The sequence below is a fragment of the Megalobrama amblycephala genome, unplaced genomic scaffold (genome assembly GCF_018812025.1).
Source record: "Megalobrama amblycephala isolate DHTTF-2021 unplaced genomic scaffold, ASM1881202v1 scaffold520, whole genome shotgun sequence".
NCBI classification, from domain to species: Eukaryota; Metazoa; Chordata; class Actinopteri; order Cypriniformes; family Xenocyprididae; genus Megalobrama; species Megalobrama amblycephala.
In genome coordinates, this window is record NW_025953434.1 from 1 (window position 1) to 72,089 (window position 72,089).

Below are 72,089 nucleotides of genomic sequence, written 5' to 3' on the forward strand. Positions count from 1 at the left end.
AACACTGAGAGATAAGTTCCTCAGGCAATCCTAAAAAAGCACTGCTTTACTCTGAAACGATGAGATCCCAGCGGAGGCGGTAATCAGGATCATTCACAGGTGTAGCCCAACACGTGTCCATCACCAGGGCAAACTGGCGGCTGTCGACCCCCTCAACACGAACTTCCACATGCATCTCCTGGTCGAGCTCTGCATCCACTGCACCAGTGAAGGGCCGGGTAAACTCATCATCCTGATATGGAATCATCCGGACACGATATCTGCCTTCACCAGCGGGAAGAGTCTTGTGCACAATGCTGATGAAAAAGGGAAAATTTTGAAAAATTCTGTTTTAAGAGAATACAGAATACCATATACACTGTATTGCCAAAAGTATTGGGACACCCCTCCAAATCGTTGAATTCAAGTGTTACAATCACTTCCATGGCCACAGATGTATAAAATCAAGCATCTAGGCATACAGACTGCTTCTACAAACATTTGTGAAAGAATGGGTCGCTCTCAGGAGCTCAGTGAATTCAAGCTTGGCATAGGTTGCCACCTGTCCATTCGTGAAATTTCCTCACTACTAAATATTCCACCGTCAACTGTTAGCATTATCATAACAAAGTGGAAGCAATTGGGAACAACAGCAGCTCATCTATCACAGAGCGGAGTCAGCGCATGCTTGAGCTCACAGTGTACAGAAATCCCCAACTTTCTGCAGAGTCAATAGCTACAGACCTCCAAATTTCATGTGGCTTTCATATTAGCTCAAGCACAGTGCATAGAGAGCTTCATGGAATGGGTTTCCATGGGCGAGCAGCTGCATCCAAGCCTTACATCACCAAGTGCAATGCAAAGCGTCGGATGCAGTGGTATAAAGCACGCCGCCACTGGACTCTAGAGCAGTGGAGACGTGTTCTCTGGAGTGACAAATCATGCTTCTCTGTCTGGCAATCTGATGGACGAGTCTGGGTTTGGCGGTTGCCAGGAGAATGGTACTTGCCTGACTGCATTGTGCCAAGTGTAAAATTTGGTGGAGGGAGATTATGGTGTGGGGTTGTTTTTCAGGGGTTGGGCTTGAACCCTTAGTTCCAGTGAAAGGAACTCTTAATGCTTCAGCATACCAAGACATTTTGGACAATTTCATGCTCCAAACTTTGCCTGAAGTCAGAATTTGTATTTGACTCTCACCTCTCCAGTGGGTTGATTTCCACATTCATGGAAAGCATTTGTGTTTGAGGATAAACACAGCTGAAAGAAAGCTTCAGGATTTTCTCTGACCTCGGTGTCCCCAGAATAAAGTTATCATAGATGAAGTGGGTGCCGTTAGCCTGTGGACAACACATATAACATTTTGTAATTTAGCCTAAATTGAATTCATGGTATTAAAATATATATATAAATGTCATAGTTTAAGTGAAATAACAGAGGGTGACAATAATGGTGAAGAATGCGGGCAAAAGTTCAAGTCTCTTTTGTGGCATAGTGTTGTGTTTCCTTCCCTGCTGAATCTCTCTGAGACTTTGAGAAGTCTTTAGTGAGGTCTGTTTGGGTCCTTCCTTTGGTTGTTACAGACTGATTCTTCAGTGCCCTTACAGACCTCCATACAGACTTCTCAAAGTCTCCCCAAGTGGTCAAATTGGTCAAATCAATTTCTGCTGGTTCTACCAGGTTCTACAAATCTGTGGATGATGTATCTGAATAGATATACATAGTTAAACCTACCATAAGATTTGTACCACAGATGTGTTCATCATTATCATAATGGAATTCCACTCTGCCATTCCGGACCGTTCCTTTGCAGCTGGGATCATTGAGGTGTAAGACATCAGCTGGAAAACCAGCCTCAAAGAGCTGACAGCGAGACACAGACATGGAGCCAGAGCTGCTTTCACAGGTTTCTGAGAGAGAGAGAGAGAGAGAGAGAGAGAGAAAAAAGATAATTAATGACTGAAAAACAAAATGAACCAAAAAAAAAAAAAAGTACAATTGTGGAATTATACCAACCAAAAGAGTCAGAATGTGGTTGTGGTATTTTACATAAACAGCCGTAAACACCGTTTTTCATCCCACATCTTTCATTCTCAGAGCAGTGGAGCTCAGAACAAGGATCTCTCATAGCTAAGAGAAGCACAGATAGATGAAATATTCTGTCTTGTTTACCAAATCTAATTAACTTGATATTGTACACTGAATATTGTTGGCTGTTACACTGTTACTGTACATTATCAAAGCCATAGATAAATATTCTTAGACTTCATGACTGATTATTGCTCTTGGTCTCTCAAGATAACATTTTTTTTTTTTCTAGTGTTCTAATTTTTTTCTTGCATCTGGAAAAAAAAGTAATATAACAAAAAAAAAAAAAAAAAACATTTTTTACACACATACACAAAGGGCATATGTGATTATATTTACCTGCACAGTATGCCATTTTGCAACCAGTTGGGCTCACAAACTCATAGACATAATAATTTCCTGGACAGGCTTTGACTTTAATGGGATTGGATTGGAAAAGGCAGCAGTTATTGCTCCAGTGACCGCAGACATCTCGAGTGACCACTCCATCCTCGACTGTTGGATGTCCTCCGTTCAGCCACAGTGGAACATGAGTGCCACAACTATACTGATCAACACATGTGTCTGGCATCTGAACGCTCTGACCCTGAATGAAGAGACGATACCAGCCGTTCCAGCTGACCCCAGTGTCACACATTAACTGAGAGGAATGTTGATTGTTGGTGGCTCTCCATGGATCATCCAGGACATAGTAGTTGTAGCAGGGGTCAACAGGGGGAGCTGTTGTTATGGTATCTTTAGAAAAATACATTGATGAATGATGTTACATACTTATTTGTACAGTTGTAGTAGTTGTCATATGAAATTGTAATCTCTAGAGCTCTCTTTACTTAAGCTCCCTGTTATTTTTGTTTTAAAATGCCCCTATTATACTTTTTCAAATATTATCTTTCATGCAGTGTATAATATAGCTTTATGTGAATGTAAAAGGTCTGCAAAGTTTTAAAGATCAAAGTGTACAACAAATAAAGTTGTCTCCTAAAAGAAAGAATCAATTCTGAACTGTCAAAACAAGTTGTCAGCAATTCCAGTCACACTTCCTGTTACATACCTACAAAACAATGTAACAAATTTGCATAATGCCAACCTGTGGTCTTCACTGGCAGCCTGTGAATGTCTACTTTACCCTGACCTTAAAGTCCCTGTAAAATCAATTCTGAGAATTCTTTCTAAACACTTTATAAATGTTACAAATGTATTGCTGAAACACATTACAAAGACTGTGTAATGCTTAATTGTGAAGTTAAACAGTTTTTCACCAAGTCTCTGCTCAGGATTTTTTGGGCGGAGCTAAAACGGGGGTCTGATGACACACTTGGACGCTCCGAGCATAGCCCCTCCCCTAACACTATATAACTGTCGATGACGCACCGAGCGAGGCGCCGTCTCTTACTCTACAGCGGTTCACTCGCTCAATCTCGAGTGTCATTACAGTTATACAGCCCTTTGCACATTTAGCTACTAATGCCTACGTCACGCAAATGCATATTACATGGGTTGTTATAATCAGTGTTGGGGAAGCTACTCTGAAACTGTAGTTTGACAAGCTTACAAGCTACTCATGAATTAAAGTAGTTAAACTACAGTCAAGCTACCCTTTTGAAAAAGTAGTTAGCTACACTACAAGTTACTATCAAAAAGTAGCTAGCTACATTGAAACTACTTTTTTTTTAAATGACATAGCATATTACAAATAACTGGATAACTGTTAATGAAGAATGTTTAAGTAAGATGTTTGGGGTTTAAACAAAGCAATGCACTACAATTATGATTTCAAAGCATAGTGTTTTATTTTGTAAACTATATAAAAAAATACAATACTCAAATGTATATAGGCTACTCAAATGTCAATACTCCTATATCTCACACTGACTCTCTTTGCACGCTTTATATATATTAAAATTCTGAATGTATTATAAATTTTGTTTTTCATGCGAGAGGAACGACGACCAATTGCACTCTGCAGTTTCAGAAGTGATTAATAGCCTACACAGAAATGCAGGATTCACGCTCAAAATTGGTACCATAACCATAACACGGGACAAAAATGTGCAATAATAAAAATACGCATAAATGCAGACTGGAAAAATATTAGAATTTTGTATCAATATTTTTGAAATTCTATTCCAATTATTTGTAAAATTAAATAACATCTTAAATGTCTCTACGCGAATCATGCGCATCTCGCGTAAACATTCTTATACCCGAGCATCCGATTTTATTAGATCAGCGCACTAAGCTATGTTGTTGTTTTCTATTCAGTTGACGGATGCTTTGCCAATGCAATGACTCAAAACACTGCGTTAGTGATCTTATGTTCATTATAAAACTGGCGGGACAGATTATACTATGGCGGGTCACCACTGTAATAAAATAGTTTGCATACATTTGATATAGACTGCAATAAAGCAGAATAATCCATTTAAAAAGGCTATTATTCACCTGTATGTGCTTGAAGTCTCCGTCACAGACAGCGTTTTAATCATGTTTATAACCTTTACTAATCGATTCGTGCAGTGTGAACCCACTCCTGTCCTTTACATAATCATCAGGCGATCTCTTCTCGATGAACTGCTGACGAACTTATAAAGCCGCAAGATGCGTTATATAACAATAGATGGCAGTAATGCACGATTTTAGTTCGTGATCTGAAGACGCTGTGCTGCTTCATGAATGAGCTCGTCAGAACGCAACACAAAACGGAATGTAGCTTGTAACTTTTGGTCGCGCTACAACGCTACTTGCTGGAAAATGTAGTTAACTACTGGAAAAGCTACTCTGTTTTAAAAGTAGCTGAACTACATACAAGCTACTGAAAAATGTAGTTAAACTAGTAGCGCCGCTACATGTAGTTAACTACTCCCCAACACTGGTTACAATATACAATATTCCCGGCCTTCATCCTCCCGTCTCGCGGCGCCGAAATTTGTCGACTCGACAACAGTCGGCAGTACGTGCCCACCAATGAGTGTAAGTTGGCGAGTTTGCTTATGTTATAATTAGTAGGTAGTCCACAGTAACTCTACTAAAATTTGCAACCCTCTAAATGATTATTTTTATATGCATCAGTATTTGACTCATTAGACTCAAGTCAGTTGAGACGGCAACTCTTGCGAGTGGGCGTGGTTTCAGCGCCGACAGCGGACATACCCCCAGGGTTTGAGAGCAGAGAGCGCTGCCTATTTTTTCGAGATTTTTCGAGAACTTATTTCATTTACTTGCAGATTTTTTTAATCATTCAAATTTGGCTGAGTGGTTAATAACACATTTTTCTGCGGTGTGACAAACTCAGAACACATACTTTAAAATGACTTTACAGGGACTTTAAACACTGTAGCTGAGACTGGAAGAGTTTGGTTTGTGTTGTTCATGTCCCATTTTCAGCGCTGCACATCCACTTTGATTCATTTCAAAAAGGACTCACACTGGAATTGATATGGAATAACGTAACCTCGGTTCCCTGAGATATGGAACGAGTACTGCGTATGGGGAAAGGTTTTTCCCCGTTACCGAAGCCGCAGCCTCGTGGCACGGCATGTAACGCAGTACTCGTTCCGTATCTCAGGGAAACGAGGTTACGTTAGTAACCGAGTACGTTCCCTTTCGATACTTCACTCGTACTGCGTATGGGGAATGAATTCAACCGCGCCGTGCCACGGCAGGGAACGACTGGACTTGTCTTGGACACTGCGAGGGAACCAGAGGATAAGTGAGAAGGCCGGAGCCGTCGAACCCTCATTACACTGCCAAAAGGGGAGTTAACTCCCAGAGTGGCATGAAGCGGAGCTCGATAGAGGCCGCTGGATCATACCAAGAGGACCAGAGCTTGTAAGGTCGGGATGTCCAAATGATAAAATCTGACAAAAGTGGACGGCGAGGACCAGCCGGCCGCCTCACAGATGTCTTTAATCGAAACTCCACTAGACCAGGCCCAAGAGGAAGCCATTCCTCTAGTGGAGTGGACTCTAACTCCTATGGGGCAGTTGAGGCCCATAGAGGAGTAACAAAGAGTAATAGCGTCGACTATCCAACGCGCAAGACGTTGCTTTGAGACCGAAGACCCTTTGGTGCGGCCACCAAAGCAGATAAAGAGCTGATCGGATTGCCGGAAAGGCTGTGATCGCTCAACGTAGGTCCTTAATGCCCTGAGGGGGCAGAACAATTCCAGCTCTCGCTCGTCCGACGAGGGAGGAAGCGCTGAGAGGGAAATGACCTGTGCTCTGAATGGAGTCGAGAGCACCTTAGGGACGTAGCCATGCCTAGGTTTCAAAACGACCTTGGAGTCGTTGGGCCCGAACTCAAGGCATGCAGGGCTCACGGAGAGGGCCTGCAAGTCACCAACATGCTTAACCGATGCTAGTGCAAGTAGCAGAGCGGTTTTGAGCGTCAGGGGCCTGAGGTCAGCTGAACACAGTGGCTCAAAGGGAGGCCCTTTGAGAGCTCTGAGGACCAAAGAGAGGTCCCAGGTGGGAACGGTGAGAGGACGAGGTGGATTCAATCGCCTAGAACCTCTAAAGAAATGCACCACAAGGTTGTTTCGTCCCACTGACTGGCCAGCGATAGGAGCGTGAAACGCTGCAATGGCTGCATCGTAAACTTTGAGCGTTGAAGGGGTGCGACCCAGTTCTAAATGCTCCTGGAGGAAAGACAGTATCGGAGATACATCACACTCCACTGGGTCTATGTTGCGTGCAGAACACCAGCCAACAAAGACCGACCATTTCTGGGCGTAGAGGCGTCTCATGGACGGAGCTCTCGCCTGAGAGATGGTATTCAGCTTGTCCCCGGGGAGGTTAGCAGGCTCCCATTGAGGGACCAGAGGTGCAGAGCCTAGAGTTCTGGCTGGGGATGCCAAATCGTCCTGTTCGCCTGAGAGAGGAGGTCCCGTCTCAGGGGGATCGGCCACGGAGCTTTCGTGGAAAGCCTGAACAGCTCTGAGGACCAAACTTGGCTCCTCTAGAGCAGGGCCACCAGGAGGACTCTGTGCTTGTCTTCCCTGATTCGTCTGATGATCTGCGAGATCAGAGCAATCTGGGGAAAAGCGTAAAGGAGGGTGCTGGGCCAGACGTGAGCCAGTGCATCGTCCTCCTTCGAGAAATAAATTGGGCAGTGAGAGTTGTCTTCTGAGGCGAAGAGGTCTACCTCTGCCTTCCCGAAGAACTCCCAGATCGTGAGAACCATCTGGGGGTAGAGCATCCACTCGTCTGAGGGGACATTGCTCCGAGATAGCATATCTGCTCCCAAGTTCTTTCTCCCGGGTATGTGAGTCACTCTGAGTGACTGAAACCTCGGTAATGCCCATTCCAGAAGACGCTTCGCCAGAGTGCATAAGCAGCTGGACGAAAGACCGCCCTGGTGATTTATGTATGACACCACTGTCATGCTGTCCAACTGGACGTAAGACGTGGCGTCCCGTCAGGTGTGCCTAAAATGCGTGAAGGGCTCGAATCACTGCCAACATCGAGGCAGTTGATGTGCAGATGGCTTTCTTCGTGAGACCACGAGCCGAAGGCCGGTCTGCCCTTGCAAAGAGCACCCCAACCTGTGTTGGATGCATCTGTTGAGAGCACCATCCTTCTGGACACCGCCTGTAGGGGTACACCTTGACTGAACCATACAGGGTTCATCCAGGGTTTCAGAGCTGTCAAACAGGCCTGATTGACCCCGAGACACAGGCAGCCACGCCGTCAGGCGTGAGGAGGGACCCGGAACTTCAACCAGTATTGCAGAGGCCGCATCCGAAGAAGGCCGAGCTGCAGAGCCGGGAAGGTGGAAGCCATCAGCCGAGATAATTGAGAAACCGGATTCCCAACTGTGGGGAAAGCGCCGCGTTCATGCGTTTGGTAAAAGTGCGAGGAGCTAGGGACAGCCCGAATGGAAGGACTGTATATTGGTAAACCACACCCTCGAATGTGAATCTCAAGAATCGCCTGTGATGGGTGGCTATCTGGATGTGAAAGTATTCATCTTTCAGGTCCAGCAAGCAGAATCAGTCCCCGGGGCAAACCTGTGCGAGGATCTGCTTCAGCGTTAACATCTTGAACTTCCGTCTCATGAGGGAAAGGTTCAGGAGTCTGAGGTCTAAGATGAGTCTGAGACCGCCTTCACTCTAGGCAATGAGGAAGTAATGGCTGTAATCGCTCTCTGAGGGGGAGACTATTTCTATAGGCCCCTTCTCTAACAGAGACATCACTTCGGCTTGGAGGACGTGAGTGTCGTCCGTGTTTACTGAAGTGGGAAGCACCCCGCCAAAACGCAGGGGTCTGCGAGCAAACTGGAGCGAGTAGCCTTGAGATATTATCCCTTGAACCCACTTGATACTCCGGGGATGGCCGTGTGACAAGGGGTTGAATGGCGCCGGGTGGCGGGCCGCTGGGAGGGGGCCCGCACACCGGCTAGTTTTTAGAAATGCTCACGCATCCTCATGAACGTGGCTTGCGGGGTGAAATCGGCAAATGACATACTGAGAAACTCAGCAAACAGATATATGCTTTTTGAAAAAATATACATCATGAGTCCCACCTGAGTCAGAGGAGAGCATCAAGATATATTCAGCCGAGCGGTGTCAGAAGTGAGACTGCTCTTCCTCAATGAACATGGCTTGCAGGGCAGAGCCAGCAAGTCACATGAACAGAGGTCCAGCATAATGAGCATGTTAGTTCCACCAAGCATGAGTGAGCATTGAGCTCGCTTTCAGTGAGCGCATACATCCTCATGAACGTGGCTTGCAGGGGCAGGGCCGGCAAACGACACGCAGAGAGACTGGAATAAATATGCTACATTGACTGATATACTGAATATATATATAACATAGGTCTCACCTGAGAGTGTTGTTATATTTCTCAAAGAACGCGGTTTGCCGGGCAGAACCGGCAAGCAACGCGCCGAGAAATTCAGCAAACTCGGCAGCAATACACTGTATCAACTGAAATATATATATAACATATGTCTCACCCGAGACAGGGGGAGAGCGACATGTTATATTTCTCAATGAATGCTGCTTGCGGGGCGGAACTGGCAAGCAACGCATAGAGAAACTCAGCGCAAACAACAGAATCAGCTCCATTAATAGAGTATAAAAACATGTTTCTCGCCCGAGTCGGGGGAGAACGTCACGTCATATTTCTCAATCGACGCGGCTTGCGGGGCGGAACTGGCGAGCGACGCGCATTGAGATAAGGAAAAATACACTCACACAAATAGAAAATGTATCATGAGTCTCGCCTAAGTCAGGGGAGAGCATCATGTCAAATTCAGCTGAGAGATTCAGATAACTTCTGCAAAAATCTGCTATATAAACTGAATGTATATAACATGGGTGTCACCCAAGAGAGGGGAGAGTGATGTTATATTTCTCAATAAACGCGACTCGCGGGCAGAACCGGCGAGCAACGCGTAAAGACTCAGTGCAAACAGCAGAAATATGCTCCATTAAATTAAGCATATAACATGTTTCTCACCCAAGCTAGGGAAGAAAGGCATGTCATATTTCTGAACTAACACGGCTCGCGGGTGAGGGACCGGCGAGCGACGCGCATTGAGATAAGGAGAAATACACTCACTCAGATAGAAAATGTATCATGAGTCTCGTCATCATGTCAAATTCAGCTAAGAGTGAGCTCGCTCTCATGCTCCCAAGTGAGAGCACGTATCCTCAACGAACGCGGTTTGCGGGGGAGGACCTGGCAAATGACGCGTTCGGAGAGACGGCGTTTGAAGCAAATGGCAGCGAGAAAGTAGAAAAATAAGCTCTGTTCTCACCTGACAGAAGACGGCAGGGGATGAGCTGAATGCTCTCAGATGCTGAAGGCGGCACGAGGGCGGAGCGGTGAACAGCTGCAAGAGAGCGAAGATCCATGGAGCGAGGGGCTTTGCATGTGCCACAGCTGTGGTGCGGCATTGAGGCAACGCCGCCGCTGTGAAAACGGCGATTGAGACTAGCTCTTTTAGAGCGGCGAGAGCCACTGGGAAAGCTCTTTTAGGAAGCGGTGTCGCTAAGCCGCGGGAAATGCTCTTAAGAGAATAAACGGCGCTTTGGCGTCAGATGGCGGCAGGAGACGCGCTGAGAGGTGGCCGGAAGTGGGAAGCGGACTCATACAGGCTCGAGCTGAGCGCCTGCCTGGTGTTATTGAAAGCACTCAGAGGCAGGTGCAGGAAAGCACTGTGCGAGGGGAAAATTTGAAAAGATTGAACGCAAATGTTTTGTTTACGGCGCTGTCTTCGTTCAGCGGTCTTATGAAATACAGCTCAGTCCGCAGTGTGTTGGAGACGGGATCGGAAATAATAAACTCTTTTATTTGAAATAACACTGGCAAGCAACGCATGAGAAACTCAGCGCAAACAACAGAATCAGCTCCATTAATAGAGTATAAAAACTGTTTCCCCCGAGTCGGGGGAGAACGTCACGCTTTTCTCAATCGACGCGGCTTGCGGGGCGGAACTGGCGAGCACGCGCATTGAGATAAGGAAAAATACACTCACACAAATAGAAAATGTATCATGAGTCTCGCCTAAGTCAGGGGAGAGCATCATGTCAAATTCAGCTGAAGATTCAGATAACTTCTGCAAAAATCTGCTATATAAACTGAAGTATATAACATGGGTGTCACCCAAGAGAGGGGAGAGTGATGTTATATTTCTCAATAAACGCGACTCGCGGGCAGAACCGGCGAGCAACGCGTAAAGACTCAGTGCAAACAGCAGAAATATGCTCCATTAAATTAAGCATATAACATGTTTCTCACCCAAGCTAGGGAAGAAAGGCATGTCATATTTCTGAACTAACACGGCTCGCGGGTGAGGGACCGGCGAGCGACGCGCATTGAGATAAGGAGAAATACACTCACTCAGATAGAAAATGTATCATGAGTCTCGTCATCATGTCAAATTCAGCTAAGAGTGAGCTCGCTCTCATGCTCCCAAGTGAGAGCACGTATCCTCAACGAACGCGGTTTGCGGGGAGGACCTGGCAAATGACGCGTTCGGAGAGACGGCGTTTGAAGCAAATGGCAGCGAGAAAGTAGAAAAATAAGCTCTGTTCTCACCTGACAGAAGACGGCAGGGGATGAGCTGAATGCTCTCAGATGCTGAAGGCGGCACGAGGGCGGAGCGGTGAACAGCTGCAAGAGAGCGAAGATCCATGGAGCGAGGGGCTTTGCATGTGCCACAGCTGTGGTGCGGCATTGAGGCAACGCCGCCGCTGTGAAAACGGCGATTGTAGCTCTTTTAGAGCGGCGAGAGCCACTGGGAAAGCTCTTTTAGGAAGCGGTGTTAAGCCGCGGGAAATGCTCTTTAAACGGCGCCGGATGGCGGCAGGAGACGCGCTGAGAGGTGGCCGGAAGTGGGAAGCGGACGGCTCGAGAGCGCCGCGCCGAGGCAGCAGTGTGCGAGGGCGCCGGCGCTGTCTTCGTTCAGCGGTCTCAGCTCAGTCCGCAGCGGGATCCTCTTCGACAGTGGTGAGAACTTCTCCCAGGCGAGCTTCTTCCAGGCGGCAAAGGCTTCAGCCGGAAATCAGCGAAGAGCGATATGAAGTCGTCGCTGAAGGAGAGAGAACTGAAATCCTATGGCGAAGCGCCTGCTTATATAGCTACCCCGCCCATTTCGGCGGGAATATTCGCAGGCTTTGTCGCCATAGGCCGCGCAGCTATGCCGCGCTGTCATTGGTTCAACAACTTGTCTATGAATGAACCAATGACGAAGCAGTTACACTGCGCTATTGAAAAAGGCTTCAGTAACGGGGAACGTCATTGTTTCTTTTCGTATTACTGACATCAAGTGCTGAGGAAGATCCAGAGCTGAAAATCAGATATGGTAAATGGCATTTCGTTTCTGACGCACTACAAGTGGTAGACCAATCACAACAGACTGGACTGTCTAACCACTCACAGCAGAGCAGGCTTGCGGAAAGGAGGAGATTAGAGAGACTGAATCATTAAATAAACCATTTTCAGACTCTTTGAGAAACCAGGTGATGTGAAATATAAATTATGAGAAAATTAAAGTGTTTTTTTTTTCCTTGGATGCATGAAAACCTATTGTAAGAGACACCACAACTAAATTAAAAACCTTTAAAATAACACAAAAGGGGCACTTTAAGTAAATGTGGTGCTTTCTTTGAGCCAAATCAGCAGCGGAAGTACTATTTTACCTTTTATCTGTGTACATACCTGCTATTAAGTAAGGTTTGCTATGATTTTTTTTACACCCTTGTGTAATGGGAGTCAAGACAATACTTTACCAGTGGTTATGATTGGTGGAGTAATGGATTGTATGGATGGGATTGTCTCTGTTGTTGTAGACGCTGATGGGATGGACTGACTTGAGGCTTCTGGTATTAGGAAAAGTTTATATCAACATCAAAAAAATTTCAAAATAAATTACTGAAAAGCATATGAGTAAATGCTTTCTTACCTACACAGTAAGCTCCGCAAAATATTGGTTTGACAAACTCATAAACATAGTAATTTCCTGGACAGGCTTTGACTCTTATAGCGTGGGAAGCATAAGTACAGCAGCCATTCCATGAGGAGACACAGACCTGACGAGTGACCACTCCATCTTTCAGCTGTGGGTGAGATCCGTTGAGCCACAGTGGGTCACTAGTGCCACATGTGTACTGATTAACACATGATTCTGGCATCTGAGCATTTTGACCATTGTAGAACAGCCTGTACCAGCCATTCCACTCCACATTAGAATCACACATGCCCAAGTTATAATGGTCAGTGGCTCTCCAAGGCTCATCCAGACTGGTATAGTTGTAGCAGGGGTCGACACTTGGGATGGAGACAGGTACTGTTGATGAAAAAATAGAAAGAGAGCATTATATAGTGAAGATTAAGTGCATCCAAGTAGAAGGAAAACTTTAAAAGGTCTGCACAGCTAATCATGTGAAAATCTACAGTACAATTCATGATAATCATGTCAAATATAAAGATGAATGTATGTACCTGCACAATATACAGGAGCTGGGATTGATAGAGTTGGCCTGGTAAACTTGTAGACATAATAATTTCCAGGACAAGCTTTAACTTGGATTGGATCAGATCTGTAGCGACTGCACTGATCATTACGGGAGCCGTAAATTTCACGAGTAACAACTCCATCTTCTAGTCGAGGATGAGAGTCACCAATCCACAGAGAACTATAACCTCCACATGACATGTAAGACACACACCATTCAGGCATCTGAGCACTTGATCCATTAATGAAGAGTCGATACCAGCCATCCCATTCTACAAGAGTGTCATCATGTCTATTTACATATCCATTCGTATACCAGTAAATGATTATGCTTCTCCAGTAGTTGTCGAGTATGCTGTAGTTTTTGCACGGGTCATAATCTGTGTTAGTGACAGATCAAAACAAGGAACTTTGTGAGGCCTAAATTGATCTATAGTAATAATCATAGAGAATTTTAGCCATTTGTACTGTACATGACATGACTCTGTAGTATGATATGAGATACATACAATGTACCATTTTAATCTGTAATGCAGAATCATTACCAAAAAAAACAGCAAATTATGGATATTTTTAATATTTTAATTCATATATAGTGATATACTCAGTCAGTTCTCATCCAATACAGTGAGTGCAGTCAAATCAATAATATTTTTGAATATTATATATTAAATTATATATACTGTATACAACTTACTCAAGGTGATACTGGATCCAGTGATTATATCTGGACTCACAGTGGAAACCGGTTGTGAAATGGTGCTGATATCTAAAAAGAAGAAAGTTCAAAACATAACCGAAATCATTTTTAAAAGGTTTTAAAGTCTTTGTTAATAAGGAGGAAAAGGCACAGTACCTGTACAATATCCAACACATCCAAATGGTGGACTCACAAGTTCATAGACATAGTAATTGCCAGGACAAGCTTTGACTCTGATGGGGTTTGAATTGTATTCACAGCAGTCTCCCAAATGATAACTACCACAGACCTCCCTGATCACCACCCCATCCTCTATTTGAGGGTGAGGATCAGTGAGCCACAGATTGATGTATGTGTTACAGGTGAATGAACTAACACAGGTCTCTGACATCCGGATGTCCATTCTGTAGTAGAAAAGCCGATACCAGCCATTCCAGGAGAAAGATTCATCACAAATGTTATTTCCACTTTCATTGTTGGCTCTCCAGGGACGATCCAGAGACTCATAGTTGTAACAGGGATCACTGCTGATGCTTTGGAAAGCAACTGTCATGGACGAAAGAGATCTTTGTAAAATACTGTTAAAAAGTTTTTTTATATGTATTTATATGAAAGACAATATAGTTTTAGCCCTGACTACAGAGACACTGATGGGTCATTTCATTATTTTGAGTAATCATATCCTAACCAGTGATTTGCAGTAAAGCCCAAAATAAAGAGAGAAACATAGAAAAGAAAAATGTGCCATGAATGGATCTGTATATGCAGAGCCCTGCAAGGAATGGGTAACACAATTTACTAAAAGTGAAAAAAAACAAAAACCTGAGCCTTATTTCCCTCTTGTCAGCTCTGAAGCATCATGTCTCATAAAACATTCAAAAATGTAAATGTTTGGGAGAAAGAGAAGAGCAGACATATGGATAGATCTGAAAAAGAACACAAAAGATAGCTCTATTCGGTACGGTTTTCTGTGCACACACACCCGAAGCGCAGCCGCGCACACAGAAAGTCGCCTCTTAGACAGCTTCCAAGTACTGATTTGAGCTCTCTTTCACATATTTTCATGGCTGAACGGACAAATACACACAACATTATGTCAAAATGTCCATTCTGGAGACATTCGGTTATGTCTTAAGAAAACGTAAACAGTTATATCGGATGTGCATCAGTGTATTGAAGATCCTGGCATTCGGTCTTAAAGTGACAGCAGCATAATAAACTTGCTGCCATCTGTACCCTTAATATTAATCAAACAACAAAAGACAGAGAAAATCACTCACTGCTCTTAAAGGGGCTGTTTACACGACACCATTTTCAACTAAAAACAGAAAACTTTTAATGCTTTTTGGCCATTCGTTCATATTACAATAGCGTTTTGGTGGCCTGAAAACGCAAACTTTTGGAAACAGATTTCAAAGAGCAAGTTTTTGAAAACGGTCTCCATGTAAACAACAAATCTGTGAAAACAATTACGTCATGCACATGAGTATTAAATGTTCAGCCTATAGTGTTTCATCACCATCTAATGGCTTGGCAGGAGAATACAGTATTTTTAGTCATTTTCACGGATTCGTATGAATAGTGATCATTTTGACAATGATGTAGTCTGTACGCGGAAAACTCAAAGCAAAAACTTCTCCGTTTTAGGCATATCATTGTCGTGTAAATGTACCCTAATTATTAATTATATTTAATTTATACAAATAAATATGTATGTTTGAAAAAAAAAAATGTTGTTGGCAAATTATTAAAAAGAATGCATATATCATTCATTGAAAAGAAGACCATGTGTATGACTAAAACTAAATCAGAATTTACTGTCAAAATCAACAGTTAGAATAACAGAGTTAGGAAAGTGTTAGAGATGGGTAGGTGGGAGAGAACAACATAGTAGCCAACAGAATGGCTGATGGAATGCAAACCACTGATTATAACTCAAGCTTAATTTCATTACACAATCCACAATAACAGATGTAAAATGATCTAAAAAGTATGACAATTATTCTTGATACCAACATTCAACAAGCTCATGATATCATCACAAAAACCCCAGAGTAAAAGAATTAAGACCTGTTCACACCAAGGACAATAACGTACTTGGTTACTAACGTAAACTCGGTTCCCTGAGATACGTAACGAGTACTGCGTATGGGGAAAGGTCTCCTTTATCCCTGTTACTGAAGCCTTTTTCAATAACGCAGTGTAACTGCATCATCATTGGTTCACTCATAGACAAGTTGTTGAACCAATGATGGCGCGGCATAGCTGCGCGGCCTATGGCGACAAAGCACGTGAATATTCCCGCCGAAATGGGCAGGGTTTAGGGCTATATAAGCAGCCGTTTCGCCATAGGATTTCAGGTCATCCGACTGAAGCGGCGACACTGAAGCCGCAGCCTCGTGGCACGGCAAGTATCGCAGTACTCGTTCCGTATCGCAGTTACGTTAGTAACCGAGTACGTTCCCTTTCGATACTTCACTCGTACTGCGTATGGGGAACGAATTCAACCGCGCCGTGCCACGGCAGGGAACGACTGGACTTGTCTTGGGCACCGATAGGGAACCAGTGGACAAGTGAGAAGGCCGAAGCCGTCGAACCCATGTTACACTTGCTCTCGCGTGAGAAATGGTATTTAGCACGTCCCCTGGGAGGTTAGCAGGCTCCCATCGAGGGACCAGAGGTGCAGAGCCCAAAGTTCTGGCTGAGGATGCCAGATCTTCCCGTTCGCCTGAGAGAGGAGGTCCCCTCTCAGGGGAATTGGCCACGGGGCTTTCGTGGAAAGCCTGAACAGCTCCGAGGACCAAACTTGGCTCCTCCAGAGCGGGGCCACCAGGAGGACTCTGTGTTTGTCTTCCCTGATTCGCCTGATGACTTGAGGGATCAGAGCGATCGGGGGAAAAGCGTACAGGAGAGCGCTGGGCCAGACGTGGGCCAGCACATCTACCTCCTTCGAAAAATAAATTTGGCAGTGAGAGTTGTCTTTTGAGGCGAAGAGGTCTATCTTTGCCTTTCTGAAGAACTCCCAGATTCTGAGAACCGCCTGGGGGTGGAGCATCCACTCGTCTGAGGGGACATTGCTCCGAGATAGCATGTCTGCTCCCAAATTCATCCTCCCGGGTATATGAGTCGCCTTGAGCGACTGAAACCTCGGTAATGCCCATTCCAACAGATGTTTCGCCAGAGCGCATAAGCGGCTGGACGAAAGACCGCCCTGGTGATTTATGTATGACACCACTGTCATGCTGTCCGACTGGACTAAGACGTGGCGTCCTGTCAGATGTGCTTGAAACGCCTGAAGGGCTCAGATCACTGCCAGCATCTCGAGGCAGTTGATGTGCAGATGGCTCTCCTCGTGAGACCACAAGCTGAAGGGCGGCCTGCCCTCGCAAAGAGTGCCCCAACCCGCGTTGGACGCGTCTGTCGAGAGCACCGTCCTTCTGGACACCGCCTGTAGGGGTACTCCTTGACTGAACCACGTAGGGTTCGTCCAGGGTTTCAGAGCTGTCAAACAGGCTCGATTGACCCCTGAGGCGCAGGCGGCCGCGCCGCCAGGCATGAGGAGGGACCCTAAACTTCAACCAGTATTGCAGAGGCCGCATCCGAAGAGGGCCGAGCTTCAGAACCGAGAAGGCGGAAGCCATCAGCCCTAACATCCTCTGGAAAAACTTCAGATGGAGACAGGCTTTGTTCCTGACCAAAGCCGCGAGCTGCTGAATAACCAGAGTGTGCACTGGTGAGACTACAGCCATCATATGGGCTGAGTCGAGAACTGCACCCAGGAACGTTATACGCTGGATGGGGAGCAGTGAACTCTTGACGAAATTGACCCAGAGACCCAGGCACTCCATGTGGCTGAGCAACATGGATCTGTGATGTTCTAGCTCGGCTCGAGATTGGGCTAGAATGAGCCAGTCGTCGAGATGGTTGAGAACTCGGTTGAGAATTCCCATCTGTCTCAGAGAGGAAAGAGGAAAAGAGGAAAGAGTTCATGCACTTGGTAAAAGTGCGAGGAGCTAGGGACAGCCCGAATGGAAGGACCGTGTATTGGTAAGCCACACCCTCGAATGCGAATCTCAAGAATCACCTGTGATGGGGCGCTATCTGGATGTGAAAGTATGCATCTTTGACACTCCGGGGATGGCCTGCTAGGCCTTGGCCCGTGAAGCAAGGGGTTGAATGGCGCCAGGCGGCGGGCCGCTGAGAGGGGGCCCGCACACCGGCGAGTGTGGGAGAGGAAAATTGCTCTTTCTTTGAGAATGTAAAATATTTATTGTGTTCGCCATAACAACAGCGTTTTGCGTGGGCGCAACAGCAGTGGACCCTGGAAGCAGAACACAACAACTGGTTCCTGTGCCCGGAACTGAACGGGGCAAAGGGGAAAGTGGACGAAAAAGCTTTTGGGGTGGTCCGGCTTCGGCGGGACTTAACCCCTTTCTCTTTTCTCCCTTGTGATCAGGAAGACTTGGGAGGCCTCGGGTCCAGCTCTATCTTAGGCCGGGGAGCCTGCCGTTGCCTCGGGAAGGAGGAGCGCCTGGCGGGTCAGACTCGGCGGCGCTGTTCCTTTGGAGCTGAAGCTGCCTGGGTGGTAGAGGGAGCAGGCTTGCTCTGCTGAACCGGCACAGTCCTGGGGCAGCTGGAAGCAGAGGTAGAGCTGGAGCGCTTAGGCAGGAAGTGTCGCATGGCCTGGGACGACTTCTGAGCCGTGGTGAAACGCTCTGTAAAGCCCTCTACGGCTGGCCCAAAGAGACCGGACAGGGAGACAGGGGCATCCAGGAAGACTGTCTTGTCTGCATCCTTGATTTCAGCCAAGTTGAGCCAAAGATGGCGCTCGAGCACGACCAGGCTTGCCATTGACCATCCGATGGCCTGGGCTGTGGCTTTCGTGGCGCGCAGGGCCAAATCCGTGGCGCTGCGAAGGTCAAGAAAGGCATGTGCATCGATTCCAGACTGTCCAGGGAGCGGAGGAGCTTGGCTTGGAACACCTGGAGTATAGCCATGGTGTGCAGTGAAGAGGCAGCTTGGCCCGCAGAGGTGTAGGCTCTGCCAGCTAAGGCAGAGGTGGTCCTGCAGGGCTTGGATGTAAGGGCCCTCTTGGTTTCCCACGGCCACGGGGGGACAGAGGTGAGCTGCCACTGCTTCGTCCAGGGGCGGTAAGCTGTCGTAGCCCTTCTCCATGGAGCCATCAACTGAAGTGAGAGCTGACTGTTAAGAAGTACGTAAGCGAGCCGAGTAGGGTGCGCGCCACGACATGGTCAGCTCATCATGGACTTCAGGGAAAAACGGTGCAGAGCGTTGGTGAGGGGCCTGGTGACGTCCCAGCAGGAACCACTCGTCCAGTCTGCTGTGTGTTGGTTCTTCAGGCGGGGCCCATTGGAAGTCAAGCTCCTCGACAGCCTTGGAGAGGCCGCGAGAGACATAGAGTCATCATCGAGCAGCTCGTCCTCAGAACCGCCGAAGGAGACGAGGCCGCTTGCATCAGCCGAGGGACGCAGCTCAGGGCGGGAGAACAAGACGGGGGACTGCTCTCTCGGGGGAGAGAGTGAGGCACGTGGGGGCTGGGCCGGCGTGAGCTCATCCAACTCTGGACGCTGGGCCGTTCTGCCCCGCTGTCTCTTCCTAGCCGGCTCGCGGGAGGAAGAAGACGGGAGGCCGCGAGCGGTGGGATCGCCCCCACTGAAGAAGGCGATCCACGAGCGCAGAGAGGCAAGACTCATGTTCTCGCAGTGAGAACATGAGGTCACTCACCGTGCCCGTTGTCTTCATGCAGAGGGGCTCTGCATGTGCCACAAGTGTGGCGCGGCATTTGTAACAACGCCGCCGCCGTGAAAACGGCGTTTGAGGGGCTCTTTTAGAGCAGCGAGGGCCGCAGGAAGCTCTTTTAGAGCGACAATTTAGTGGCAATAAACCGCGGGAAAATGCTCAGTTAGATGCGCCGGATGGCGGCAGGAGACGCGCTGGTAGGCGGCCAGAAGTGGGAAGTGGGCGGCTCAAGACGGCGCTCGAGGCAGCCGTCGATGACGGCGCCAGCGCTTCTGGGTCCGCCGAGCTTAGCAGTCCGCTGCGGGAGTTTCTTCGATGGCGGTGAGAGCGTCTTCCAATCAAGCTTCTTCCAAGGCGGCGAAGGCTTCAGCCGGAGATCAGCGAAGAGCGATGTGAAGTCATCGCTGAAGGAGAGAGAACTGAAATCCTATGGCGAAACGCCTGCTTATATAGCCCTAAACCCCACCCATTTTGGAGGGAATATTCGCTCGCTTTGTCGCCATAGCCGTCATTGGTTCAACAACTTGTCTATGAGTGAACCAATGATGATGCAGTTACACTGCGTTATTGAAAAAAGGCTTCAGTAACGGGGATAAAGGAGACCTTTCCCCATACGCAGTACGAGTGAAGTATCGAAAGGGAACTATAAAGTTTTAATAATCATTCTAATTCTATGAGAATAGCAGAGTCCACACCACAACTATGACGACACAGAGAGGAACAATTTTGTTTGAGTCACTTTCAGAATGATTTTTTTCCAGCTGATGAATGATAAAAACATTGACAACCAATCAGAATCCATGCTGCTTGAATAAGCTTCAGAATTTAAAGCAGCAGACAACATTGGAGTGCATACTAATATAGTTTTCATTATAGTCTAGTTATCGTTCTTTGTGTGAACAAGCCTTTAAAATTTCACCTGCACAGTACATAGGCCCTGGAGCTGATATGTTGGGCTTGACAAATTCATAGACGTAATAATCTCCTGGACAGGCTTTAACTTTCACTATGGATGTAGATCTGTAGCTGCCGCAATCACTGTTCCAATATGTTCCCAGGACTTCACGGGTCACCACTCCATCCTCAATTGTTGGATGAGAACCGTTGAGAAACAGGCTAGTTTCACCACCACATCTCACATAACTCACACACCACTCAGACATCTGGGCACTTTCTCCATTCAAATACAGCCGATACCAGCTACTCCGTTCAACAAGAGTGTCATCATATCCAGAGGATTGGCTTTGCCGTATGTCTCTCCAGGATTCATCAAGAGTGTTATAATCATAGCATGGATCAGAGCTGGAAGTTGCAGGTCCTAAAAGAACAAAGACAAACCAATAACAGACTGTGATGATACATATGCATTCACTGCACTGCAAAAAGTGATTTTCTTTCTCAGTATTTTTCTTATTCTGGCTGGGTTTTACAGTATATCTGCATTAGAATTGTTATAGTAGCATTTATTTGTATTTGTACTCTAAAACAAACTAAAGTGGCTTTGAATAAATCTTAAAAGTAAATGCTTATTAATAAAGTGAAAATAAGGGAATCTTTTATTAGTTATTGTGTCTTTGCTTAAAAATGTGATTATAGCTGTCACATCTATCTTCTCTCTTTGGATGGTTTTTGAGTTTTTCCTGTTCTTTCTCTGACCAGCAGATGAAGTCTGGTGTTACTGTTCTGCTGTCAGTCATGGATCATTTCTCCTGTTCATCATTCTCAAAAGTACTGTAAGCCTAGGTCGTAGAGTTGGTTGTTGTCTTTTTCTTTTCTGCCTGACATTTGAGTCTGTTTTAAAGGGATGGTTCACACTAAAATGGAAAATTAAGTCATCATTTACTAGCTCTTGTGTTGTTCTAATATTGTATGTGTTTTATGGACCACAAAAGGAGAATGTTCATGTCCCGCTCCTGCTCGTCCATATACTGGCAGTGAATAGTGACCAGCATCAAGCTTTTTAAAAAAGATGAAAAAGTATCAACGGTCCAATGCATCACGTGCCATATATTCCAAGTGTTCTGGGGGTATGCAATAGCGTTTACTGAAAAACAAACCAGAATTTAATGTATTATTTGACAAGTTCTTGACCTTGGCCACTGGGCTTCTCTGCACGGCTGCACGACATGCGCATTTGCGAGACTTGATTAGCGCCGCAGTTTACTCCGCGTCGCCCTGAAAAAGCACACAAGTTAGGCTATGAGAAATCAAAATTGACAAAAAAAATGTGAATTATTCCTTTAAACATCTTTGGTTCTCTTCTAAAACTGTGCGCCTCTTTTAAAACATTTTTTATAAATAGCCTCTATTTCTATACTTTGAGATATAAGCAATTACAACATGAGCATACTGTATAAAGTCACATTTGTGAAAAATAAATATGGAATAAAAAAAAAGAAGTTGCAATTATGAGATGCAACTATGAAAAATAAGGTTGCGTTTGTGAAAAATAAGAATGACCAAGCTTTTATTTACTTATTACTCAAGAAAAGGCAGAAGTGGATTTCCAAACATTGAATGCAATTGTCCAGGTAATTATTTTGCTATAATAACTGACTGACATGTGTTTCCTTCATATTGCCGCTGCTGATCTGATGAACTTCTGACAGTAGCAGTGAAAGTCTGTTTTAGTAATCGCCATGTGAGCTGGATCACTCACTGTAGGGATACATTATTGTTTGGCAATAGCAAATTAGTCCTGACAGGTGATCCGCCAACAGCAAATTTGATTTCACGGGTGGAAAATGATTTACATTGTTGTTTGAACAGAACTTTAGAGAATTTAATCACATTTACATTATCACATTAAAGCACATTTAAACATTCAAGGCTACCTACAGAAAGAAACCCAAAAATGTATATAAGTTCTAAACCGCAAATGTTAAAAAGAGGTGCTCTACCAACAGAAGAGGAGGTGCAATCAAAAAATCTAAATGCATATGAACTGAAAAAAGGTGCAAAACTCACTCTTACAGCATTCTAACTTTATATATGAAATTAGAATAAAGTTAGCGCTCTAAGGGTGAGTGTTGCACCTTTTTTCTAGACAGTAAGTAGGCTCTTTCACTATATGAATTATTCATACTACATTTCTTTAATTTCTACATTTTTAAAGCAAAGGATGAAAAGAGGAAGAATTAAAGATTAGATGAAGTGAAAGAATGGTTGTATGTGTTGTTTGTCCAATAATTATTTTTAGATAATTTAGATAATTTAGTCATTTTACATGTCAGATTCACCGTAAACACTCACCATTAATCAGCAGCAGTAGAGACACACACAGTGAGATCAGAAACCTCATTGTGACGAACGGCACCTGCACACACATATACAACATACACACACTTATTAAATATATATATATATATATATATATATATATATATATATATATATATATATATATATTATTTTTTTATTGTGCATATTTGTAAAAACAACTCAAATGATAATGTACACAGAGATTTATATCAATTTAGATCCATCAAAAGCCAGTGGCATTAAGAGTGATTTGATAAAATAAAGAGAAAATGCAGAGAGGTATCGTTACCTGAAGTCAGAGCAAACAGCTCAATACACTGATGCTGAACAGCAGCTCTCACAATCTTGCCTTTAATAATTGTGTGGATCATTACTGGAACTAGAACCGGTTTTTCATGTTTCATTTGACAAGATATTTGTGTATAAAATGATACAGAACATTCAGTAAGGCACTGTCTTTTTCTGTGGTCGAACAGATTATGGGTGGATCCAGTTATAGCGTGTGAGGAGTTGACATGAGGACAATGCAAAGCAACATCAAAGCAAACACGCATAGTTTGTGTAGATTTTGGCCTGACATGGGGAGAACGAGCCACCGTGTCACAGAAAGGTGGCGCTATGGGGTTATCCCCTCCTTCCTCGAATCTACTGAAGCCTTATGAAATCTTGTGGGTGAGAATCCGCCTGCCAATGGTGTTCAAGCTCGCAAAATAAAGGCAGGCACCGCTGGACACCATTACCTCAGAATCTTTGGAAACAACCTGTGGCAACAGTGTTAAAGTAGCCCAATTCTGCAGACAGAACATGCGAAAAAGGAAATGTCCAGGTTGGAAAACAGAGGCAAGCATTCTCAAGACACAAACAGCCCACCGGCCAGTCTGCGGGAGGATCTGTTTCAGCATGAGAAGTCATCCTGGGGAGTGTCAATAGTGCACTCTCTGGAGTACCTCTGTACATTCCGACAGGGACAGAAACCCTTATGCTTTTATTTGGAACTTTATGTTATCAGGAAGAATTTCCAAACCTTCTTCCACAAAATATTTTCCACCAATCTGTTCCATTTTGTAACAACAAGAGTAGAAGAAACACAATCATTAAGAAAAAGAAAACAAATATCTCTATTTTTTTTTTTTTATGTAGATTTAAAACATATTCTGCCTACATATACGTTTCAGCCAGGTTTGGGAGAGGTATTTCAGAAAACTAGCTCTTAACATAAGGACACCTAAGAATTGGCTGCAGGACGACGTTAGCATGGCTTCTGATGTCACACTTGGTTTTGTGTTTTGTGACAGCACAATAATTTGGTTATTTGAGCAAATGTTAAATTGCACCCCGTCTTAATCTTCATTAACACTTTAATTCAACAGTCCACTTTAGACGTTCAAACTATAAGTAACTTTGCAACTACAGGTCAACTAACTCTCATTAGAGTATTAGTAGACTATCTGCTTAATATCCGCTAACACTTTATGTTGACAGCAGGGCCGGAGTGGGACTCATTTTCAGCCCTGGAGTTTCATGCCTTAAACCGGCCCACTTTAATTCAAGACTGACTATGTTAAAATAATGTAATTAAAACCTCAGTATATAAGTCTGTAATAGTGCACTGTTCTCTACAGCCTTGTAATTAATTGTATTTTTCAAAAATGTCTATAAAAATTATAGTACAATAAAATGCTAAAATTTGATATAGAGTCATTTTTATTGTTATGATTTTATAATGTGAACCCCTGATTAATTCTCCAGCCACCTAGTGGCTGTAGTTAAAAAATTCATGTTATTTTATTTTATTTTTTTAAGTGGAAGCAATCATTCACTAAACCCAGGCACATTTTTCATGGCTATCACTATGAATGAAATTAAGAAATGTAGATCTTTTTTTAAAGTGGATTTAACATAAAATTTTGCCATTTTATATGAATGTATATACTTAAATTATTACAAATTGAGGCAAATAAATAACAACAAAAAAAAAAATACCATAAATACTCCAAAACTGCACAACTTTACAGTAAAATATTAAAGTGAGCTATATTACGTTTGTTTATAAGAAGTTACATTATGTTACAAAATCACATTTTATCACGTTATGTTAGCTAGTTTTACAAAAAAATGAATATTGTTGCCCAATGTGTAATAGCATAGCAAGCAACATAACATAAGTGATAGGCCCTATTTATTATTTGCCTACTATTATTACGATATGTGTAATAGCTGCTTGCATGCCTTTATCTTTTGCAAGTTTCCTCTCTTCCTTTGTATTTATTTATGTTACCTAAATCGGCCTCCGGTGGCTTAGACCTTTTGTCTTACCATAATTTAGTGTTGATTTAGAACGTGTCCCGCTGTCCCTACAGACGTCACCTCATCCCTTCTTCTCGTATACTTTTGTGTGAGCTGTCTTCTCCAGGCGCACATTCCGAGTCCCTCCCGACCAGGTTAATTCACTCACAGAATGACATGATATCATTGACGTTATGTGCAAATGAGCAGTAAAAACCTGATCGAGCATTAGTTTTTTTGTTTGTTTGTTTGTTTGTTTTTCTTGTGCGGGTGCCCCCTGCCGCCCCCAGCAAGATGCCGCACTGGGCCGTTGCCCATGTCGTCCATGCCTAAATCCTTCACTGACTGGTTTTAAGGAACAAGTTAGGCTACTCAGCTTAGTACTTTTGGCCGTGCCGACAGTTTCTAGAGCATCCATATTTCAACCCAGTGCCATGACAACACTGGCCCTCGCGGCCAAATAAACAGACCGGCCCACCGGGAATTCTCCAGGCGCTCCCGATTAGCCAGTCCGGGCCTGGTTGACAGTCCTCCAACAGATATACTGACTAACTTTGCAATTAACTTATTCTACTGTAAGGAAGGATTTTACCAAGACTGAAATAAAGAATCATAACTTGCAATAAAACTATAAAACACACTAATCTGAAGAGGGGATCTACGAGAAAGAGAACAAGAAAGATTGCTAATAGTCTAATGAGAGTTATTTGACATGTATTTGCAAAGTTACTTATAGTTAGTAACTTGTACATCTCCAGAATAAGCAGGCAGGTAACATTATCACAGATCTCTCTCTCCCCGGCCAAAACCTGTTTGCATTCCTGCCTTCAGGCATCACTGCACACTAGAACATCTGAGCATAAAATGAGTTTCTTTCCCTAGGCTATCTTCACCTTGAATAGCTAGCATTCAAAAGGGCAACTGAGAGTTGAGTAATAAGTATGTAAATACATATTTGCATTTATACAGTTGTAAATACATTACATAATGCACACATCTGTACATAAGTCTTCTGATCTAGATGCATATTACTTTATTTTTAAATTTATTCCTTAATCTTATAGACCAATTTGGAGCAGACGTGACAATTACAGATGGAGTCAATTCATTTGATTCATTTGGATGTTGGAAGATGGCGCCAGATAGTGTGTTGGCTTGCCATTGCTCTGCGTTTTGGATGTCTCTACTTTATTTGTTTGTTTTACTTTTAAGTTTGATAAATCACTTGGATTGCTCACAGTTGGTCTATGACCGTCTAACGTTGTTACGCCTTCGATCTGCGGCTTTGGAGATGTTGCCTGGCAAGGCCAGACTGATATATCTTCTACAAGATATATCAGTCTGGTCAGTCCGCCCTCCGTCGTGATTCGAGTCAACTCCAAACCGTACCGTGCAATCAGATTCGTTTATTTCAGTGACGCAAACAGCGTCACTCTAGTGTGTTGAAAGTCCCTTCAATATCAACAAAGATTGCACACGGGAGACCAGAGAGTTTGTTCTATTCAGCCGTGAATTCAGTTTTAAATGACCAAAAACCACATTAATTATTTACTTTTCGCTGTTGACTCTCTTGTCGCTTTGCTAACGTCATATCCGCCCTTCTCTGATTGGTTTACTCCGCTTCCTGTTTGCTCGGATTTGCTCCGCCCTAGAAATCGAAATGATTCAATGGCCGACCAGACTCATCCGCTGGTACAGTGGTGAGGCTGGATTTTCCAGGCAATTGGAGATGTGTAACCGGGATCTAAATATGAAAGTGTTTACTGGACAGTCATGTACGTTCCAGCCGCCGATGACAGCCTGTCATGAAACTGGCTGTGTGTGCTGGAAGAAGAGACTCCGAAGGAAACGAGGCACGCGAGCTGGAGTTTTGGTAAAGCTTAAGAAATTGAGGATCCTAAACAGTGGAACTCCACAGACAAGCGGCGGAGTTGCGGCCATCCTATCTGATACATGTTTTCCCCGACACATCAACACTATTGCCCTGGACTACATGGAGGGGGACAAGACATGGAGGTGTGGTGCACTTAAATTTGCGTCCTGTGAGATGAGCCGGGTCATCAAAGCTAAGTGCTGGTCCTTCTTCTATTCGGTAGTGAACTGACCACTGTGCGTATGGCTTTGATAAATGCACACTCAGTTGTCAACAAAACATTTATCCTGAATGATTTTTATGTAACACATGGGCTGGACTTTCTTTTTATTACTGAAACTTGGTTAAATGATGCTGATACGAGCCCTTTTGCTGAGCTTTTACCAAGGGGATGTAGCTACAAAAGTACTTCGAGAAGTAATCGTCGGGGGGGAGCAGGGCTGGACTGAGGCCAAAATTCGGCCCTGGACAAACCCAGCTCATGTGGCCCACAAGTTCCCTCGTGAATGCTTTTGCTGGGGTTAGGGCCTTAAATTGGAGTAAATAAATGAATAAATAAAACAAATACAGTGACAAATAATGATGGATATTATTGAATTTACTACAAATGCAGTTAACAAATTTAATATTGCACTTTTGTCACATAGAAATTCACTTTGGCAGTAAAGCACTGATTTTCATGCTGTTAAGTAAATTTAAGGCTATTAAATCCTGTCATCATTTACTCATTCTCATGTCGTTCCAAACCTGTATGACTTTCTCTCTTCTGTAAAACACAAAAGAAGATATTCTGAAGAATGTTGTCAACCAAACCATTTTGGTTAAGCTACCCTTGATCCAATTATTTTCTTTTTTATGAAAGAAAGTAATTCATGTTTGTAATGACATTAGGGTGTGTAAATTATGACATTTTATGACATATGACACATTATGACATGACATTATGACATGGGTTGAACTACTCCTTCAAAACAATAACATTTTTAAAGAGTTAACACCTAATTTATGTAAGACACTGATATCTATCTTTCATGATCCTCTCATTGAAATAACATTTTACTTCAATTAAAATTCATAAGAACTATTAAACATGTCATAAAACATATTTAAAGAAATAAAAACTAAAGCTTTGCCCTTATTCCATGGGAACAGGCTTTAAAGCGGTTTTGTTAAATTATCCTTTAATTGCCCTGATGAAATTTAATATGATTTAACTGTAAGATCACGGTAGACAGAGCACAGGTAAAACCATGCTTCTTATTACCGTGGGTATATGGTTTCTAAAATAAATAATAAACTATAGATTGTGTAATAAAATATTGTAAGCATAGAAAATACGAAAACAGTCCTTATGAAAGAAAGTGATTTATATGCAATATTAAATATAAGTAGGCCTAATAATAGCAGCATTTTTAATAAATACATTTCTGCCAAAACACCATATGTCTTCACAGTTAGTAGCTGCAAGGTAAATTACTATAAGGGTGGTGGTGTTGGATTGACAAGCTTGTAGTTGTGTGTATTGGCGTTTTCAGTCCAGCCCTGGGGTGGAGGCTTGGCTGTTATTTTTAATAACATACAGTCAGGGCCGCATTAAGACTACAAGGGGCCCCTGGGCTTTACCTCTTGAGGGGGCCCTTCATCCACCAGCACTATTACCTACATTCGGGGGTTAAATTGGGCCGGAGCACATAGGCTTACGAGGGCTCGACATACGCTTGTCCGGGACTGCGGGACAAGTGGATTTTTTGAAGTGAAAGAGAATTTTACTTGCCTGACCAGATAAGTAGCTTGATTAAAATGTCAATAACAACCAAAACGCAAGAATGATTAATCTAGCTTAAGTGGCGACCTATGGTGGCGACTGATAGTGCGTACTGGCGGTGATATTGCGCTGTTGAGGATCACGTAACCTCTTGAGGAGAATTCACAACAAATGAGCTCTGCTCACACAAAGAAACTCAGTTATCATGTTGCAATAAAAATTAAATGGGGTTTAGCTTGCCATTTACGACATATGATAAAGTTAAGCATCACACGACCGAAAGTGCTGAATTCCTGAATATCACATCGATTGAAATTGACACTAATTTCATACATCAGTTCAATAAACAAGTAGTTAATATCAATCACTTACGTTTTAGATGCAATATGCCTGTTTTTTGTTCTATTGTAGCAGCGAAAATAGTTCCAAACAAAGCTGAAGCAGCGCATCTCGCAGCTGCGCTCAGCCGTTTTGAATGATTCAGCGTTTTGAACGAATCGGTTGAGTGAAGATTCAATCGCTCATTCATAAACAACTGCTTCATTCTTGATTCAGAGTGAATCGTTTGAATAAATGACTCAGTGGCTCACTCATTAAGACGGTCACTTGCCGCCATCTACTGGCGGTTTAATTTAATGTTTAAAAGTATAAATTTCCCACCAGCATTTCTTATTTGTTTATTCAAAAATATTTAAAGAATCTCATAACATTATTGAACGCAGTTGTACTTTTTCAGTGTAAATTATTTAATTTGGTAACAGCCCCATAGTGTCTTACTATTTTAATTTATCAAATGTAAGAATATGAAATAAAAGATAAAAGATTTGCATAGTAATAATTTTTTTTTTTTTTCCAGACAAGCTACTTTTTTACTCTGACAAGTAAATGATTTAGTTGTCCAAAGGACAGGCACAAAACCAGGCTTAATGTCGAGCACTGTATTTTGTATTTATATTCTATCCTTTAATGGTAGCATCACTCTTATATTTGATACTGACACAAAGGCACAGGCCTACAGAAATATTTTATTGTCATCAGATGTAGCTTTCACACTACCAGCATCTATAGAATGATTTTGATCAGCATTTTATTGTTCATAGCAGAGGGCTCTCTCAACTTGTTATATTTTACAGTTTGTCAAATGATACGATTTTGTAGTCTTTGCATACACATGCACCACTCGAAAGCCTGAAACCACAGAGCCCCCCCACATAACAAATCCCAATTTAACCCCTGCCTACATTCACTCAATCTTCTTAATCACAAAGTGAAAGTTATCAGCCTTTTATTTTGCATGAATAAATGCCATTACCAGAACATCCAAATCTATTGGTCTGTTATAAAATATAAATATCACTGCATGAACTACATATTGGCACATATAGTCTGAACTATTTGTACAGGCTACTCATTTCGAAGGCTGCATCCTCCGGAGGTCGCATTTGAAGACTGTATACGTCATTGAGGCCGGCTCATTTAAGAAAGAAAATACAGCATTTTGCACCTCATGAGGAATAACCATCAATTTTATTATGGTTACTTTTCTTAAATAAGACATCCTTCGATGTATGCCTTCAAATGCGAGCTCCGGAGGACGCAGCCTCTGAAATGAGACGCAGATTCGAACAGTAACAAAGGCGCCAGTTTTACCATTTCAATTCCAGCGTGAGTCCTTGTCTTTTGGAAGTGCATGCAAAGTGTATTTGCTTTCACACCATAAAGATGTCATGTCAACTTGTCAACAACACAAACCAAACTCTTCCAGTCTCAGCTTTTTGAAGTGTTTGAAGGCGGGTCAAAATAGATGTTGTTTGTGAGCAACCGGCTGCCATTACGCTAATTTTTACATTGTTATGTAGGTTTGTAACAGGAAGTGAGACTGGAATTGCTCATTTCGGCAGTTCAGAATCAATTCATTCTTTAAGGCAAAAATTACTTTTTTATCCTTCACTTTGATCTTTAAAACAATGTGACAAAAACACACGCAAGTTCGACCCAAATGTTTAATGTCATGATTGTTACCATCTATTTGCATTAGTTTATATCCAGCTGGTTGCTTTTATTGATTCGTTATGCAGCAAAGTTGCATAATTAAAACTAGTGTCATGAGAAAGCAAACTGTATTGTCATGCAGCAGACATATATAAACAAATCAGAAATGCATTTGATTTCAGTTCTCTTTTAACATCACTGTAATACAATACAAATCTTATTTAAATAATAATAATAAGCAAATAATGTATACATACATACAATATGTGTCTAATGTCAATGCTATGGCCTTTGTGTAGATATTTAAAGATGGTCATTGGATTTATGCATTTATGCATTTAGCATGACTGTTTGGATTTATATGAAATGGTAACACTTTATAATAAGATTGCATCAGTAAGGTTAATGAAAGTATTGTTCATTGTTAATTTCAACATTTCAACATTTTAAGTGCAGTTCCTCATTGAACGTTTTCAGAAACTGTATTTTTGTAGGCTATGAATTGTATTTTTATTGGACTACTGACAACTGTAGGGTTCGGTGAGTGAAGGGTCGCACATCGGTCGAGAAGTGCACCACGTCTTTAAAATTAGAACACATTGTCCTCTTTGGGGCTGTTCACACAGAACGCGCTTTTCTGCGTTACTTTTTCTTTGTTTTTCTATGTAAACATGCGCTAGAAGGACGTGCAGAACCGTTGCGCTCGCGTCTTGATGCATGACATGGCGTTCTAAAGCCATGAATCAGTTCAGCTAAGTTTTAAAAAGCATCTCGAGACCTTGCGGTTTCCCCCATTCCACTGCCCGCGTCTCGCGTTTTTCAAAGCAAAAACGCGTTGTGTACGCACACAGGCAGTCCGTCCGCGTTGTCCAGATACTGATACTTAGTTGTTTGCTGCTAGACGCAGCGCGTCGTAATGAACTTAAGGCGCAGGACCGCACATGTATTCAAATCAAAGCGATGTTAAAGGGACAGTCATCATCACATTATAAAATGCGGTTATATTTTTTCCGGCATCACCGGGGCCCCCCTCAGCCCGGGGCCCGGGGCCCTGGGCTTAAGCCCAGGTAAGCCTGTGCATTAATGCGGCCCAACATACAGTGCAGGTTGCAGCCTGTTGACAGTTTCAAGAGCTTTGAAGCTCAGTGTTGCGGCAAAAATTAATTAGCTGACATCACTAGTAAGAGACAAACCTTAGGAGAATTCACTTTATAAATATTTTATTTCTTGCAAGAAAGAGTCCACAGTCGACACAACCATACAATGTCTGCCCCGAGTGTGAACTAAGGACACAAGAGAACCCACAAACATTTATACTTATATTTTTCCCCAACAATTCCCCCTTTTATCATTCTTTGATAACTCACAAGAAAAATTTAAAATGTGTAGGTATGAATATAATAATAATAATAAAAAGTAATAATAAAACAATAAAAGAGAAAAAAAAGTAACAATAAAATAAAAATAATAAACAATAATAATAAAACAAGCAAATTTAAGTTACTCATCACACTTACACTCTTCATCTCTATTTTTTTTTTTTTTTTTTTTTTTTTGTATAAATGATCACTCTCTTAAATTTGTAAATAAAGAAACATTTAGATATCTGGGTTCCCTTCAAATGTTACCCAGATTAAATAAAATAAAAATAATAAAAACAAATAAATAAAAATCCCCTAATTTGTTTTAGGTGTCTCCTCGCTAAACATCTCATCAAATTCGTTCATCCACTCATTGTAATCGTCATAAACAGTTAGTTTACCCATTTGCTGAGACATATTAGTCTTCAACATTCTCTGTACTATGCTGGAAATGCAATGCTAAGTGGATCGCACAGTTGTACATCCAGGACGTACGAGGAAGATTAGTTTTTGATGTGTTTTCTTTGAAAACTGGTTGGCTCAGCACCACGTTGTGCCAGTGTCTCTGCTCCTGAGATGATAGTGGCAAATGATGTCTATACTTGATCTCTGCCTGCACAGACGTGTGCCTCCTGCTCCTCTCCTCTCGGCTCCTCCTCCCCGATCACTGGTGGGACCTTTCTGCAATGGCTCGTATGCACCCACGTCGCTCTCTCAGCTACCTTGACGGCGATTTGTCGTCAGAAGCACGACAAAAGGCCCAAGCCACTTTTTCGCCTTCCAGCTCTTCCTCCTCAGGTCCCTTATCACCATATAATCTCCCGGCTTGATGTTGTGCAAGGGAGTCTCAGCCGGTTTCCCCTGAGCATCTCTCACACACAGACATTAGACAACAGAGAAGACTTTTCTTTGCAGTAATTCAACATATTGTGCTCACACGAATCTGTGGATGGCAACTGTTGTTTACCCCCTTCCATTCCCATGAATGGCGGTCGTCCAAAAACAATTTTGAATGGGCTCAGATTTACTCTGGTTCTTTTTCTCATTCTCATGTACATTAACACAATAGGCAAGGCTTTCATCCATGTGAGTCCAGTGTCTTCACAACATTTTGCCAATTTGTTTTTGATTGTTGCATTTTCACGTTCCACAGCCCCACCTGAAGCGGCGTGGTAGCTGCAATGTGTTCTCATATCTATTCCCAAAAACTGACCTACTTGTTTTATTGCCTCGTTCACAAAATGTGTTCCGTTGTCTGAACTTATCTTTCTTGGAATTCCCCATCTGGGAATTATTTCAGTCAGCAGGGCTTTGGCCACTGCTGCTGCGTCCTGTTTGGTGGTGGGGAAAACTTCAATCCACTTTGACCACATCAACCATCACCAAGCAGTATTTCTTTCCCTCACACGGACTCAATTCAATGAAATCCATCATGAGATATTCAAATGGGCATTTTTACTCCTCTTGCCACATTGTGTGTGTTGCAGATAACGCATCTGTTGCAAAAATTCTCAGCAACCACTGTAAAACCCTTTGTGAACCACATGTCTTTCATCTGCCCTACCATAGCCCCTTTGCCTCCATGGTCTCTCCCATGGAGGCATTTAGCATAGTGAGAGAAAAAAAAAAAAAAAAAAAAAAAATTGTCGGGGTAAACAAAGCTTGCCATCCATGCTCATCCACATATCATTCTCAAGTTTGCAGCCACAACGTCTCCACAGGTTCTTCTCCGCTACTGTAGCAAACGCCTGCATACTCTGTAAAGAAGTCAAAGCATTTGTGTTAGTTTCAGATAGTAAAATGCATTCTGGTTCCTTTGACTGCTGTGCTGCCGCGGCCTTCACAGCCATATCTGCTCTTGCGTTTCCTGTTGAAATGAAATCTTTGTTGTTAGTATGCGCTGCGCATTTACAGATAGCAAGTTGTTTTGGCGAGAGAATTGCGTCTAGAAGAGCAGACACAAGAGAAGCATTTAGAATTGGCCGGCCATCAGATTTCAAAAAAAAAAGTTTATATGTTTCCATAAAGCCCCAAAATCATTCTCAACCCCGAACGCGTATCGTGAATCTGTGTAAATCGTTACACTTTTACCCTCCATAAGCTTGCATGCTTCTGCCAGGGCTACGAGCTCCGCCGCTTGAGCTAAAAAATTTGATGGCAATGTGCCAGATGTCAATGTTTCGAATTCAGTGGTCACCGCGTAACCAACTTTGTTCAGGCCTGTCTGTGGATCTCTGAACGCAGAGCCATCCACAAACAGGATATGCTCACTGTTTTCGAGCAGTGTGTCCGGGTACATATCTGTTTGAGTGCAGTCAAACAGCAATGATGTTCCTCCCCATCCTCCTCTTTTAGAAGAGTGTCAGGATTCAGCACTGTGCAACGCTTGACTGATGTTTGGCATATCCAGCAAAATTGCGTGATACCTCAGCCATCGTGCTGTTGACAAATGTGATGTCTTCTGTTCCTGCAAAATCATGGAAACGGCATGCGGAACCATTAATGTCATGTCAGAATACCCCACAAATTCTCTAGAGGCCATCACAGCCTGTTCAGCAGCTGCCACGGCCCTCAGACAGTGCGGCAGGCCTGCTGCTACTGGATCTAATTTGCCAGAGAAATAACCCACTGGTCGCATTCTGTCTCCATTTAGCTGCAAAAGAACAGAAGACATGAACCCATTTTTTTTTTTTTTTTTTTCATAGTAATTATCACCAGTTCGCACCCTTTAATCAGTCCCACATCATACTTGTGCTTTGCCCACAACTCATCAGGCACTTCTGCCAGCGCAGGGTGTATGTCCAAAGCACAAGTATTTGTCATACAGTCATTTTCATGTGCGTGTTTGTCAATGGAGGTTAAAATCCGCTTCACCTCAATTTCATGCTTGCAATCAGATTTAAAAGCCCTCAATTTCTCACTGTACTCTAAAGTCTCATCGACCTTCTCCTAGTCATCTGTTTCAACACAGTGCTTCACAAACACTCCCATGTCACCCCAGGCCTGTGTTTTTTTTTTTTTTTTTTTTTTTTTTTTAAATTGATATGTGCGACACACACTCTCCTGCTATCAAATAGAGAGAAAACTGTTTTTCTGATAAGCCTACTGAAATCGCACACATTTTCTCAGTCCAAAACATTTTATCAAGTTTCAAAGTGTCTTCCTCTTGTTCAAACCATTGTTTTTCATAAAATTGATCTCGTTCTGTTGCGACATGTGACGTGCAATGCAAATTGTCAGGCATCATAAAATCTGTACCAAATGACAGCGTTCTATTTTTCCCCAATTCACAGATTGTTTTTGCCCACTCAGTTTTGGTTATGTGCCATTTGTAATCCCATTTTTGGTTCTGTTTTCAAATACATTTGCTCACCCACTCTCACTACAATGCCCGAGGGATCTGCAACCATTACCAAATTTAATTTGCACATTAAATCTCGGTCCAGAATGGGTACTGGGCATGTTTTTGAAGTTAAAAAATGCATGCTTCAGCATGTGGCCCCCTTCCGTCTCACACTTTAGTGGCACAGTGAACCGTTCTGTTATATAATATCCTGATACAGACAAAGAACCATGCGTTTTGTTTGTTAGCGCTGGTTCACATGGCAAGTCACATGATCGCAAAACAGATCGGGTCGTCCCTGAGTCTACCAAAAATGAAATCATTGTCCCTTCAACTAGCAGGGGATATTCAGGCATGTTTAAAAATCCCTTACTGCTATACATAATCAGACATTTGTCAAAATCTTCTCTGTTTGTTTCAGAAACACACAAAGAGGTGCAAGCTTTTCTTTCTTTTTTTTTCTTCATTGTGGAGAGCATTATCAATGCATGTGTTCAGGTGTGGGTGCGTGTGTGTGTGTGTGTGATATTAGTAAATGTGTACTTCCCTTTGCGGCGGTTTTTGCATCCTTGGCCGTGGTCCACCCGATCTCCTCCTGCTCTCCGCATCCTTTTTCTCAGTCAGCCTTTCGCAGTTCAGGGCAGTTTATTGCCCAATGTCCGTCCATTTTGCACTTCCTGCATCTCGTGCACTCACGAACAATGTGGTCATCAGCTCCGCACAGATAACAGCCATTTATTTCTGAATTGTGTCCCCCTATGTTCCCGCTGAATCTTTGCGGTCTTTGCACGGCTGCCAACTGCAATTCTTTTATTCTTGACCTTTCCTTCTTTGCCCTCAGCTCATCATGTTTCATGATGGTGCTTACTCGTCCTTCAGTCCATTCAATATAGCTGTGTTTCACGGCTTGGGAAATCTCAGGTCTCAGTCCATTCAAAAGGCTATTCGCCAAATAGCTTTCCCATGTGGTTGGTCTGTCGCCACGATCTGCCGGTTCCTTTAACCCGCTGTGCTTGCAAAACACACTGTAGAGTCGTTCATAATAAACTTGAACGCTCTCACCTGGTTCTTGACGGCAGCGGCTCACTCTGGACATGTCGATGCACGCTGGAAATGCTCTTCTCACAGTCTCAGTCAGTCCTGTCACAGCTGCTCGATATCCGTCGTTTGAACCATGTTGCCAGTTAACGTGACTTCGTCTGTGATCTGCTGCTGGTAATTCTGCGCTGATCTTGTGCCAGTTCATTCCTCCCAGCTTTGCCATCATGAGTCTTTTCAGTTCATTTAGCGTCGGGCTGAACTCTTGGCAGAATGTCATCAGTTCGGTGGCGAAACGGTCCCCTGTGTCATCAGGATTCGGTAGATGGGCCATCGCCTCTTTCATGTCGGTTAATTTCCAAGGGCGGTATACTAATTCTATTGAATTTATTCCCATAACCTCCACCATAGGTGCTGTGATGCTCACCCGCTCTTCTCTCGCAGTCCTGTCCCAGTTCTTTCTTTTCTCCGGACACGGGATCTCTAATTCTTCCTCTTCCTCTTCTTCTTCCCCGTCGCTTACATTCTTTCTTTGCTTCGTCTTCCGGATCGCTAGTCTCTTTCTCCTTCCGGACGGCAGTGTTTCTTTGCCCCGGAAGCTTTCAGCTGCGTGCGCCCCCTCTGCTGTTGACTCAGCTGCGCATGCTCCTCCTTCTGTTGACCGTTCAGCTGTGCGTGCTCTCTCTTCTCTTATCTCAGCGGCGCGTGCTCCCCCGTCTCTCTGCTGGGGAGCTGGAGTTGGTTTGGCTGGTAGAATTGGTTGGTTCGGTGGAAACGGAGAGCAGTCAAGGTCGGGGTCCACTTTCAGGCCTTGGAGCTCCGCATTGGGATAAATTGTGTAGCTCGGCGATGTTTCATGTGGAAAAGCACAAGCATACGATGTGTTAGTAATAGTAATCTCATTCTGTGGAGGCGCAGTCGCCTTTTATTCATTTTTCTTTTCTTTTTTCAACATTCTTCTTTCCCTATTATCTGCCTCTTCCACCCAGCAATCGGTCTTAGCCGTTCAAAATGCTGCAGCGAGAATCTTATCAAACACCAGAAAACGGGATCATATAACACCTGTATTGATATCTCTTCACTGGTTACCTGTAAAATATAGAATACAATACAAGGTGTTAATGTTTGTCTATAAAGCATTGCATGATCAGGCACCTGACCTGAGTATTTAAAAGACTTGCTAATTCCTTACCAGTCTCAACATCATCTGCGCTCCTCTCAGAGTATGCTCTTAACCGTCCCACGGTCTCGATTGAGGCATAGTGGAGACCGCGATTTTTCTGTTGCGGCTCCTGCACTCTGGAATGTGCTTCCTTTTTCTATTAAATCCTCGTCAAGCATGGACATTTTTAAAAAGAACTTAAAGACCTATTTATTTTATCAAGCTTTCGGAGTTTGATTAGGTCAACTGTGAGTGACTGATGGCATGATTTTATGTTTGTATTAATTTTATAAATTATCTTCTATTTATGGACAGCACTTTGGTCCATTTTTATGGTTTTGAAAGTGCTTTACAAATAAAAATTGAGTTGAGTTGAATTACGTCACTTGCCTTTGGATGTCAGAATCAGAAGAATCTGCAGGACCCAGAGGATTTTTCTGAAGAATAAAGCTCAGTTTAACTGCTCAGAACAAACAAGAGACTCATGAACAACCATCACAAAACAAAAAAACAGTCGTGGATCATCCAGGTAACCACACATTGAGAATCAATGGTTCACTTATGAATGGGGTTATTTTAATAATTTTAAAATAATTAAATGCAAACATTTTATGTAAAATATCTTACTCAAGACAGTACTAAATAAAAAATAACATTTGTATGATCTCTCTTATTTTATTAAAATTATTCACATTTTCACAGATTCTGCAAGTGGTTCACATACTTTTTCTTGCAACTGTAAAAGTAAAATAGGTAACACCCAACCCTAACCCTAGAACAGTATTTCCTTAGCCAATTTGTTTTTTACATGCTTTGAGAAGCCGTTTTCAGCACTGTTCTTGAGGGTTTTAAACAAACATCTAAAAGCTGAACCTGCTGTTGCAACTTACTATGTTGTGAGAATTGTGATGCTCAGGCCTGCTGGGAAAAACTCTTTAAATAATGCTGTTTATATAGTCAGATCTGTGGTCAGAGCATGAGTTCTGTTTTGATGCTGTGCTGTTTTCTTAGCAATTGTATCTCTGTGGTCTGTAAAGACTGTGGAGTTCTGCCTGATGTCAATATAACTTCCAAATCAAAACATCATGTATTCATTTAGGCAGAAACAATGATTTTATTAAAGTAGTTATAACAAGTTGTGATCATAATGATTGCAACTTATTTGGCAGATGTGTATGTTGATTCAGAGTTGGAGTCATCTGAAGTCCGGAGAGGGGTTGGTGTCATCTCTTCACAAGAGTTGAGTCATCTGTGAGCCCTGATTAGATCCTGTTCTTCCAGAGACGGATGGTTTGGTGTGCCAATGCAGCGGTGTGTTTTCTGCGTTGTGTCGTAATCAAAGACAGACTGCGAAAAATCTTGCCATCAGGTCCTCATTTTATTCTGTTTAACACAAATGGCAATATATGAGGACTTGTGCAGCATATAAACATCGTGCGGCAGCAATGCACTGTAGGGTTTGCACAGTCTCAAGGATGAGCAGGTCCCACCATAAACTGTGTTTAAGTCTCAATTCGCGGAAACTTTGGTTTGTAAATCTTACATTGATTCCGGACCGGCAGACACTAATGGATCACGAGACTCTTTTTTATGACTATTTCGATAAGTCCCAAACCTCTCCTCTGTGACTTCAAAGGAGATGCGAACGCCACGGATCGGGTTTCGAAAGACAGGCCCGAATTCCAAACGGTCATAAAAAGGAAAATACATGCACGCACCCACAGACACACACACACACACATACAAAGCCCTACATAAAGACTGTATACACAAATATTATACCTGCAAATATGAATGTATCTGCCATTATGGTGCTTGTGGCATGTATGTGTTACTAATGTAGAATCGTAGGATTGACTGTAGTAGGTTAGTTTTCATGTTAAACCATAGTATTAGAGTAGAAAGTGTATCTGCTTTATGTGATGAGAGACACCTGTCGAGTTTGGCCTCTCCGTAAAGCTGTGAGTCCGAGCTATTCACCCATGTACGTTACATTTCTGTCAAATGCATCGTTCAATGTTTAATAATACTATGAAGAAAATGCACCGATTTGACATACCATAAATTAACCATGGACAGGACAAAGAGATTTGGAAAACCGCCAAATTGCAACGCTATCATTGGAGGACGTTATCAGGAAGGCGTTCTGGTCTGTTGTCTTTAAAATACCACAACACGCGTCTTTTCGATGCACAAGTTTTTCCTGCACAAGTTCCTGCCGTAGAGACGGACTCTCTTCTTTATCTTCCGGTCATCTTACTTCCAGTTAAGCCTTCGTCTGAAACTTCGCTGAAGATCACCTCCTGAAGGACCAACCACCACACTGAGCGCTCCGAAACTCTAAGCACCACAACGAACCTACATGCAAGTATTTAAGATTTTAAATACAAAGTTTCCTTGCTGGCTCTTCAAGGTTGACTGTTGGAATTGGCCATCCTTTGATCATCTCTCTTTCTGACTTTTACTTTCACTTTGTATGTATCTATGTCTACTTGTGTACATTTATCCGTATAACCTTTGTATTACCCGTTCCGTATATTAAACACGTCATATCCATGCTTTTGTTCACTTGTTCATTTAACAACAACCAAGTCACTTTAACGTTCTGATCCTAATATCCTTGCTTTACGTTTGGATGCTATCACAGAAATTTATCCTCGTGGCCTGAGTATAACATTTCAGTCGTAATAGTCTGTGGGTAGCTACCGGTTTGCTGGACGGACCAATAGCTTTCTACATAATTATTAAACTAGAACTGATCATATATGTGAGTGATTACAATTTGTTGTGATTAATTCACCATATATGGTTAATTCCCCCCCTTGGGTTGGAATGCGCATATAATTATTCATAAAACGTTATGAATTATTATATTCATATTCCACCCATAAATTGATTAATAACTGTACAATCGTCACAGCATAATGCGCTGTGACGTCTCATGCAGACTGGGGCAATATACTTTTTACAAAACGCATTTTAAGAACATATAGCAATAAAGCATGTACCTGTATAACACAAATGGCAATATATGAGGACTTGTGATGCACGACGCTGTGAAAGAGAGAAAATTACAGATATTAAAAGTAACTTAACCTGTTAACCAGCACTGGCACACCGACGCACCGAAGCTTCTTTGTTTAAATTAGCTCAAATTTACTGTTAGATTTAATGTAATTACCTTGACAAACTATACATCATTAAAAAGATCTAAGACTCGAGCTTCAATTTTTAATCTTTATTTTACTCTCAACATCGTATAGTGACCGTTATTTGTTAATATGCGTCGTGAGTATGAATATGAGAAACGGAGTCGTTACCTTTTCATTGAAATGTGAGCGTCAGCTTCATCCATTGAGAAAAAAACTCTGTATGATCACCATGAAAAAACTCCACAAAATAACATCCCTCGGGGCTTTTAGCTTAAAAGCATGCACATTTGGAGAAATATTGATGGACTGTCATATGTTTATGTCAATTTTCTATACAGAGGAGTAATTTTTATTAAATTTTTACCCAAAACACGCTGCTGTCGTCATATGAGCGCTGTATACACTGACTACTGTGTGTTCAAACCATACCAGCAGTCGGAGGGCGCTCTGTGCACTTAGTCCACAAGTAACACACGATGAACAAGAGGCAGTCATGTGACATACACGGACCTAACAGAGGCTACCAGACATCGCTATAATCATTGATATAAACATACAGAACGTCACTTTTGAAAGTAATAAATACACGATTGTGACGATATGTGGTTTATCTGTGTTCTTCACGCCATGTCAGGTATTCATAATAGTAGATTATATTTATAATGCAATGCTAATCGAGATAGCTTTTCTCATTGTGCAGAATAGCCTAAAATTATATATTTTCTGTCTGATTTTTGATCCAAAGCCACATCACATCAAAGAAGGTTATTTATAACAATCGACTAGTAAGTTTGGAGAAAAAACATGGTTTTAATCTTATAAATTGTCGTGTTTTGATGGTGTGCTAAGCTAACATGCTAACAAGCCCAGAGATGCACCTGTTCTGAGCTATAATGTAAATAAATAATTTTTAATCGTAAAGCTCACTTTTTTTCTCTCTTTTTTCCAAGAAGGGCATTAGGTACAGTTTGAAAGAAGGTGAAGTGAGAAGTTTGGTGAATGAAATGAGGGATTAAATCATCTTGAATAGAACATCAGTAATTATAATAGAGACAAAAGAAAAGAATAAGAGCCATAAGCTGGCTGGAGAGGTGTGAATGTGTTCAGGGGAGACTGAAACTGAATAGGGCTGTTAGCACCACAAACACAATATAGACAATACCCTTGAATAGATGACAATAAACATCAGTTAACATTTTAGAGTCCTTTCTAAATAAAGTCTCATGACATGGTCTTGAAAAACATGTAATAAAACTCAGAGTTTTAAACCTATCATCTTCAGATTTGAAATATAACATGGTCAGACATGTGGCTTTAGCTGCAGTGCATTTCTAGATTGCCACAAGGCCAACTTCACTTTTTATTTTCATAAATATATTTCATAAAAATAAATTTCTAATAACTTTTCAAAATTTCAAAGCTATTTTTAACTATTTTCCTCATTGTGACAATAATTATGAGTGTAGTGATGTAGTGAATGTAGATTATGAGTTTACCATAAACTGCAAAGTGTCTGCTTTCAAATGAGACCTTACTTATGCTTTTAGTGCAAAGGGTTCATGAACTGTATCTGTTTTAGTTTGGGTATGTCATTTTTTGGGATTTTCCAAAAGCGGGGGTGCTGGCTAACAGGTTAAAGAAAAATAATTAACGAAACATCTGAATGTACATCACAGAGGGGTTTTGAATTACAATCATACAAATATATCATGTGAATTCAGCTGTTACATGAAACATGGCCTTAATTGAATCACCGCAAAAACTTTGTGTGACCTACCGCTGTGACGTCTCATGCAGACTGGGAAGCAGCAAAGTGCACCAACCCCCCAAATCAGCATGGTGGCAGGAAACCCCAAATATGGTCATGGTAAGTGGAATCACAAAATAATTGTCTAAATCCATAACTGCTACATTCACCCCTGCTGACTTCCACTTGCACATGACAAAACAAAAGAACATAAAACATCAAAATGCCACAAAGTCACCCAAGAAAACAACAACAACCAGATACATGTAACCAAATTTGAAACAACAAAGAAAAGCAAAAAAAAAAAAAAATGGAAGGAATAAACTGGACCATAGTACCAAAGACAATACTGTATATCACATGAAACACTAAATACTCTTCACAGAATTAGAAATGTAAGAGGGTTGCAAAGCCTCTAAACACTCGCAGGAATAACATGCCTGTTACACATTACATACATTTAGTGGTTTTTTGCACAGTATTTCATAGAATCTCATCTACTGTTCAGATCACTCTTAAATTCTCTTCCTTGCAAGGTACCACAATCACAGATATTCAAATTTAATCACAGAAGTTAATAAACGGAATTAATCATAGGAATTAATCATAGGAATTAATCAACAAATTAGATAATTTCCATGAAAATCAAACACCTATATGCACTAAAAAAAACTACAACCCAGACAAAACCTTCTGATGCATATTCTGGATCAGTCTAATGACTGGTTTAACCACCCTCCCACATCTGGTTCTGACAGTCAATGACCCACCCTGACCGGAAGGAGCTCTGGAACACTGCTGTGTAAGGTCAGTGGCTAAAGCACCAGTATGTATGATTTCATCAGTTTGATCAATGTTCTTGTCATTGTTAGGTTCACATGTCAAAGATCTGCATTCTGTCTCAAATGTCTGTCCACTGAGGCTTGTAACACATAGTACAGTCAGGGAAGCAGGCTGTTCATCCACACATAGCCTTTCTGAATCTGATTCTGTCCAGTTAACTTCTTCGGAAGCTGGGAGTTCAGACACCCATGCTGCAGTTCTCTCATTTGGTTCATTGACAGGCAAGCTCATTTCGACAGCTTCACTAACAGACAGACTTGATGAGCACGAGGCAGCATTCTCACATGCATCAATATTAGATACTTCGTTCTGGAGAGGTAGGAAGTTCACTGGCATAATGAGATTTCTATGAACAACTTTCTCAGTACCAGTCACAAAATTTCTGAAATGGAATGTATGGACCTCATCGTTCATTCCTGTCACTGTGTAGATGTGACTCTCCCATTTATCAGCAGTTTTCCTCTTGCCACGCTCACCCTTATTAGCCAGCAGCACTCTATCGCCGATGTTCACCGGAGCACCTTTCTGCTTTTTGTTGTAGAGATTCGCTTGCATAAGTTGTTGTTTCGAAGCAGAAGACTGGGCCAATTTCATAGCTTGTGTAAGATCATCTCTCAAGGACTGCACATACTGGTTGTAGTCGACCACCTGGTCATCAAGCAGTGCAGAGTCAAACATCATGTCGATGGGCAACCTGGGAGTTCTACCAAACATCAACTGAAATGGAGGAAAGCCAGTTGTCTCATGAATTGTTGCATTATAGCAACAAGTGAGAGACTTCAACATTTGAGGCCATCTGTGCTTAGCTTTAGGTGGTAATGCACGACTCATGTTGCCTAACGTGCGGTTAAATCTCTCGACAGCCCTATTACCCATTGGGTGGTAGGGTGTCGTATGGGATTTTTGGACACCAGCAAGCCAGAGCATTTCAGAAATAAGACTGCTTTCAAAACTGGCTCCCTGATCTGAATGTACTCGCTCGGGAAACCCGTAAATGCAAAAAAAGTTGTCCCAGAGCTGCTTCGCAACTGCCTTTGCAGATTGATTAGGACAAAGGTAAGCCTGTGCCAGTTTAGTAAAAAAGGTCTGTCATGACTAATACATCCAGAGACTTATTGGACGAGTCTTCAGCAGACCAAAAATCCACACAAACCATCTCAAGTGGTCTTGATGTTTTAACACTTTCAAGTAGAGCTCTTGTCTCAGGCTCTGGTGACTTGCTGACAGCGCATCTTCTGCAGCATCTTACATACTCTTTAACATCCCTTTCCATTCCTTGCCAGTAAAACCAACGTCTGGTTAGGTAGAGCGTTCTGTGTTGCCCCTGGTGCCCAGCTTTATCATGCACTCCCTTAAGAACTACATCTCGAAGAGTGGCAGGCATGATAAACTGAAAAGTCTTCTTCCTTGTGATGACATCTTTAGAGACTCGATATAATAAACCCATTCTTACTGATAGTTTGTTCCAGTGTCTTAGAAACCGAAGAACATTCGGCGCCTCCTTGTTCCTCTCTCTCCTGGACGGCCTACGTTTGCGCTCCACAAAGAAGAGCACTCTGTTCAGGTCAGGATCAGTGTGTTGTAAGTCCTTCAACTCCTAGACAGTACTGGATCATCTGACAAATGAGATGGAATTATTGACTCAAGCAGTTGTGGCAGCAAGTAAGCACATGGCTGAACTTGACTTTCCTGATGTCTACTGCTGTCCAGTATGGCAGAAATGTCCTCCTGAGAGATACCAGACTGCCTAGACAAACCAGCATGATTCACTTCAATATCTGAACAGGGCTTGTCCTGAGCATGTGCCTCAAAAGGGTGACATGACCAGCGGACCACATCTTGGACATTCTCTGTGTTCACTATCTGAGACTCCTCCAAGAGAGCACCATAGGGCACTCTGGTAAGACGGTGGAACACACTGGGATGCACAAATGGCTCACGGCTGAGGACATCTGCTACTATATTCTTAGGCCCAGGGATGTATTTGATGTCGAAATTATATGGAGCAAGCTTTGCGACCCATCTTTGCTTGCAAGCATCCAACTTGGGTTTTGTAAGAATGTAGGTCAGTGGGTTGTTGTCCTGTAGCTCAGTGGTTAGAGCATGGCACTAGCAATGCCAAGGTCATGGGTTCGATCCCAGGGATTGCACACACTCAGATACAAATGTATAGTATAATGCAATGTAAGTCGCTTTGGATAAAAGCGTCTGCCAAATGCATAAATGTAAATGTAAATGTAAATGTCCGTCCACACTGAGAACTGCTGACCCTTGAGCCAGTGACTAAATTTGTCACAAACTGAGAGCATTTGAGAGCAAAAAACTCCAGCCTGTGTGCTGGATATTTGGATTGGGCATAATTAAGAGACTTGCTAGCAAAGGCAATGGGGCGAGCAACCTCTCCAGCTGCCCCTACCTGAGAAAGCACAGCACCAAGCCCATTACTGGAAGCGTCGACAGACAGCAAGAAGGGTTTACTAAAATCTGGATGTGCCAAAATTACTCTTTCGAGTAAAGCTTGTTTTAGAGCATTAAAGGCGTCTCTGCATTCCTGGGTCCAGTCTGAAGAGGTAAGTTTTCTGCCTGCTGTCACACGTTTCTGTCCTATGGCATGCCTTGGTTTCCTCATGCCTAATGTTAATGCAAAGAAGGGTCTACCAATGCGAGAACAGCCCTCGATATACTGCTGGTAGAAAACCACCATCCCCAAAAACCACCATCCGACCTTATTTTCGTCTGTGATGGAATATCAGAGCCATCTTCCATAAGATCCTGTTCTGTGATGTCAACAATAGCTGTGACCTTTTCAGGATCTGTAGCCACGCCGTCACAACTTAACGGAAGATTTCATAAAATGACACTTCTTTTGAGACAGTTTCAAATTGTGAGCCTTAAGTCTCTGGAATACCATCTCTAATCATTCCAAAGCAAGCTGTTCATCACGAGCGAAAACGAGGATGTCATCGAGATAACACAGCATGCTCATGAAGTTCTGATCGCCAAATATATTCATCATCATCCTCATGAATGTTGCAGGGCTATTACATAGGCCCTGTGGAAGCCTATTATATTCATATAGGCCGAATGGAGTAGTAAAAGCTGTGAATCTCCTGTCGTCCTCGTGTACTTCCACGTTATAATAGCCTGATGTTAGGTCCATTGTGGAAAAAAATGCGTTACCACCTAGAGCCGCAAGCGTGTCCGCTTGATGCGGAAGAGGATGTGCATCTTTGACGGTGCGCGCATTCAGCCTGCCGAAGTCTGTGCACAGCCTCAGGTCACCATTTCTTTTCCAGACTAACACCAGAGGTGATGCATAATCACTCACTGACTTCCTGATTATGTCACGCTCCTCCATGTCATCTAAGGCCTCTCGCAGCTTCTCATAGTGTGACGGTGACAACCGTCAGAGGTGAGTACTTTTGATTCTATGAGTTTGGACAGGGCTTGCGTATTCATAGTGCAGGCCATAGACCCACTGTCAAGCAAGCCTCACAGTGAAACAACATCGTGTATCCAAACATCAGTAAAGAACAGGTCATCATTTGTGTTAAGCCTCTGCACATTTTAAAAAATCACTTTTGTCTTGTCATCAACACTATTGCAAAACTCAGAGTAAACAGACTCCAAATCAATATCTTCATTACTCGGGGACATAACGCATGGCCCCTCCACTAGTCCCCTCCTCATGTGGGCCATCTAGTTTCCCAACTGAGTCAGGGTTGCTCTGTTGAACTTGTGGTTTGGGGGCAGTCCCAGCAGAACAAGCAGAAGCTCTGTGGCCAGAGGTATGACAGTTAAAGCACAAACAGTTTATTCAGCAGTGTGAAAAAGTGTCATGACTTGCATCTCCGCATACTTCACATGCTACGTTTTGTTTGGTTACTCCACTCCTTACTTTATGTTGAGGTCTGTTCACTCTCGTCACATGCTGACAAGAACCCTGGTCCAAAACTCGTTCCAAAAGACTGATCATGCGACTCAAAGACTGATCCTGAGTACAGTGTTCAGTATCCTGAGATGGCGCCACTGCTGTATTCTTCTCCACACCACGGCCATGAGCACACGAAACGTCTGTTGACTGAACATGATACGCAATGCCACTCACATGTACATTAGACTTGCGTTGTAGGAGCTTATTCTCCCTCTGATACTCAACCAGTCTAATCTGCACATCAGCTGCGGTCCATTCATCCAGTGGCTTACACTTGAATATTAGAGCCAGCTCTGGATCTGGGCAGATCCGAACGAACATCACAGTGACTTCTCGTAAAGGGTCATCAAGAGTTTTTCCCTGTCTTTTTAGTTCATCCCCAGCGATATCAATAGCATTGTGCAGACTGATCCAGTAATCAAACGGTTTCTCATTTTTCAAAGGCAATGTGGCATAAAAATCTGCCAAAGGCATGCACGAATACACAGTATCACTGCAATGTTGCTTGAGCAGGTCAAAAATTGGATTTGGACCATCACTGAGGTCAATCAATGGGTTACTTCTCAGTCCAACTTTTACTACATCACGTGCTTTGCCCTTCAGCTTTGTCAGAACTTCGTCGGCTTGATCTTTCAAGGGTACTTCATGCTTTCTCAAGTATACTTTTATTTTCTCTACCCACTCGTCAACACAAATTTTCTCTTCTTCATCACCTCTGAAGTACGGGGGCTCATAAACATCTTGCTTAACAATTAAGCTGACTTTTGACAAGTCATTCATATTGACAGTTGAATCAATATGCTTGTTTTGGCCAAAAATGCTAGACTCAAGACATGCAATAATGTTCTGGCCAATGCTGCTGCCTATCTGTTTCACTATATCATTAACAAGGTTCACTGGCACAGCATTTAAATCAGAGAATTGCACAGAATCATCAGAAACAGCACAAGACTGAGACACAGTAGATGTCGGCACATTAACATGTCTTGTGTGAATTGGGGTTGATGAAAGCGGACTAATTTTATTAGCCCCAACTGCCTGATGTGCTTCGATGAACCTCAGTACACCTCTTCCTCTTCCTATATTCATCTGTCCATTTAAACCCTCCATATTCTGATTTATATATATATAAAAAAACTTTCAATCCCCTTTTTTTTATTTTATTTTTTTGAAGGAGTAAAATAAAAATCTTCAGTGTAATTAAGTCCAATTATCAAAATATTTCAGTTCATTCAGATTGTTTTGTTTTTTAACTGCTCAACAGTCTACTGAACCAAGGATTTTTCAGTTCATGTTTGCTATACACAAATAGCGAACCTCTCATCCACTTAGTCATGTTGAAGCAGTGAACTCGTTGGCCTATCACCCCGACAACTCCTCCACTCGCGTGTAACATGTCCGGTCCCACGACGAGTGAAGCAACGATCACGGCACCAGTTGTAGCGGTGTGTTTTCTGCGTTGTGTCGTAATCAAAGACAGACTGCGAAAAATCTTGCCATCAGGTCCTCACTTTATTCTGTATAACACACCTCCTGTCTAATATGTTCAAATTATGGTAACTCAAAGACTTTGTTTTCACTATTTAACAAAATTCTCCAACCAACTGACTCTCTACCTTCTCATATGTATTCCACTGACACATGTAATTCTCTGCTGCTCTTTTTCGAAGAGAAAATTCACAATATTCACCAGAGCTTAAATATACGTTCTTCATCTCCTTCTTCTGAATACTTTCCACTCTGTCAGCCTTTTTCTAGCTTTAAAATTCCTGATGCTTCTTCAGTTTCTGATATCATTTGCAGATCTAAGTCATCTACATGTTAACTCGACCCTCTCCCTACATCGTTGGTTAAATCCTGTCTTTCCTCTCTGCTCCCCCTTATAACTGCTATCATTCACTCCTCACTTTCTACTGGAATTGTTCCTTCTTTGTTCAAAACTGCAGTAATCACTCCTATTCTTAAAAAACCTGGCTTACACCCTAACAATTACAATAACTTACGCCCCATTTCCAATCTTCCCTTTATTTAAAAAATTCTTGAAAAAACTGTTGCAGAACAACTCCATGCCCATCTATCCCAGAACTATCTTTATGAACAATTCCAGTCTGGCTTTCGCTCTTGCCACAGCATTGAAACTGCTCTTATTAAAATAACTAATGATCTTCTCATCGCAGCCGACTCTGGTTTACTCTCTATTCTTATACTCCTTGATCTTAGTGCTGCCTTTGACACTATCTCTCACTCCATTCTTCTCAACAGACTTTCTTCCATCGGTATCACTCACACCCCTCTTCATTGGTTCCGTTCATATCTCTCAGGCCGCACTCAGTTTATTCAATTAAAATCCTTTCAATCACAGTCCTCCCTGGTTTGTACTGGTGTTCCTCAGGGATCTGTATTGGGTCCTCTTCTTTTCATCATTTATCTTCTCCCCATTGGCAATATCTTTCGAAAATGTAATATTCACTTTCATTGCTTTGCAGATGACACCCAGTTGTATCTATCTAGTAAACCTAATTCTACACTTCCACCCACCGCTCTTACAAACTTATATAACGTATTTCAGAAATAATACCTTGGTTTACATCTAACTACTTACAAGTAAACAGTGGCAAAACTGAAGTTCTTCTCATTGGCACAAAAAACACATTATCCAAAGTTTTTCTTTATCAATTGGCAGCTCTGTAGTTCACCCCTCACCTCAGGTCAAAAGTTTAGGGGTCATACTGGACGGTTCCTTATCTTTCCAATCTCACATTAATAATGTAACCCGCTCTGCATATTTTCATCTACGCAACATTAACCGTCTTCGTCCTTCACTCACTGTTCAATCCACCTCGATTCTTGTACACAGCCTCGTCACCTCCCGTATTGATTACTGTAATTCTCTTCTTTTTGGTCTCCCTCGTAAATCTATCTATAAGCTCCAACTGGTCCAGAACTCTGCTGCCCGCATTATCAGTAAAATCCCCACTTTTCACCACATTACTCCTGTTCTTCAACAACTTCACTGGCTCCCGGTCAAATTTGGAATTAATTTCAAAATTCTCCTTTATGTCTTCAAGGCCATCCATCGCCTTGCCCCACCGTATATATCTGGTTTGCTTGACATTGCCACTCCTTCCCGTTCACTTCGATCTTCTTCTTCCATTCACCTCACTGTGCCCACTGCTCGTCTCAGCACTATGGGGAGCAGAGCCTTCAGTCGCTCTGCTCCCCTACTCTGGAATGCACTTCCACCTGACATTCGTAATACTGATTCTCTTCCTCTGTTTAAATCCAGACTTAAAACTCATCTGTTCATATTGGCTTACTCTTAGTGATTGCACTCATCGTCCAATTGTTTAATGTTTATGTAATGTTTATGTGTGTTGTTTATTTGTTATGTAAAGTGACCTTGAGTGTTCAGAAAGGCGCTTCTAAATAAAATATATTATTATTATTATTATTATTAAATGGCAATATATGAGGACTTGTGCAGCATATAAACAGCGTGCGGCAGCAATGCACGACGCGCTGTGACGTCTCATGCAGACTGGGGCAATATACTTTTTACAAAACGCATTTTAAGAACATATAGCAATAAAGCATGTACCCGTATAACACAAATGGCAATATATGAGGACTTGTGCAGCATATAAACAGCATGCGGCAGCAATGCACGACGCTGTGAAAGAGAGAAAATTACAGATATTAAAAGTAACTTAAAGAAAAATAATTAACGAAACATCTGAATGTACATCACAGAGGGGTTTTGAATTATCATACAAATATATCATGTGAATTCAGCTGTTACATGAAACATGGCCTTAACTGAATCACCGCAAAAACTTTGTGCGACCTACCACTGTGACGTCTCATGCAGACTCACCAACCCCCCCAAGTCAGCATGGCGGCAGGAAACCCCAAATATGGTCATGGCAAGTGGAATCGCAAAATAATTGTCTAAATACATAACTGCTACACCAACACTTGCACTTGTTTTTTTTTTTTTCAAGGGTAAGAAAAATGTACCCTATTGTCACTGGGTTGCAGATATGTAAATTAAATCAAATTTAAAGGGGACCTATTATGCAAAATTCACTTTTGCATGGTGTTTGGACATAAATATGTGTGTTGGCAGTGTGTGTACACAACCACCCTATAGTGATAAAAATTCACCCACTCCTTTTTTTTTTTAATCCCCATAAATCATAAGCAGTGTCTGAGAACAAGCCGTTTCCAGATCCCTGGCAGTGTGAGGTCACAAAAGGCCCCACCCACGAATGTTGACAGACACTGACATTTGAACATAGAACCGCCCTGATTGAGTTCACAGCGAGTCCGCCATTGCTGCACTGACGAGAATGTCTCCCAAGCGTTTTAGGTGTTCTGTAGCTGGATGGATTAATCCACATAGCTCTCTTCATTTACTCCCTAAATCTGAGCTGCTGAAAACGAGGTGGATTAACTTGGTTTTCCAGAAAATTCTCCCTCAGTTCTGTCGAAATTCGTTTATGTCTGCGCGAATCATTTCACACCGGACTGCTTTGTGAACGAATATCAATACAAAGGAACAATACAAAACAGAGACTGTGCTAAAAATGTGCTACTCAAGGAGGATATACAAGTTAAAAACTGTTCGTCATCCAGCTTACATTCTCCAGAGTGATACTGGATACGGCAGTAATGAAGGTAAGGGCACTTTATTACAGTTCATCTGAGTTTATTTACGGGTATAAAGTTTACCAGTTTATTAAGCACCACCCGAAAGGCATTTATATATTCATTTACTGTTAGCTGTAACGAATGTTTCTGTGTTCTTCGCTATGTTTGTTGGTGATGATAATACAAGGGAAAAGAGAGAGTTTATGGATAATATTTGAATGCACACTTGCACTGTGTTTTATTAAGCTCTTACAGTGATTTTCTAGAGTGAAAACGGATGCTTCATCTTTTGTGTGAAGTACAATAAACGTCATACAACCCATCTGTATAGTTTTTGCCATCATTTGGACGGTACAACAGGCTTGTTAGTTATAGTGGATTAAAAAAAAAAGGAAGACAATGTAAGTTATAACCGTAATTGAACTAAACTATACCTGTTCTATCTCCATGCAGCATGTATTCGCAGTTTCTGACATTATAGTGCGTCCTGACTGAATCCTGACAGGGGAGAACGAGCTCTTGAAGCTCCGCCCTCTTAGACTAAGCGCAGCAGCTCATTTGCATTTAAAGGGACCACACTAAAACGGCTCGTTTTTGCTCAACCACTAAAAGTGGCAACTTTAACATGCTATAAAAAATTATCTGTGAGGTATTTTGAGCTAAAACTTCACATACACACTCTGGGGACATCAGAGACTTATTTTACATCTTGTGAAATGGGGCATAATAGGTCACCTTTAAATAATCTTATGGCCTTAGATGGATTTGGCTATATATTCAAGATATTGCAATATCAGGTTGATCATTTTAGTTTGTTAAATACTGGGCATGTTAATTTTTCTTGCACAAACAGAAGATAAAGAAGTTCTTTCTCACTAGTTTTATTATTTTTCCTTTCATACTCTTTCAGTTTTCTTTTCCCTTCTAAAATAATGTGAAATCATCATGCGATTAAAGGCCATTCCTTGTCATTATAATATAATAAACACAGGGCAAAACATCATGACCACCAGTTTAATATGCTGTTGGTCCTCCCACTGGCACAAAAGTGAACTTGTAGCAGTTGGTCAAACACTTAACTTAAGGGGTGTCCAAATCCGGCCCTGGAGGGCCACTGTCCTGCAGAGTTTAGCTCCAACTTACCTCAACACACCTGTCTGGAAGTTTCTAGTATGCCTAAGACCTTGATTGGCTGGTTCAGGTGTGTTTAATTGTGGTTGGAGCTAAACTTTGCAGGACAGTGGTCCTCCAGGAGCAGGATTGGACACCCCTGACTTTACAACTCCAAAACCACCTTGCTCATAACTTGCCGCTCATAATACTCTGTTAAACTCTGGTAATTTTGTTAACAGATCCTAACTATGATTTGCTATATGATTTGCATATGACTCCTACTCTTAAAGGGAACCCCTGGTGTTAAGACTTGTATGGCTTAATATAACGTAAATGATGTCTCTTACTGAAATATGTAGTAGAAAACCCATGAGAGATTTATGTTATTTAAAAAATCCATGACATATTTGGACCGGTTTGGACAACGGCTTGTGCATGACTAGAGTCACACATCAATTGACAATTTCTGACTACAGATGTAGAATTCAAATTCCACCTGCAGGCTCAAAATAAGTCCTATTCAGCAAATTATTTATCATGTCCAGTCATTAGCATTGTTGCAATCTAGGGGGCCCACTGATATCCAACATATGACTAATAACAATACAAATATTATATTTCCAATCAAACCTGCATTATTGAGTGTGACTGAGCCTGTACATCAAATGCAGAGAGGGTGGAGATTTTAAGCCTCTGTTTCTATAAGAACCCTAGGCGTTCTCTGATTGACTTGATTGAAATCTTAATGATTTGCAATTAACCCCTTGGGGTCGATGGTCACGCCGGCACGACCACCTCACTTTTTTTCTTACCAGTGCGAAAGAGACTCTGTCGATTTTGGTCATACAGACAAGAGTTCTACATCATTCAAATCTTCATTTGTGTACACTCACAGTAAAAACAAAATGGTGTGATTTTTGCAAAACAAAGAAAAAAACATGATGCACAATCTGCCATCTCTCTTTCAAAGAAGTCCATTCTGACTAAATTAACTGTAACTTCATAGGCCTACTTGTCACACAAACATGAGACATTTAAATGTCAGGTTTTAAATAATGTTAGTCAAATCAAAAACAAATATTCTGTTTATGTAATCTGTTTGAAAAGACACCTTATTGTAAAGTGTCCAAAGCAAAGCTGAATTTTCATCAGCCATTATTTCATTTATTCATCAAAGAATCCTGAAAAAAAAGTATCACAGGTTATAAAAAATATTAAGCAGCACAGCAGTTTCCAACATTGATAATAAATCAGAATATTAGAATGATTTCTGAAGGATCATGTGACACTGAAGACTGGAGTAATGTAAGCAGATGCCCAGAATATGAATGCAAAACATTTAATTACACGTTAAGCATTTCCTCCCATATAGAAAACCATTATAAAGGAAACACTTAATGTATAATGCTTAACGTGACTTAATGCTGTTATAAAGAAAACGCTTAATATAGCTTAATATGTTTTTAAGCAAATTAAAAAAGCACAAATGTCAGGGCATGTCAAAGCATATCCAGGGCACCAGGGCTTATGATCTGTAAAGATCCCAAGAGGGCTTATGATCCCATCCGGGTCACGTCCTATTTGCCCCGCTTTGTGCGGGCCTAGAACCTGGGTCACTGTCATGGGAGGCAGGCGCCTCTTGAGATCAGGGTAACTGGCCTCTGTTAGCAATCTAGAAAAACTGTAATATGTCTTTTACATTCTCCCTTGTCAAAACAGGGAGAGGTTAATGCATTATGTGAACATGAACTGAAAATCATCAACAAGCTGAATAAATTAACGTTATTATATGAAGAAGCATGTATATTTAAAATAATATTTAATAAATGCAAAAAAAAAAAAATATATATATATATATTAGTTATTGTTGTTTATTTATTGTATTGGGCATAGTTATGTTAATGTTTTAATTTACACACAGTACATCTGGCACCGATATGAAGAAGAAAATACAAAACAACTAAACAAATAAAAAACAAAAAACAACATCACTTTCATCCTCTGATCTACAGTATACAGTATTATGAGCGTCTCAAGAGAAGTACTGTGTATTTCCTAGTTTGTGCAGTCAAAACATTTCACAGCTTTTAGGAAACCACCAGAATGGATTCCAGATAAGATTCTTTTCAAGTCACCAAAGTGCAGTTGTCAGTGGGTTTTCCCAGTAATTGTTGCAAATGCAGTTGATCAAGATTCTTGTGATGAGATAATCTAACCATCCATAGAGACAAACAGACACTTCTCTGTGAATGTACAGCAGGAAACCTGTTAGAATCTAATAATTCAACTTAATAATACAATTCAAAAAGATCTGTTCGGGTTGAGCGATCCAGCACAGAAAAGCAGGTACCTGGGTATCAAATGGAAGACTCAGACACAAAGAGTTATTAGGAGCTGATTGTATCTGTTGGCTCTCAGTGAAGCTCAAACCTCTTGTATAAAGATGTTATGGAGACACACTGATGAGGATAAAGATTCTCTAATTCAGGGGTCTCAATCTCGCGGCCTCAAGTGGCCCGCGGGATGATATTTTGTGGCCCCCCACCTGACATCAAAGTTTAGTGTTAGTGCGGCCCGCGAGTTATTCTGAAACTTTTGTTTTATTTTGTTATCACTTATGGCAGTGGTCTCAAACTGCCGGCCTGCGGGCCATTTACAGCCCCCAACTAATCTCAAAAATAAAACATAATCCAGCCCGCTAAATTATTATTATTCCCTAGTTGCTACCTGACTGATATGCAAAATCGCCGTTCTATGGGGGCATTCACATATCGCGTCACATAAGCGGCCGCACCGCATTCTCCTTTCCAATGGGCTTTCGCTCCAGTGGCGTCTGTCGTTGCTATGCAACCATGAGCCGTGCTCTCAACCGCGTCGCTTCTATTATGAGCGCGCTTGCCTAAATCACAGTAAAAGCACTCGACTTTAAGTCACGAGCGTCGATTTAAACCACCGAAACGCGTCCAATGCAACCATTAAAAGTTACAGATGTTCAAACGGCATCTTGGACAAATGTGTCTCAGCTGTGTGAGCGCAAGCGCTGCTAAGTGTCTGTCAAGAAACAGAAGAGTGTACAAATGTATTCAGGGATTGTATTTGTTCAGTACAGTGTTGTTTAGTGCAAGATTTTAATGTTATTTAAGCTAACATAAAGTAAGGGAAAATACTTCCACTAAATGTTAAAAACTAATAATGTATGTAACAATGAGAGCTTTTTATTTTTTGGCAAAATAAAGTTGATATATATAGCTCCAGTTTTTTTGTTTATTTCTGACCCCTCCACGCCACAAGTTTTGCTGGTTTTGTTCCTAAATTACACTTTTTTTTTTTATTCCATGCACCTTGTTGGATGTGAGAAGTTGCACCAGACTATTGCAATTAATAGTATTATATTAGTAGGCTATATTAGTAGTATTATATTAGTAATAGTATTATATAATTATATTACACTCTGTAACAATGAGAGAGACACTGCTGTTTACATTTAGTATGGTAAATAAAATATTTATAGTATAGGTATAAAAACATTTTAGTAGGCCTAATGAAAGTAAATGAGAAATAATTCAAAGGAAAGTAAATTTTCTGAAATGTTGCGCTTTCTTGCGCTTGAATGTTAATATGGCCCTCCTATGAGGTGTCAATCACAGAAATGGCCCCCCGCCAATTTGAGTTTGAGACCCCTGCTCTAATTATTCACTAAACAAACTGCAACATTCTTCAAAGCCTTTAGAATTAAAAGTAAAATAGCAAGACTCAAGCATATTATCATAGCATCACGATGGAAAATAAGTAAAACAATTACAAAGATAGCAGTAAAAAGATGATCATTAATCATTCTTGTACTTTTACTGAAATAAAATGATAACAAAAGTTCAACTATAAAATTATTTTTTTTTTTTTTCCTCATTTTGGATCATTCAGACCTATTTCATGCCTTATATAATAAATGCCTGAATAAAATATTACAACATAATTTTTAAGAAAAGCAAGTCTTATTAGTTAGTTTTAACTAATCGTGTTTTCCTTTAGTTAAACGTGAATCTGATGGTCGTTGTTGTCGCACAACCCATCAGGTATTACAGAATGAATGTACTATGTAAAAACATAAATGATTAAATAATAATTCATTTATTATTCTGTATAAAATAGTAGTTATGTTATGTTAGTGTTGCATCAGATTCCACATGAATTGAAATGAGTCTAGACAATATGCATGTAAAATGTTGTGGAAATAAACTAAAAGTGTGTCAGGACACTCAGAGGAACAAGAAACACCATCAGAGAACCACACAGACAAGAAGCCTCAGATACCTTCACTTTATCTGGGACCCATTTATCTGTGAACAGAGAATATAATGCAATGCAGTGAAATATAATGTATTCATGACAGAAATCATCAACAACCTTTATTTACAAATGATTAAAATAAATTAAATGTTCACCTGTGTTCCCTTCAGACAACATCAGAGGACCCATGGATATGGAAGCACTGTCATGGAAGTCCAGAGACCTGCCCTCTCTCCGCTGGTGTCCAGAGTCACAGTCCTGATAGAGAAAAGAGCAAAATCAGCTGTGTGAATCCCTGTTAAATATCACTGTTAGCAGCCTTGCATACTGACGCTGAAGCATTTGATCAAAGTTGTAAAATAGAATGTAACAGTGATTTTCATATATTTAAAGTGATCAATTACATTTTTTATCAATTACTCATAAAACATCATTATGAGAGGTTTGTAATCTCACCGTTAAGCAGCGATTGCTTGACAGAGGGCAAAGGTGAACAGCACAGTGCAGGTAAAGCTTAGTGGAGTTTGCAGTGAAGATATACATCCCAAAAGAGAAACGGCTGGATGTCGAGACGCCGTTCTGCAGCAGCTTCAGTGTGTCATCATTTGGATTGGGACACCTGACAATATCAATAATGACGATGAACTAATCAAATTATTTTCTTTGTTTCCATTGTACAAAAATGAAATCCTAAGCTTTTGTCCTGAAACACTGAGAGATAAGTTCCTCAGGCAATCCTAAAAAAGCACTGCTTTACTCTGAAACGATGAGATCCCAGCGGAGGCGGTAATCAGGATCATTCACAGGTGTAGCCCAACACGTGTCCATCACCAGGGCAAACTGGCGGCTGTCGACCCCCTCAACACGAACTTCCACATGCATCTCCTGGTCGAGCTCTGCATCCACTGCACCAGTGAAGGGCCGGGTAAACTCATCATCCTGATATGGAATCATCCGGACACGATATCTGCCTTCACCAGCGGGAAGAGTCTTGTGCACAATGCTGATGAAAAAGGGAAAATTTTGAAAAATTCTGTTTTAAGAGAATACAGAATACCATATACACTGTATTGCCAAAAGTATTGGGACACCCCTCCAAATCGTTGAATTCAAGTGTTACAATCACTTCCATGGCCACAGATGTATAAAATCAAGCATCTAGGCATACAGACTGCTTCTACAAACATTTGTGAAAGAATGGGTCGCTCTCAGGAGCTCAGTGAATTCAAGCTTGGCATAGGTTGCCACCTGTCCATTCGTGAAATTTCCTCACTACTAAATATTCCACCGTCAACTGTTAGCATTATCATAACAAAGTGGAAGCAATTGGGAACAACAGCAGCTCATCTATCACAGAGCGGAGTCAGCGCATGCTTGAGCTCACAGTGTACAGAAATCCCCAACTTTCTGCAGAGTCAATAGCTACAGACCTCCAAATTTCATGTGGCTTTCATATTAGCTCAAGCACAGTGCATAGAGAGCTTCATGGAATGGGTTTCCATGGGCGAGCAGCTGCATCCAAGCCTTACATCACCAAGTGCAATGCAAAGCGTCGGATGCAGTGGTATAAAGCGCGCCGCCACTGGACTCTAGAGCAGTGGAGACGTGTTCTCTGGAGTGACAAATCATGCTTCTCTGTCTGGCAATCTGATGGACGAGTCTGGGTTTGGCGGTTGCCAGGAGAATGGTACTTGCCTGACTGCATTGTGCCAAGTGTAAAATTTGGTGGAGGGAGATTATGGTGTGGGGTTGTTTTTCAGGGGTTGGGCTTGAACCCTTAGTTCCAGTGAAAGGAACTCTTAATGCTTCAGCATACCAAGACATTTTGGACAATTTCATGCTCCAAACTTTGCCTGAAGTCAGAATTTGTATTTGACTCTCACCTCTCCAGTGGGTTGATTTCCACATTCATGGAAAGCATTTGTGTTTGAGGATAAACACAGCTGAAAGAAAGCTTCAGGATTTTCTCTGACCTCGGTGTCCCCAGAATAAAGTTATCATAGATGAAGTGGATGCCGTTAGCCTGTGGACAACACATATAACATTTTGTAATTTAGCCTAAATTGAATTCATGGTATTAAAATATATATATAAATGTCATAGTTTAAGTGAAATAACAGAGGGTGACAATAATGGTGAAGAATGCGGGCAAAAGTTCAAGTCTCTTTTGTGGCATAGTGTTGTGTTTCCTTCCCTGCTGAATCTCTCTGAGACTTTGAGAAGTCTTTAGTGAGGTCTGTTTGGGTCCTTCCTTTGGTTGTTACAGACTGATTCTTCAGTGCCCTTACAGACCTCCATACAGACTTCTCAAAGTCTCCCCAAGTGGTCAAATTGGTCAAATCAATTTCTGCTGGTTCTACCAGGTTCTACAAATCTGTGGATGATGTATCTGAATAGATATACATAGTTAAACCTACCATAAGATTTGTACCACAGATGTGTTCATCATTATCATAATGGAATTCCACTCTGCCATTCCGGACCGTTCCTTTGCAGCTGGGATCATTGAGGTGTAAGACATCAGCTGGAAAACCAGCCTCAAAGAGCTGACAGCGAGACACAGACATGGAGCCAGAGCTGCTTTCACAGGTTTCTGAGAGAGAGAGAGAGAGAGAGAGAGAGAGAGAAAAGATAATTAATGACTGAAAAACAAAATGAACCAAAAAAAAAAAAAAGTACAATTGTGGAATTATACCAACCAAAAGAGTCAGAATGTGGTTGTGGTATTTTACATAAACAGCCGTAAACACCGTTTTTCATCCCACATCTTTCATTCTCAGAGCAGTGGAGCTCAGAACAAGGATCTCTCATAGCTAAGAGAAGCACAGATAGATGAAATATTCTGTCTTGTTTACAAATCTAATTAACTTGATATTGTACACTGAATATTGTTGGCTGTTACACTGTTACTGTACATTATCAAAGCCATAGATAAATATTCTTAGACTTCATGACTGATTATTGCTCTTGGTCTCTCAAGATAACATTTTTTTTTTTTCTAGTGTTCTAATTTTTTTCTTGCATCTGGAAAAAAAAGTAATATAAAAAAAAAAAAAAAAAAAAACATTTTTTACACACATACACAAAGGGCATATGTGATTATATTTACCTGCACAGTATGCCATTTTGCAACCAGTTGGGCTCACAAACTCATAGACATAATAATTTCCTGGACAGGCTTTGACTTTAATGGGATTGGATTGGAAAAGGCAGCAGTTATTGCTCCAGTGACCGCAGACATCTCGAGTGACCACTCCATCCTCGACTGTTGGATGTCCTCCGTTCAGCCACAGTGGAACATGAGTGCCACAACTATACTGATCAACACATGTGTCTGGCATCTGAACGCTCTGACCCTGAATGAAGAGACGATACCAGCCGTTCCAGCTGACCCCAGTGTCACACATTAACTGAGAGGAATGTTGATTGTTGGTGGCTCTCCATGGATCATCCAGGACATAGTAGTTGTAGCAGGGGTCAACAGGGGGAGCTGTTGTTATGGAATCTTTAGAAAAATACATTGATGAATGATGTTACATACTTATTTGTACAGTTGTAGTAGTTGTCATATGAAATTGTAATCTCTAGAGCTCTCTTTACTTAAGCTCCCTGTTATTTTTGTTTTAAAATGCCCCTATTATACTTTTTCAAATATTATCTTTCATGCAGTGTATAATATAGCTTTATGTGAATGTAAAAGGTCTGCAAAGTTTTAAAGATCAAAGTGTACAACAAATAAAGTTGTCTCCTAAAAGAAAGAATCAATTCTGAACTGTCAAAACAAGTTGTCAGCAATTCCAGTCACACTTCCTGTTACATACCTACAAAACAATGTAACAAATTTGCATAATGCCAACCTGTGGTCTTCACTGGCAGCCTGTGAATGTCTACTTTACCCTGACCTTAAAGTCCCTGTAAAATCAATTCTGAGAATTCTTTCTAAACACTTTATAAATGTTACAAATGTATTGCTGAAACACATTACAAAGACTGTGTAATGCTTAATTGTGAAGTTAAACAGTTTTTCACCAAGTCTCTGCTCAGGATTTTTTGGGCGGAGCTAAAACGGGGGTCTGATGACACACTTGGACGCTCGAGCATAGCCCCTCCCCTAACACTATATAACTGTCGATGACGCACCGAGCGAGGCGCCGCCTCTTACTCTACAGCGGTTCACTCGCTCAATCTCGAGTGTCATTACAGTTATACAGCCCTTTGCACATTTAGCTACTAATGCCTACGTCACGCAAATGCATATTACATGGTTGTTATAATCAGTGTTGGGGAAGCTACTCTGAAACTGTAGTTTGACAAGCTACAAGCTACTCATGAATTAAAGTAGTTAAACTACAGTCAAGCTACCCTTATGAAAAAGTAGTTAGCTACACTACAAGTTACTATCAAAAAGTAGCTAGCTACATTGAAACTACTTTTTTTTTAAATGACATAGCATATTACAAATAACTGGATAACTGTTAATGAAGAATGTTTAAGTAAGATGTTTGGGGTTTAAACAAAGCAATGCACTACAATTATGATTTCAAAGCATAGTGTTTTATTTTGTAAACTATATAAAAAAATACAATACTCAAATGTATATAGGCTACTCAAATGTCAATACTCCTATATCTCACACTGACTCTCTTTGCACGCTTTATATATATTAAAATTCTGAATGTATTATAAATTTTGTTTTTCATGCGAGAGGAATGACGACCAATTGCACTCTGCAGTTTCAGAAGTGATTAATAGCCTACACAGAAATGCAGGATTCACGCTCAAAATTGGTACCATAACCATAACACGGGACAAAAATGTGCAATAATAAAAATACGCATAAATGCAGACTGGAAAAATATTAGAATTTTGTATCAATATTTTTGAAATTCTATTCCAATTATTTGTAAAATTAAATAACATCTTAAATGTCTCTACGCGAATCATGCGCATCTCGCGTAAACATTCTTATACCCGAGCATCCGATTTTATTAGATCAGCGCACTAAGCTATGTTGTTGTTTTCTATTCAGTTGACGGATGCTTTGCCAATGCAATGACTCAAAACACTGCGTTAGTGATCTTATGTTCATTATAAAACTGGCGGGACAGATTATACTATGGCGGGTCACCACTGTAATAAAATAGTTTGCATACATTTGATATAGACTGCAATAAAGCAGAATAATCCATTTAAAAAGGCTATTATTCACCTGTATGTGCTTGAAGTCTCCGTCACAGACAGCGTTTTAATCATGTTTATAACCTTTACTAATCGATTCGTGCAGTGTGAACCCACTCCTGTCCTTTACATAATCATCAGGCGATCTCTTCTCGATGAACTGCTGACGAACTTATAAAGCCGCAAGATGCGTTATATAACAATAGATGGCAGTAATGCACGATTTTAGTTCGTGATCTGAAGACGCTGTGCTGCTTCATGAATGAGCTCGTCAGAACGCAACACAAAACGGAATGTAGCTTGTAACTTTTGGTCGCGCTACAACGCTACTTGCTGGAAAATGTAGTTAACTACTGGAAAAGCTACTCTGTTTTAAAAGTAGCTGAACTACATACAAGCTACTGAAAAATGTAGTTAAACTAGTAGCGCCGCTACATGTAGTTAACTACTCCCCAACACTGGTTACAATATACAATATTCCCGGCCTTCATCCTCCCGTCTCGCGGCGCCGAAATTTGTCGACTCGACAACAGTCGGCAGTACGTGCCCACCAATGAGTGTAAGTTGGCGAGTTTGCTTATGTTATAATTAGTAGGTAGTCCACAGTAACTCTACTAAAATTTGCAACCCTCTAAATGATTATTTTTATATGCATCAGTATTTGACTCATTAGACTCAAGTCAGTTGAGACGGCAACTCTTGCGAGTGGGCGTGGTTTCAGCGCCGACAGCGGACATACCCCCAGGGTTTGAGAGCAGAGAGCGCTGCCTATTTTTTCGAGATTTTTCGAGAACTTATTTCATTTACTTGCAGATTTTTTTAATCATTCAAATTTGGCTGAGTGGTTAATAACACATTTTTCTGCGGTGTGACAAACTCAGAACACATACTTTAAAATGACTTTACAGGGACTTTAAACACTGTAGCTGAGACTGGAAGAGTTTGGTTTGTGTTGTTCATGTCCCATTTTCAGCGCTGCACATCCACTTTGATTCATTTCAAAAAGGACTCACACTGGAATTGATATGGAATAACGTAACCTCGGTTCCCTGAGATATGGAACGAGTACTGCGTATGGGGAAAGGTTTTTCCCCGTTACCGAAGCCGCAGCCTCGTGGCACGGCATGTAACGCAGTACTCGTTCCGTATCTCAGGGAAACGAGGTTACGTTAGTAACCGAGTACGTTCCCTTTCGATACTTCACTCGTACTGCGTATGGGGAATGAATTCAACCGCGCCGTGCCACGGCAGGGAACGACTGGACTTGTCTTGGACACTGCGAGGGAACCAGAGGATAAGTGAGAAGGCCGGAGCCGTCGAACCCTCATTACACTGCCAAAAGGGGAGTTAACTCCCAGAGTGGCATGAAGCGGAGCTCGATAGAGGCCGCTGGATCATACCAAGAGGACCAGAGCTTGTAAGGTCGGGATGTCCAAATGATAAAATCTGACAAAAGTGGACGGCGAGGACCAGCCGGCCGCCTCACAGATGTCTTTAATCGAAACTCCACTAGACCAGGCCCAAGAGGAAGCCATTCCTCTAGTGGAGTGGACTCTAACTCCTATGGGGCAGTTGAGGCCCATAGAGGAGTAACAAAGAGTAATAGCGTCGACTATCCAACGCGCAAGACGTTGCTTTGAGACCGAAGACCCTTTGGTGCGGCCACCAAAGCAGATAAAGAGCTGATCGGATTGCCGGAAAGGCTGTGATCGCTCAACGTAGGTCCTTAATGCCCTGAGGGGGCAGAACAATTCCAGCTCTCGCTCGTCCGACGAGGGAGGAAGCGCTGAGAGGGAAATGACCTGTGCTCTGAATGGAGTCGAGAGCACCTTAGGGACGTAGCCATGCCTAGGTTTCAAAACGACCTTGGAGTCGTTGGGCCCGAACTCAAGGCATGCAGGGCTCACGGAGAGGGCCTGCAAGTCACCAACATGCTTAACCGATGCTAGTGCAAGTAGCAGAGCGGTTTTGAGCGTCAGGGGCCTGAGGTCAGCTGAACACAGTGGCTCAAAGGGAGGCCCTTTGAGAGCTCTGAGGACCAAAGAGAGGTCCCAGGTGGGAACGGTGAGAGGACGAGGTGGATTCAATCGCCTAGAACCTCTAAAGAAATGCACCACAAGGTTGTTTCGTCCCACTGACTGGCCAGCGATAGGAGCGTGAAACGCTGCAATGGCTGCATCGTAAACTTTGAGCGTTGAAGGGGTGCGACCCAGTTCTAAATGCTCCTGGAGGAAAGACAGTATCGGAGATACATCACACTCCACTGGGTCTATGTTGCGTGCAGAACACCAGCCAACAAAGACCGACCATTTCTGGGCGTAGAGGCGTCTCATGGACGGAGCTCTCGCCTGAGAGATGGTATTCAGCTTGTCCCCGGGGAGGTTAGCAGGCTCCCATTGAGGGACCAGAGGTGCAGAGCCTAGAGTTCTGGCTGGGGATGCCAAATCGTCCTGTTCGCCTGAGAGAGGAGGTCCCGTCTCAGGGGGATCGGCCACGGAGCTTTCGTGGAAAGCCTGAACAGCTCTGAGGACCAAACTTGGCTCCTCTAGAGCAGGGCCACCAGGAGGACTCTGTGCTTGTCTTCCCTGATTCGTCTGATGATCTGCGAGATCAGAGCAATCTGGGGAAAAGCGTAAAGGAGGGTGCTGGGCCAGACGTGAGCCAGTGCATCGTCCTCCTTCGAGAAATAAATTGGGCAGTGAGAGTTGTCTTCTGAGGCGAAGAGGTCTACCTCTGCCTTCCCGAAGAACTCCCAGATCGTGAGAACCATCTGGGGGTAGAGCATCCACTCGTCTGAGGGGACATTGCTCCGAGATAGCATATCTGCTCCCAAGTTCTTTCTCCCGGGTATGTGAGTCACTCTGAGTGACTGAAACCTCGGTAATGCCCATTCCAGAAGACGCTTCGCCAGAGTGCATAAGCAGCTGGACGAAAGACCGCCCTGGTGATTTATGTATGACACCACTGTCATGCTGTCCAACTGGACGTAAGACGTGGCGTCCCGTCAGGTGTGCCTAAAATGCGTGAAGGGCTCGAATCACTGCCAACATCGAGGCAGTTGATGTGCAGATGGCTTTCTTCGTGAGACCACGAGCCGAAGGCCGGTCTGCCCTTGCAAAGAGCACCCCAACCTGTGTTGGATGCATCTGTTGAGAGCACCATCCTTCTGGACACCGCCTGTAGGGGTACACCTTGACTGAACCATACAGGGTTCATCCAGGGTTTCAGAGCTGTCAAACAGGCCTGATTGACCCCGAGACACAGGCAGCCACGCCGTCAGGCGTGAGGAGGGACCCGGAACTTCAACCAGTATTGCAGAGGCCGCATCCGAAGAAGGCCGAGCTGCAGAGCCGGGAAGGTGGAAGCCATCAGCCGAGATAATTGAGAAACCGGATTCCCAACTGTGGGGAAAGCGCCGCGTTCATGCGTTTGGTAAAAGTGCGAGGAGCTAGGGACAGCCCGAATGGAAGGACTGTATATTGGTAAACCACACCCTCGAATGTGAATCTCAAGAATCGCCTGTGATGGGTGGCTATCTGGATGTGAAAGTATTCATCTTTCAGGTCCAGCAAGCAGAATCAGTCCCCGGGGCAAACCTGTGCGAGGATCTGCTTCAGCGTTAACATCTTGAACTTCCGTCTCATGAGGGAAAGGTTCAGGAGTCTGAGGTCTAAGATGAGTCTGAGACCGCCTTCACTCTAGGCAATGAGGAAGTAATGGCTGTAATCGCTCTCTGAGGGGGAGACTATTTCTATAGGCCCCTTCTCTAACAGAGACATCACTTCGGCTTGGAGGACGTGAGTGTCGTCCGTGTTTACTGAAGTGGGAAGCACCCCGCCAAAACGCAGGGGTCTGCGAGCAAACTGGAGCGAGTAGCCTTGAGATATTATCCCTTGAACCCACTTGATACTCCGGGGATGGCCGTGTGACAAGGGGTTGAATGGCGCCGGGTGGCGGGCCGCTGGGAGGGGGCCCGCACACCGGCTAGTTTTTAGAAATGCTCACGCATCCTCATGAACGTGGCTTGCGGGGTGAAATCGGCAAATTACATACTGAGAAACTCAGCAAACAGATATATGCTTTTTGAAAAAATATACATCATGAGTCCCACCTGAGTCAGAGGAGAGCATCAAGATATATTCAGCCGAGCGGTGTCAGAAGTGAGACCGCTCTTCCTCAATGAACATGGCTTGCAGGGCAGAGCCAGCAAGTCACATGAACAGAGGTCCAGCATAATGAGCATGTTAGTTCCACCAAGCATGAGTGAGCATTGAGCTCGCTTTCAGTGAGCGCATACATCCTCATGAACGTGGCTTGCAGGGGCAGGGCCGGCAAACGACACGCAGAGAGACTGGAATAAATATGCTACATTGACTGATATACTGAATATATATATAACATAGGTCTCACCTGAGAGTGTTGTTATATTTCTCAAAGAACGCGGTTTGCCGGGCAGAACCGGCAAGCAACGCGCCGAGAAATTCAGCAAACTCGGCAGCAATACACTGTATCAACTGAAATATATATATAACATATGTCTCACCCGAGACAGGGGGAGAGCGACATGTTATATTTCTCAATGAATGCTGCTTGCGGGGCGGAACTGGCTGTTAACATGTTATTCCTCCCCTACTCTGTTCATTACAACATAAGGCGCTTCCATTATGTTAAATACGGTACGGTGTGCCGTAGGTTGTTTTGCGCATGTGCAGCGCGGGTGGTTCAGTGTGTTGGAGACGGTGAGGCGAGAAGCTGAATAAAGTGGCGGAAATAATAAACGTCGTGTTTATTTGAAATAACATGGTAGCAGAGGATGGTTGAAGGATGGCAGCGAGTTATAAAGTTCCGCCGAAGTTTGATGAAGCCAGGCCATACGAGTGTTGGAAAAATGAAGTTAACATCTGGACGCGGGTTACAGATCTGGATAAAAAGAAGCAAGCCCTTGCTGTCGCTTTGGGGCTTGAAGGGAGAGCACGTGAAACGGCAATGGAAATACCTGCGGAAGATTTGGACTGCGATAACGGAATGGCAACGTTGATGGCAAAGCTGGACGGCGTGTTCCTTAAAGAGGAAAAAGATCGCGCGTATGAAGCATATTCATACTTTGATGGCATAACAAAGAATAATTCCGTTTCCATGGAGGACTACATAATTGACTTTGAACAGCGATACAACCGGATGAAAAGGTATAATATGACGCTTCCTGATGCTGTACTGGCTTTTAAGCTTTTAGACACGGCCTGTCTCGATGATAAAAGCAGACAACTGGCACTGACGGCCAGCACCGAGCTGACGTTTTCCTCCATGAAATCGGCTCTAAAAAGGATTTTCGGAGGGAAAACGACAGGCTCATCAAACGCAATACAGGTGAACCAGGACGTGGCGTTTTTCACAGAACAAAGACAACAAGGCAGAGGAAAACGGATCACAACTTTCCAAAGCGGACAATTAAAGCAACCATTAGTGGGGACTAATCCACTGGATAAGTTCGGTAAGAGATCCAAATGTGCTATCTGCCAGTGTACATTTCATTGGGCTAAAGACTGTCCCCACAAGAAAACGGAACAAGTAAGATTAACTACAGAGGTAGAGGAATGTAACATCACTTTGTTTACAAAGGCCGCCATCTCAGATGCAGAGATATTTATGACTGAATCATTGGGATCGGCAATTATTGACACTGCTTGTACTCGTACTGTGTGTGGGGAGAAATGGCTGAAAAGCTATATTGATGATCTTTCCCAAGATCAAGTAAACCAGTTGATGCAAACAGAAACTCCTAGTTGCAGACCATTTCGATTCGGCGATGGGAATTTGTTATATTCCACAAAAAATTTGAAACTGCCAGCTAAAATAGGACTGACAAAATGCCAAATTGAAACTGAAGTTGTCAAGGCTGACATTCCACTTCTGCTGAGTAAAACATCACTGAAGAAAGCAGGGACCGTTTTGGACATGGAAAATGATAGTGCAGTGATGTTCAAACAATGCATTCCTCTTGAATTTACTAGTTCTGGACATTACTGTGTCAATATCAGAGACAAAGAAACTAAAAAAGGTCAAACTGAAGAAAAAGTCCTAACAGTGACAGAAAATATGTCTCCAGATGAGAAACGCAAAGTCCTTCTCAAACTCCACAAACAGTTTGGTCACGCGTCGGCAGACAGGTTACAGAGACTCATTCACAGTTCAGGAAACAATGATAAAGAATGCTTTACTATTTTACAACAAATAGTATCTGACTGTGAAATATGCCAGAAGTACAAAAGGACAAAGCCAAGGCCTGCTGTGGGGCTGCCCTTAGCTTCGGAATATAACGAGACCGTGGCAGTAGATCTACACGAGCTGGAGCCAGGTGTGTGGTATCTTCATATTATCGACCACTTTACACGTTTCAGTGCTGGAAACATTGTTAAAACTAAGAAGTCATCTGAAATTGTAAACTCCTTCATTCACACTTGGATAAGTGTCCATGGCGCCCCCCAGAGGCTGTACAGTGACAATGGGGGGGAATTCAACAATGAAGAGATCAGAGACATGGCTGAAAACTTTAATATTGAGACAAAAACAACAGCAGGGTACAGTCCATGGAGCAACGGACTACTTGAGAGGCATAATCAAACGCTTACTGAGATAATCCAGAAGGTCAAACAAGAAAATGGATGTGACTGGCAAACTGCTCTTGACTGGGCCCTCATGGCCAAGAACAGTATGTTGAATGTTCATGGCCACAGTCCATATCAATTAGTTTTTGGACAGAATCCGAACCTTCCTTCTGTATTAGTCGACAAACTACCTGCTCTAGAAGGAACCACTATGAGTGCAAGAGTTGGAGAACACATTTCTGCATTACATGCTTCTAGGAAAGCATTCACTGAAGCAGAGACTTCTGAGCGGATAAGAAGAGCACTACGTAAACAGCTCAGACCCACAGACGACATGTATGTGACGGGAGACAAGGTATACTACAAAAGAGCAGACTGTCCTGAGTGGAAGGGACCAGGAGCAGTTATCGGTCAAGATGGAGCTGTGGTGTTTGTACGACATGGGGGGACTCTTGTTAGAGTACATCAGTCCAGGCTCTACAAGATAAACCCTCAGGATCAGGAACCTGCACAGCAAACTGTTCAGAACACAGACACAGCAAATGAAAAATGCAGTTTAAACAACGGAGCAGAAAGCTCAGATGGTGAAGAAAACACAGACAGTGAACAGGAAAACATCAGCGATGATGAGGTGAATACAGGAGAAGTGTTCCATCCTATGACACAAACTGAAACAGATCACAATGTTAGTGATAACCCTGTCTCTTCTGCTGGTGTGAAGATAAGAGCAGGACAGACCGTGACATTTATGAAACGGGATGGTGATGGGCTACAGAGAGCTAAGGTTTTAGGCAGAGCAGGTAAAGCCTCCGGAAAATACAAACACTGGTTTAATTTGCAATATATTGAACCTGACGGCAGTGATGGACAAAAGGAGCCAGTGGATATGTCATGTGTTGATAATCTTAACATTGAATCAACTGATAGGGAGAATGATATACTCATTACAAAAGACATTTCTTTTGATGCAGCCAAGCAGGATGAAATTATGAATTGGAGCAAAAACAATGTTTTTGAGGAAGTTGATGATGCAGGTCAAAAGTGTGTTTCTACCCGATGGGTCTGTAGCCTCAAAGAAACTCCCAGTGGCATTATCCCCAAAGCACGACTTGTAGCCAGAGGTTTTGAAGAGCTTAACATTCACAAGCTACAGAAAGACTCCCCAACATGTGCTTCCGACTCTCTGAGGCTATTGTTAGCAGTAATCTGTCAAAATAAGTGGCAAGTTCATTCTATGGACATCAAATCTGCTTTCTTACAAGGCATGCAGTTGTCCAGAGAAATCTATATCCGGCCCCCTCCTGAAGCAGAAAAGAAAGGCATTCTATGGAAACTAAACAAATGCGTTTATGGTCTTGCAGATGCATCACTGTATTGGTACAACAAGGTGAAAGACATCATGCTGAGCACAGGTGGGAGAATGTCTCAAGTAGATCCGGCAGTGTTCTATTGGTTGGATGAACAGTGTAAGGTTACTGGAGTACTCGCATGTCATGTTGATGATTTTCTTTGGGCAGGCTCAGAAAACTTTTCAACAGATGTGATACCCATACTAAAGTCTGCATTCCATGTTGGACGTGAAGAACATGACAATTTCTGCTATGTCGGAATGGACTTTGTCACTATTAATGGTGTAGTTCATGTACATCAACATACTTACATTGAAAACCTACAGCCTATTCGCCTGCAAGCAGCACGTGCAGTGCAGAGAGATGCCTCTCTTAATGAGACTGAAAAAGAGCAGCTTAGGTCAAAAATAGGACAGGTACTATGGGTTGCAAAACAAACCAGACCAGACATTATGTTTGATGCAAGCAGCTTAGCGTCTAATATAAAAGATGCCACAGTCCAGTCTATTCATGAGACAAATAAGGTCATTAGAAAGATTAAATCTGAAGAGGTGACTCTTAAGTTTCAGCATTTGGGAAACAATGATGCTCTGAACTTTATTGTTTTCAGTGACGCTTCCCTTGGAAATCTCCCTGATGGGGGCACACAAGGGGGAACATTGATTGGTCTCATGGGAGAAGGAGGGAAATTTTCTCCTCTCAGCTGGCAATCTAAGAGAATTCGACGTGTGGTGAGGAGTACTCTGGCGGGGGAAACTTTGGCCCTGTCAGATGGAATAGATAATGCTGTGTTTCTGGCTACCCTATTTTCTGAGCTCACCACTGGAAATGCTGAGATGAATGCTCCTCCCTTGATCTGTGTTACGGACAATCACTCTCTGTTTGATGCACTTAAGTCAACGAAACAGGTCTCTGAGAAACGACTTCGACTGGACATCAGCAGTATAAAGGAGCTCATACAGAACAAAAGGATAAAGAAAATACTCTGGTCTGATACAAAAACTCAACTCGCTGACTGTCTTACAAAAAAGGGAGCATCTGCTCTGGTGTTATTGAAAGCACTCAGTGAAGGACTATGGTGCTATGGAAAGCACTCAGCCTAGGACTGTAGATATTAAGCTTAAAAAGGAAAATTTGAAAAGATTGAACACTTCCAATTGTGTGTGTAACAAATGTTTTGTTTACGGTAATTTTGGACTTTGTTATACAAGTTTTTTTATTTATAACTAAAAAAAAAAAGAAGTTTTTATTTCTTTAAGTAAAGGGAGATTGTTAACATGTTATTCCTCCCCTACTCTGTTCATTACAACATAAGGCGCTTCCATTATGTTAAATACGGTACGGTGTGCCGTAGGTTGTTTTGCGCATGTGCAGCGCGGGTGGTTCAGTGTGTTGGAGACGGTGAGGCGAGAAGCTGAATAAAGTGGCGGAAATAATAAACGTCGTGTTTATTTGAAATAACACTGGCAAGCAACGCATAGAGAAACTCAGCGCAAACAACAGAATCAGCTCCATTAATAGAGTATAAAAACATGTTTCTCGCCCGAGTCGGGGGAGAACGTCACGTCATATTTCTCAATCGACGCGGCTTGCGGGGCGGAACTGGCGAGCGACGCGCATTGAGATAAGGAAAAATACACTCACACAAATAGAAAATGTATCAT

General features: G+C 42.3%; 2 protein-coding genes across 9 annotated transcripts in view; both read right to left on the reverse strand.

Annotated features, from left to right (window-relative positions):
• Window positions 1-33: 33 nt before the first annotated feature.
• On the reverse strand, window positions 34-23,225 carry LOC125261890 (uromodulin-like). 5 transcript variants are annotated; one of them, XM_048180457.1, is made up of 14 exons: window positions 23,037-23,225; window positions 22,739-22,802; window positions 21,578-21,661; window positions 20,406-20,804; window positions 13,883-14,272; window positions 13,724-13,795; window positions 13,014-13,406; window positions 12,475-12,858; window positions 12,302-12,391; window positions 2,404-2,799; window positions 1,993-2,106; window positions 1,711-1,886; window positions 1,177-1,316; window positions 34-296 (listed from the first exon to the last, which is right to left on the reverse strand). In XM_048180457.1, exons 2-14 carry the CDS (start codon window positions 22,785-22,787, stop codon window positions 47-49), a joined length of 2,937 nt encoding a protein of 978 aa, XP_048036414.1. In that variant the 5' UTR covers window positions 22,788-22,802; window positions 23,037-23,225; the 3' UTR covers window positions 34-46. The 5 variants fall into 5 exon arrangements, with proteins under 5 accessions (XP_048036414.1, XP_048036415.1, XP_048036416.1 ...); XM_048180458.1 differs by lacking the exon at window positions 21,578-21,661; XM_048180459.1 differs by lacking the exon at window positions 1,993-2,106.
• Window positions 23,226-56,578: 33,353 nt separating this feature from the next.
• The window catches only part of LOC125261889 (pancreatic secretory granule membrane major glycoprotein GP2-like), a 19,458-nt gene continuing 3,947 nt past the window's right edge, over window positions 56,579-72,089 (reverse strand). Inside the window, exons 6-13 of one of the 4 annotated variants that reach the window (XM_048180453.1) lie at window positions 60,403-60,798; window positions 59,993-60,106; window positions 59,711-59,886; window positions 59,177-59,316; window positions 58,051-58,296; window positions 57,750-57,912; window positions 57,449-57,551; window positions 56,579-57,343 (exon numbers count right to left, since the gene is read on the reverse strand). In XM_048180453.1, coding sequence (XP_048036410.1) covers window positions 57,243-57,343; window positions 57,449-57,551; window positions 57,750-57,912; window positions 58,051-58,296; window positions 59,177-59,316; window positions 59,711-59,886; window positions 59,993-60,106; window positions 60,403-60,798 — 1,439 coding nt within the window. In that variant the 3' untranslated portion in view covers window positions 56,579-57,242. The remainder of the gene's footprint in view (window positions 57,344-57,448; window positions 57,552-57,749; window positions 57,913-58,050; window positions 58,297-59,176; window positions 59,317-59,710; window positions 59,887-59,992; window positions 60,107-60,402; window positions 60,799-72,089) is intronic. The other 3 variants (XM_048180454.1, XM_048180455.1, XM_048180456.1) reach the window with 3 other exon arrangements.

What these genes read in the sequence shown, in the direction of transcription:
- LOC125261890 (XM_048180457.1), bottom strand. Translation starts at nt 22,787, where the DNA reads ATGAGGTTTCTGATCTCACTGTGTGTGTCTCTACTGCTGCTGATTAAT. An exon ending in ATGTGTTGGATATTGTACAG is followed by an intron (nt 13,796 to 13,882) that starts GTACTGTGCCTT and finishes TCTTCTTTTTAG; the next exon opens with ATATCAGCACCATTTCACAA. An exon ending in TTGCGGAGCTTACTGTGTAG is followed by an intron (nt 12,392 to 12,474) that starts GTAAGAAAGCAT and finishes TCCTAATACCAG; the next exon opens with AAGCCTCAAGTCAGTCCATC.